Below are 72,089 nucleotides of genomic sequence, written 5' to 3'. Positions count from 1 at the left end.
ATATAAATATTGTTGTTGTTATTAAATAATTGGGGTATTTTAGAAGGGTGTTACAATAAAAGCCCAAAAATTTGCACTGAAGTGAAGTGAAGTAACAATTCCTTGAAAGAAGAATCCGTCTGGTACGGTGAGAGTCAGTCCGAATACCAAAAAAGAATGCTAACCTGGATACCAAAATAAATGGTAACACAGAAATAACCATGGCCTGAATGCCGCTCATCAGTCTGAATACTGGAAATGACTTCGATTTGAACATCGGGAAAACTGGCCTGAATGCCACTTCGGTCTGGATACCTGAACATTGGCCCGAATGCCACTTCGGTCTGGATACCGGGAAAACTGGCCTGAATGCCATAAGTTGCGTTGACCTGATCGTCGGAAACTTCTTCGATCTAAATATCGGAAAACTGGCCTGAACGCCACTTCGGTCTGGATACCGGAAAACTGGCCTGAATGCCACTTCGGTCTGGATACCGGAACATTGGCCTGAATGCCACTTCGGTCTGAACACCGGAAAACTGGCCTGAATGCCACTTCGATCTGAATATCGGAACACTGGCCTGAACGCCACAAGTTGCATCGACCTGATCGTCGGAAACTTCTTCGATCTGAATATCGGAAAACTGGCCTGAACGCCACTTCGGTCTGGATACCGGAAAACTGGCCTGAATGCCACTTCGATCTGAATATCGGAACATTGGCCTGAACGCCACAAGTTGCATCGACCTGATCGTCGGAAACTTCTTCGATCTGAATATTGGAACACTGGCCTGAACGCCGCTTCGGTCTGGATACCGGAACATTCATGCCTGTCAGTATCGGCAGAGATAGAGAATGATGATAGAGGCGGCGCATGGGCCAATGACACTTGCTGGGGACAACAAAGGTAAGTCATGAACAATCTTCAGTCTGAGTATTGGAAACAACTTCTAGCTTATCACTTGGGATACCGAGAATGTTTTATGCTTACAATGCGTATGTTTGAATTTTTCAATGGCGTAATGCTCCATGAAAATGGAAATGCTACGCGATTTGGGAGGATGCAATGCAATATGATTCTACATGCAGGGATGCGAAATGCTGGGTAGAACGCCAAGCCGAGGCAAGGGGATCTGCGGGGGAAATTATTACCATCCTCTGGGCTCTGGCCAGGCTGCTGGAGATACACACCACAATGAACTCTGTGGGGAGATGACTAGCCATGCGGTGCTCTGGCCATACCGAGACTCTGATCGGGGAAAGAATGACATTGGAAGCCTGCTGCTGAGGAAAGCTACAATGATTCTGGCAACCACGATTTGCGAGAGATGACTCAGCAGGGGGAGCAAACACTGATACGGTACCGAGGTTCTGCTTCAAGGAAAGAAACCATGGATCTGGCATTGGGATTACCGATCTGGCATCGAACTCTAAGGAGCAGCCACTTCTGCTGGGAAGATACAGTCTAGCACTGTCAACTCTGCTGGGGAGTGTATGTCCTGAAACAACCGCTTGAGGAAGTACAATGGTGAGAACCTGCTGGGGATTGAGGAATCCAACGCTCTGATCAGCTCTGCAGGGATAAGACACCGAATTTGTCTGTTGGTGACTTCACTGGGGAAGATATTCACGATCATCCGCAGGGGATTTTAAGGAAATGCCCCGAGGGTATCTGTTCTGAATAGACGATCCAAAGCACTTAAAATTTACAGCAATTTTAAATGTTTATTAAGCATGTACCTGTAAAGCCCTTATGTGTCATGATGCAATGTTTATCAAAAATTCGGACGTCATTTTTGCAAACAAAACAGTAAAATGAAAATGAAAACAGAGATATACTGAATAACATGATTTTATTGATTGAATGGCCTCTGAATAGGCATTTACATTAGGAAGCAATCCCTGGAAAGAGGTAATCGCACAAAAGACAAAAACAGAAATTAATCTAATGGCAATATGAAATGGATTTCTATTGGGTTCCAATTCTGCTATGACTTGCCCATCTTCAAGATCCTCCAGATGATCAGCCTTCTGAGAAGGTGATTGGACTGTTTCCTACCCTTTCGAAAATTTCCAGTCATTGGCACGAGATGAGATTCAGAACTACTCAGAACGCAGTCATTCGCTTAATCCCTAACTTTTGCCTGGATCGCCCTTTTCGGGTTTTCAATTCACCGGGATACCCATTTTTTCCTAAGTTGCCTTTTCAGGTTTTCAACTTACCGGGTGTACAATCTTTTTTCTATTTTTGTCCCTAATTTTTTGCCCGAACCTTTTCATTTTCTTGGTTCGCCGGGACGCCCATTTTTGCCTGGACTACTCTTTTTTACTGTCCAGCGGGTCTATTTTATGCGAAGTATTTTTTAACTGCGTCTGAGTTCACAGGAGAAGTGAAGTTTTCACCATCCATAGTTGCAAGCATTAAGGCCCCACCATCAAAAACCTTGGTGACAATATACGGTCCATCATAGTTAGGAGTCCACTTGCCCCTGTGATCTGTCTGAGGAGGAAGGATCCTTTTCAAAACTAGATCTCCAACTTGGAAACAACGAGAACGCACTTTCTGATCAAAGGCTCTCTTCATCCGACTCTGATACAACTGCCCACGATAAATGGCTGCCATTCGCTTCTCTTCGATAAGACTCAACTCATTGAATCTTGTCCGAATCCATTCAGCTTCGTCTAGCTTGATATCCAACAAGACTCTTAGAGAAGGAATCTCCACTTCAACAGGTAGGACTGCTTCCATACCATACACAAGGGAGTAAGGGGTTGCCCCGGTCGATGTACGTACTGAAGTGCGGTACCCATGCAAGGCGAAAGGTAGCATCTCATGCCAGTCTCTGTATGTGACGACCATCTTCTACACAATCTTCTTTATGTTCTTATTTGCCGCCTCAACAGCGTCGTTCATCTTAGGGCGGTAAGGGGAAGAGTTGTGATGCTGAATGTTGAAGTTCTGACACAACTCCTTCATCATTTTGTTGTTGAGATTAGAACCATTATCAGTAATGATTCTTTCGGGAATCCCATAGCGACAAATGATTTCTTTCTTGATGAAACGGGCAACCACATGTCTGGTGACATTCGCGAACGACGCTGCCTCGACCCACTTGGTGAAATAGTCGATGGCAACAAGGATGAAGTGATGCCCATTGGAAGCAGTCGGCTCAATCTTTCCAATCATGTCAATACCCCACATGGCAAACGGCCACGGCGAAGACATCACATTCAGAGGATTCGGCGGTACATGCACCTTATCAGCATAAATCTGGCATTTATGACATTTCCGAGCATACTTGAAACAATCTGATTCCATGGTCATCTAGTAATAACCCGCTCTCAACAATTTCTTAGCCATTGCATGTCCGCCGACATGAGTACCGAAGGAACCTTCATGAACTTCCTGCATTAACATGTCCGCCTCGTGTCTGTCCACGCATCTGAGCAAAACCATGTCGAAGTTCCTCTTATACAGCACATTGTCTTTGTTCAAGAAGAAACTGCCTGCCAATCTTCTCAAAGTCTTTCTGTCATTGTTGGATGCCCCTGCAGGGTACTCTTGATTCTTCAGAAAGCACTTGATATCGTGATACCAGGGCTTGTCATCGACTACCAGTTCAGCAGCAAACACATACGCGGCCCTGTCAAGGCGCATCACATCGATCCTGGGAGCATGGTTCCAACGAATTACCTTGATCATGGAGGATAGAGTAGCAAGTGCGTCTGCCATCTGGTTCTCATCACGAGGTATATGATACAATTTTACTGTTGTGAAGAAAGTCAACAGTCTTCTCGTGTAGTCTCTGTAGGGGACCAGAGTGGGCTGGAGAGTATTCCAATCACCATTTACTTGATTGATCACCAGAGCTGAATCTCCGAAGATGTCCAGAGTCTTGATTCTCAGATCAATGGCTTGCTCAATACCCAAGATACAGGCCTCGTACTCAGCTTCATTATTTGTGCACTCAAAAGTCAAACGAGCGGTGAAAGGTATGTGGGCACCTTTTGGAGTAGTAATAACAGCGCCAATTCCACTTCCTCTAGCATTGACAGCCCCATCAAACAACAAAGTCCACTTTTCGTTTGGATCAGGTCCCTCCTCAACAACTGGCTCTTCACAGTCTTTTATCTTGAGGAACATGATGTCTTCATCAGGGAATTCAAACTTCATCGGTTCATAATCATCAATCGGCTGCTCGGCAAGGTAGTCTGACAGAATACTACCTTTGATGGCTTTCTGGGATGTATACTGGATATCATACTCTGTTAAAATCATCTGCCAACGGGCAACACGTCCGGTGAGAGCCGGCTTCTCAAAGATGTACTTCACTGGATCCATCTTAGAAATCAACAAGGTAGTATGGTTCAACATATACTGCCTCAGTCGGCGAGCAGCCCAGGCCAAAGCACAGCAAGTTTTCTCAAGCTGCGAATATTTGACTTCACAGTCGGTAAACTTTTTGCTAAGGTAGTATATGGCATGCTCTTTTCGACCAGACTCGTCATGCTGTCCCAATACACACCCCATCGAGTTCTCAGTCACTGATAGGTACATTATCAGAGGTCTCCCAGGAACTGGAGGTATAAGGATCGGAGGTTTCTGTAGATACTCTTTTATCTTCTCGAAAGCCCTTTGACAATCTTCATTCCACCTGATAGCCTGATCTTTCCTCAGCAATTTGAAAATTGGCTCACACGTGGTTGTTAGGTGAGAGATGAACCTTGCAATGTAGTTCAACCTCCCTAAGAAACTACGGACTTGCTTCTCCGTTCTTGGCTCTGGCATTTCCTGTATCGCTTTTACTTTGTCGGGATCCACCTCAATCCCTTTTCCGCTAACGATAAAACCCAGCAATTTTCCCGATCTCACCCCGAAAGTGCACTTGTTCGGGTTAAGTCTCAGTTTGAATTTCCTCAAACGCTCAAACAGTTTCTGCAAATTCAACAAATGTTCTTCTTCTGTCTGAGATTTGGCAATCATATCATCCACATAAACCTCGATTTCATGATGAATCATATCATGGAACAAAGTCACCATCGCTCGCTGATATGTTGCTCCGGCATTTTTCAGACCAAACGGCATCACCTTGTAGAAGAAGGTGCCCCATGGGGTTATGAATGTTGTCTTCTCCATGTCTTCTGGTGCCATCTTGATTTGGTTATAGCCAGAAAAGCCATCCATGAAGGAGAATACTAAGAACTGAGCTGTATTATCCACTAAAACGTCGATGTGAGGTAATGGGAAATCATCTTTAGGGCTAGCTCTGTTCAGATCCCGGTAATCGACACACATCCGTACCTTTCCATCCTTCTTAGGTACTGGGACGATGTTTGCAACCCATGGCGGATAATTGGTGACTGCTAGAAACCCTGCATCCAACTGCTTTTGCACTTCTTCCTTTATCTTGACAGCCATCTCTGGTCTTGTTCTTCTGAGCTTCTGCTTGACCGGAGGACAACCTTCTTTGAGAGGCAAGCGGTGTACCACGATGTCTGTGTCCAGCCCAGGCATGTCCTGATAAGACCAGGCGAAGATGTCAACGCATTCTTGCAGCAATTCAATCAGCCCTTTCTTCACATCATCTCCCAAAGCAGCCCCTATCTTGATTTCTCTCTTGGCGTCTTCGGTGCCGAGATTAATCACTTCAGCAGACTCTCGATGCGGTTGAATAACCCTTTCTTCCTGTTTTAATAACCTGGTAAGTTCTTCAGGGAGTTCACAGTCTTCATCACCCTCTTCTTCAGCTTGAAAGATTGGATTTTCAAAGTCGAAGCGAGCCATAGCAGAACCGTTATCAATAGGATCCGGGGTTGTGCATCTGCATGAGTGATGGTATGTGCTTATGAGTGTGAACAAGAAGTGAAAACTAAACAAAACATTGCCATTTTTTTATTTTGAAAAACTGCAAAAATAGAAAGACAGGGAACGAAATATTTGAATGCAAAAATACGTCCTTTATTTATAATAAAAATGCAAGTGTCACATAGATGGGCCCTACAATGAGTCATTACGCCCTGGGCGGAACGTAAGACCTGGATATGCATGAATAAACAAAGAAAATTACTCTTCAAGAAGAGTGACTTGGATAATCTCTTCAAAAGACCAATTGTTGATGACTTCACCCGGGATCCTCGGACGCACCCAGTTGTCAATGTCACAATCACTATCCCCATCTTCGTCGACTGCAGAGACTTGACCATACTGAATGATGCCAACACTGGAGAAAGTGATCGGCCCCTGAAGTGTTGTAGAAGTCAGAGTTGGCTGATATCCAATCCCGAACTTATCTTCTTTCACTGGTAATTCCAACAGACGCCCCCAACCGGGAGCAACACCTGAATCCACCACGGCCCGTGCCTGCTTAAAGGATGAGATAGAGGCACCCGCTTTAACCTCTTCCACCGGAGTTGCATCCTTGATTTGAACTGACTCAAAAGCCTGACACCGAGTCTCATGAATTTCACCTTCTACTTCTACATACTTGAACGTAGACAGGTTACTGACCAGGATGTCTTCCTCACCACAGACGGTGATAATTCGTCCGTTGACCGGAAACTTAATCTTCTGGTGTAAAGTTGAAGAGACTGCCCCAGCATTATGGATCCAAGGACGACCCAGCAGGCAACTGTAGGAAGGACTGATATCCATCACGTAGAAGACAGTGTTGAAGGTTTGTGATCCAATCAGAATTGGCAATTCTACCTCTCCAAACACCGATCTCTTAGAGCCATCGAAGGCTCTCACAATAAGATCTGAAGGTTTCAAGACCAAACCCTCTACTTCTAACTTCGACAGGGCTCTCTTGGGTAGCACATTGAGAGAGGAGCCTGTATCCACCAGAACATGCGATAGCACGGTGTCTCTGCATTCCATCGAGATGTGCAGAGCCTTGTTATGATTGCGTCCGGCTGGTGTTAAGTCAGAATCAGTAAAACCTAACCCGTTGCTTGTATGCACATTGGCAACAATCCCTTCTAGTTGGTTTACCGAGATCTCTTGAGGTACATAAGCAGCATTAAGAACCTTCAGAAGTGCCTCCCTGTGTGCCTCCGAACACAATAGGAGTGAGAGAATGGATATCTTGGACGGAGTCTGAATCAACTGATCGACTACCTTGTAATCGCTTTTCTTTATGATTCTCAGAAGCTCATCCACATCCTTTGCAAAAGTGGGCTCAGAACCTCCCTGGGGTGCAGAGGTACCCCCATTCACGGCTTGCTTGCCCTTGGCTTTCGCCACAGCATCAGCATTATCAGCTTGGGTAACCGGTGGTGAGAACAGTCTACCACTCCTGGTGAATCCCGATTCCTCCAACATTATCCACTGTGGGACCGTCAAATTCAGGCTTCTGACCCTCTTCTACTTTCAGTGGTCGTTCCACCTTATGATCATGCGTATACACGCTTCCCCCATAATGCCACGGAATGGCCCTTTCACTGGTGAAAGGTAAAGGACCAGGGGTTGTGATGGTCATAGTAGATCGTCGCACTGGTGGCACGGGTTGCGCTTCTGGCGCACTGATCTGATTAGTTGGGTAGAAAATGGTGATAGTAGCAACATCATAGTCATACTCTGAAATCTCATTCATTGAAATGTAAGCATCCGAAACATCGGAATCAAGTTCAATTACATCAGAATCAACCCCATTGGAAAAATTAACTACATCATCACGGATTACAGAATCAGTAGGAACAACATCTGCGAATTCATCAGTAGCGTCTTCAAACACTTCTCCCTCAACCCCTTCCATAGACTCTTGGACAGACAAATCTTCAACCTGGAGGATACCTTTGTCGAGCAAGGCCTGGATACCCTGCTGTAGCTTCAAACAACCTCCACTCTGAGTAGCACAATCCAAACAAACCTTCCCACAACCGGGGAAAACATCGGCCTTCAGCAAGCATCCTTTGATATCCAACAACGGAGTCTTCAGCTTCAACACATCTTTGACGGATCTGGCTTCCCCTTCCATCATATTAACATTTGCACCACCATGCTAGGGCATGAGATTGTTGACGACATTAGGAGCCGGTGCAAGGTCGATGGCCTTTGAATCTATGAGGTCCTGAACTACATGCTTAAAAGCTTTGCAGTTCTCAATATTGTGGCCAGGTGCCCCAGAGTGGAAGCTACACCTAGCGTTGGCGTCGTAACCCACCGGAAGTCTACCAACAGGAGGAGCCAGAGTGCGTAATTGCACAAGTTGTAGTTGTTGAAGACTAGAAAGCAACTGGGCGTACGACATTGGAAGGGTGTCGGAACACCGGTCCATCATCCTTTGCCTCTGTTGATAAGCGGGTCTGTTACCCGGTTGTTGCTGCTGTTGATACTGAGCTGGTTGACGTTGTGATTGTTGTTGTTGTAGTGGTGCTGCAGCTGGAATGGTCACAGCCGCAACATACGGTTGCTGATGATAATTCTGAAAGTTATTCCTCCGGTTATCCCTGTTCTGATAAGAAGATATGGCATTTGCATCCCCTTCTCTCCTCTTCTGTCCCTGAATGAACGGCTTCTTCACCCCTGATGAGGATCCACCTCCACTCTGGATCTTGTATGTCTTTAGGTAATTCTCCACCCTTTCTCCAGTGGAGACCACATCAGCAAAGTTGGATGCATTGCACCCCACCAGACGCTCCAGATAAGGTCCAGGCAGCGTATTCATGAACATGTTGGCCATTTCCTTTTCCAACATAGGAGGCTGAACACGGGAAGCTGTATCCCTCCAGCGTTGAGCGTATTCCCTGAAGCACTCATTGCTCTTAAGAGACAGATTCTGAAGTTGAGTTCTATTCGGAGCCATGTCTGCATTATACTGATACTGCTTCACGAAAGCCTCTGCCAAATCCCTCCAGCAACGGATGTGGGCTCTGTCCAGCCTCATATACCATTCCAAGGATGCCCCAGCTAGACTATCCTGGAAGAAGTACATAAGTAGCTTCCCGTCATCAGAGTATGCAACCATTTTACGGAAATAGGCTTGCACGTGAGTTTTGGGGCAAGAGCTGCCATTGTATTTGTCGAATATCGGGACCTTGAATTTCGGTGGCACCCTCACACCTGGGACAAGCCCCAAGTCAGCAACATCTACTCCCAGAGGATTTTGTCCTTCCACTGCCTTCAACCTTTCTTCCAATTTCCTAAACATGGGGTCCATGCCAAAGTCTTCCTGAAGCAAGGGGAACTGATCATCCTGACCATCCTGAATGGGTTATAGACCGGAGGTGACATGTAGGATTGGGATAGGTCCCGGTCCATTGGGTCCATTAGCCTCTCCAGCTGGAGGATCAGCCAACGTCTCCGGTTGAGTAATAGGGGGATCCCTCTGCACTAATAATCTAAGTTCCTGCTGTCCTTGAGCCACCCCTTGAACCAAATCCATGAATTGATTCATGCGAATCTTCATCTCGGCGAGCTCTGCCTATAGGCTTTCCATTACTCTCTGTTGGTTCCTCCGGGTACCGTATCGGTGAATGCCTGAGTCAGCTATCCTGCTAGTGGGACACCAAACAAACTGAGAACACTGTGGCGGTACCTGTTATGCAAGACATGCGGATAACTATACAAATGCAATGACATGTTTATCAATTCCAAAAGTATTCTACCCCCTTGATTCCAGTCTCACATTTGATAAACAGTGTAAGAAGAAAACCCCGACTAGAATCAAGAAGAAGATTTAAACCTCCTTGAAAAGGATAAACATGTGTTAAATGATATGAATGCAAATGATGTGATGATGTGAATGCAATGCAGTGGCATGTCAATCAGGATTGCTGTATCTGCTTGAACATCTGTCAGGTTGCACTGTCTGGAGAGAAATCAAGAGCACACCAAACAAAGGTCATGGGATGGATCATGTTATCCTTAATATCAACCACCCATTTTGGAGGATTATGGTTTACACCTTATCAATACCCGAGTTTCATTGATATTAAGGATACCTGATCGGATCAACCATGAATCAAGGGTTTGTCGCAAGTCACGAGCATAGAGTTTAGGTTAAGAACCACCCAAAAGGAGTGTACTAAGGTTTAAACCTGCCAAACATGTTCTACAAAAGGTTCCCATAGTCATAATCCCATCTTTCGGATATTATCAGAGGAACGACTACTCGTATTCCAACAATATTCTCAAGAGAGACTCTTATGAGTGTAGTATCGCGTAACAATCGTATCAAATCTTACATTTGAACGACTTTCGCACTACGTCCTACGAATAGGCCAAGATGGGTTAGGTAAACTAAGGTCCTTGGCTTCTTAGGTCTATATTGGAACAAGTAATGTCTAACCACAACTTACTTATGTGACATTATTGATCTCAACATGACCTCCACCAAGTGAATGGGCTTGCAAGTCAACTCGCTAAGGAATAACTCCAAACAAGTTAACAGGACTACGCCATTCTCCTATCTTAAGTGCACTCGAGTTCGGGTATAGAACTCGTCTCACAAAGATCACCAAGCAGCCATAGCCGGCCAATAGATACAACAATGATATGTACACAATGCAATAAGGTAAAGCAGGTAAATAAATAACTGTACAAAAGCATGAACACCCAATAAACAAACAAAATACAAAAGCTAGGAGGGACTCGCTTAGGAAAGATGGACCAGCAAGAGGTCAACTTCTTATTAATCCCTAGTGGAGTCGCCAGCTGTCGCAACCTGAAAAATACAGTGCGCGAAAAAAAAACAACCGGCGAAAGAAAAAGACAGAAGAGTCGCCACCGTGCGTTATTCATCCCAAAGGAGGGAAAGGAAACGCTCGAAGTAAACCTGAAAAAGGAAAGGACAAGACGGGGTCTCGCAACCAAATCTTGGGTTCGGGAGTCGGTTATGCGAAGGGAAGGTATTAGCACCCCTACGCATCCGTAGTACTCTACGGGATCCACTTTTGTGGTTTTCGTCTAAAGGGTGTGGGTTTACCTAATGTGTTTATTTACTAAAAAGGTTAAGAGAAATGACTCGCGCGGATGTCGCATCCACTGCATACGTATCTCATCTGAATATAAGAATCAGAGTCTTCGTAGCTCGGCTGACCTATGGGTTGGGGGATGTGTGCTCGCTAAGACATCGCGTCTTGTGCCTACGTATCTCATCTGAAATGAGAATCAGAGCAAGCCGTAGTTCGGCTAACTACGGGGTCATGGAATGGGTTTTGGATGAACGACGTTACTACGCAATCTACCGGATGCTCGACCTTTGGAGACTTACTCACCTGTAGTAGAAGGAGTAAACATGTGTTATGGGTTTTAGGGTTTGTGATGCGCGAGGGCAAACGGGCAGTCCTTGACGAAGGAACCGCGTTACATGTGGGGATACGAATACAAAACACAAAACAAGTATCTCAAAGTAAAATGCCACCAAGGGGCTCAAACATTGCCTCCTATCGAGGTCTTCCAGCTAAGAAAGCGATAAAGTACGAGAAAGGAAAAAAAATTACCACACGGATAAAGATCCGAAGCTATAGCAGTTAAAGGAGCAAGAAACCCTGAAATCTCTCCAGTTGGACCGTCAAAGGAAATCAGTCAACACGAATAATCAGAATAAAACTCCAGGGGTATCCCACAAATAAAGTGGGAAACCACGCGAGTGTCTCTGTGAAAGCCATGTGAGCCCTCACAAAACTCGACAAAGGGTTAGAGCCGCAGGATGAAATCAAGAGAAAACAATGTCATGGAAACACAAGACAGGTTAGAATAAAGAGAACAAAGAAAACGAATACTGTCACGTTCGCGACTGCTTCGCCTAGCGAAGGCTTAGCGAAGCTTCGGTACAGGCTCGCCTAGCGAAGCGGCTAGCGAGGGCCTGCGGGTTTTGGATTTTTCGTTGATACCTGCACGATGTTAAGGACTCCAAACCCTATGGAATTCATCTCAGAAACGAAATTATTAAAACATTCAATGCATCGTTCATATATTTATACACAAACATAAACCCGTGGGCAACACCTGATGTTACCTCATACATTCATAATATTCAAATTCAAGGCGTAAAGTAGTAGGAACAAAGGCATACCTGATGAGAGAGATCGATCGAACGGCGCGGCTGGATTTGTAAAGCTCTGTTAGGTTTGCGTGAGGCAGAGGCAAAAGAGCGTATGAATCGGAGTGAACTCCTCAGAGCTGCCTGAAGGTTGCTACAGAGTAATTCCTAGGTCTCCTTCTCTCAAGATCTTTCTCCCGTGGTTCTCCCAGTGTAACTCCAAGTGTCCTTTCCTCTACTGAAACTTCAATATTTATAGACTTATTTCGTGGGTAATGGGCTTGGGATGAGGTCAGCTGAGGCCCAAAGCTTTCTGATATTTTCTGAAATGCGCGCCCTTCGCCTAGCGAAGGATCTGCTCGCCTAGCGAGCATGACAGTGTTCTTCTCTAGGCGAAGCATCTGCTCGCCTAGCGAGCATGACAGCTCATCAGCCGATTCTTGCTTCTTCAAGTCTGGCAATTTGCACGGTGAATAGGCCCCAATTGGACCTGTTGGTAGTACCTCAAGTCTATTCCTTGCGTTGACTGACCGTCTAAGTAGAACCGACAAAGTGTCCTGGATGATGTTCGAGCTTTTTGGAGCGAATTCTGATTGACGCGATGCAATATGGCATGAAATGCTAAATGACCTAAAAAGTGAATGCATGAATGAGGAGGGCAAATTTTGGGGTGTTACAAGAGCATTACGGGCTCTCAAATTCTTGAACTTCGACTCCACTTTAGCTGGAGAAAGAAGAAAAGGATAACTCCATGAATTGGAGGAATCAAGGAACAACGCTTACCATTCAAATAAACTTTACAAGGAAAAGGTAAAAGCATATCATGATGGAAAGGTCCGTCATAAATAGTTTCAAGTTGGACAAATGGTATTGCTTTTCAACTCAAGGTTGAAGTTATTCCCTGGTAAGTTGAAGTCAAAGTGGTCAGGACCATTTGTTGTCAAAGAAGTGCGCAACTATGGGGCCATTGTGGTCGAGGATCCAAAGTCACAGGAGAGCTGGACTGTAAATGGACAAAGACTCAAAGTCTACCATAGTGGTTGTAGCGGGGTATTCGTTACCATTAGAGATATTGACTAAATCCAAGGTAAATCATACAAGTCGAGTCGCCACCGCACTTCTATTTATCCAAAGGAATGGTTAGAAAGCGAACAAAAACCTAAGAGTTTTAACAAAAACTAGTAAAAGAAACTGAGATCTGGGTAAGGGGGTTGGTTATGCAATGGGAAGGTGTTAGGCACCCAAAACATCCTAGGTACTCCTAGGGAGCCCTTTTCATACTTGTTGTGAAGGTTGTTTGTTTTGTGGAAATTTTTGTTTGTGCAAACATGATTGAAGAGATGAGAAGAGAATGTATAAATTATTTACATTTTGTGTTTGGATGGATAAACCCATTGCCTACGTACCATCTTATAAAAAGATTAGGATCAAAACCTCGTAGTTTGGGGTAAAAATCTCAAAATGATTTGGTGAGTTGATTGATCCAAAAGCCTTAAGGTCTTTTGTTATCTAAGGGAGAAAACTCAACCAAACCACAAATCCACCATGTGAGGATAGCTTCAACATGCTAGTGAGGTGTTAACCCTATAATAAGCATGGAAGACTTATTGTCCATCACTAAGGATATAGGTGAGTATTACATCTACCACAAGGATAACTCAAACCTAATAGCTAAAGGTTATGAAAGATTTTGATTAAGAAAGTGGCCATTGGAACCACAAAATACATTTGAATGGGTTATATTTACCAATTAGAAGTATATACAAAAATGGTCAAAGTTGACTTAAAAGTTCAATTCAAAATAAGTGTTATGAAAAGAAAGTTTGAAAATCAAAAGCCTAAGGCTTAGGTTTCTAATGTTTGAAAACCATAGTTAAATGTTTGCACAAAAAGTTTTGGCTTGGGTTAGAGTGGAGAGAAGAAGAAGAAGGGCTAAGATCCTAAGCATACAAGAAGTGAGGGGAAAGAGAACGAAACCATACAAGGAGTTCCTCTCTTGAGATCATATTGATGATCCAAGTAGCTCCCATCCTTTGGAATAAGCAATCACAAAGCATAAGCAATCAAACAAGTCTCATAAGAGATCCTCAATGTGTCTTGTATCTTTCACTTTGAATGATCATGGCAATGGTCCTCCAATTAAGCTCAAGTAGATTTCCCTAGCACAAAAACACACACATCAAAAGTTCCATGAAGTAAATCAAGAATGGACAAGAGTGAGTTTAGATATTTGGTCCTTCTAATCCATCTTCTTCATTATGGTCCATTTACTCCAATTTTGCATAACGAAAGTCCTATAATCTAAGTTCAATTCTCCATTCTTTGCATAGGGAAAGTCCTAGAAACTAAGTCCATTTCTTTGCATTTGGTTCACAACAATCAAAACAAAACACAAGCATAATAATATATACACAATTATGTGCTCAAGTGAGCAAAAGGCAAATGGCATTAACATAAACATGTGCTCAAGTGAGCAAAGAGAAAAGCAAATTGAAATTCTGGTGTAGTCAGAATTCAGATGTTCTACTCCAAGTCATGACATCTGATCTAACATTGTAACTAATACAGCAAGATAGTTATTAATCACTGTACTGATATGCACACGTTCACAGATGTCACGACATCTCATTCTATGTCACCCTAGAATGTATGAACACCTGGTGCTGTGCATCAGGAAGAAGGATTCAACAAAAATCAATCCTAACACTCACTTCTGTTGTTTTCTTCCACAGTTATCAGCCTGATGTCTTACTGTTGATCAGCTGTTACATTGTTCCAGTGTGTTTGTATTTTACTTGTATTTCCTGAATTAAAGGTTGAACACGTTAATCTAATTTCCACTTATTAGACTGCTAACAACTAGGTTACTTGTTAGGTTCATTAATTGTAGGTTAGTAGTTGGTTTCCTGGTTTTTCTCTAAGCTGTTGAATCCCTGAAGAATAGCCTGAGAAAAATACTGACCCAGAAAAACCAATCATCCTACACTTTAGCTCCTGCTGTTGGGAATGAATGTCACAACATTCAGTTCGACATCCAGAACATATGTTGATTCTGCTATGTTCCTGGAACTGTACTGTGCTAAGTATGCAGTACTGTAAAAGACTAACTAGTCTCTACTTTAGTATCAACCTTCAGTATCAACTGTCAAAACATCCAGTTTGACAGCTTCACTATAATCCTTCAGCCAGGTCTGTTATCCTTGAAAAGAACAGACTTAAATAAATACTGAACTAAAGTTAACCTACTTATCATTCAGTATGCACTGTCCCTGATGAATGTTACAACTTTCTGATTGACATTCAAACAGAAGGCTATATGCCAGGTCAGTTATCATCTTGATAAGCTGACTGGAATACCTGCTGAGTTAAGACAGTAATAAACACATGCAGAAGGAAAACAAACACAGGAAATTGTTAACCCAGTTCAGTCCAACATGACCTACATCTGGGGGCTACCAAGCCAGGAAGAAGATCCACTATTAGCAGTATTAATTCAGAGTTAAACTCACCCGTTTACAACTCTTCACTTAATCCCTACCCAATGCAATCTATACCTAGGAACTCCTAGATAGAAACCTCCAGTTTCCATTCCTATCACTACAAATACAATGTAATGTTCACACACCTTGAACTTGCTTCACAGCTTCATTCAAGAACAAAATCACTCTTGCCTACAGGCTTTGAGTAACAAACACTCTTAGGATTTACCACTGAGATACACATGGTAACCTTCCCACAGATTGGGAGGTTTACCTTACACACACCCCTAAAAATTCATTCTAAGAGGCTTACAAAAACTAGGTTACAATCAGCTATTTATAACCTAATCACCCAACTGGATTTGGGCCTTCAGAAATCGTAGCAGACTTGTTCTTTGCTGTTACAACTTCAGCAGAAAAATTCTGCTACAAACAAGGTCTTCAATCCTAGAATCTTTCCATATATATCTCCATATTTTGAGCCTATATATCTTCTGATTGAGTCTTCAAGACCTCCACATGGGAGTTAGGATATTCACCAGATATCCTTGCTGATCCCCGAATATATACTGAATTAATTAATTCAGTTTTCTACACATGTGCGATGTCACAGACCTGATGTCGTGACATCGTACATGACATGTTGGTCCAGATGTTGAATTTCTTCAACCCAACATATTAAAACAACAGAGATGATTACATTATTTGTTTTCTAAAATTAATGCCAATCCTAAGGAATCAACAATCTCCCCCTTTGGCAAATTTTAGCTAAAACAAATAAACAGTACACTGGACAAAACATCCCAATTTGGGAATGCTCTTCATCTCCGTCATTGGCTCCACCACCACAAACACCGAAGTTGGTGTACATGGGGAAGAAGAGGGACAAGACTCAGTTGTACCAGAACCCTTCCCCTCAACCGGAGAGCTTCCTGAAGAATATGTAATGCTGAGTACATAGACAATGTAACTCAGATCACAAGGCACAACTGTCTTCTTAACTCAGATCACAAGACACAAGTGGTAAACCCAGTTGGTGGATTTTGTGCCTGATGCCAACTTCTATTTGCTGCCACATCCACAGTTGGCTTGCTTCTGGTACATTCTCAACCCCAGGACTATATTTCTCTCCCCCTTTTTAGCTAAACATTTGTAAAGGCACCCTTCACAAAACCAGATCCAGGCGCAGCTTGCCCAAACCTTAACATACCCCATGATTCTTAGAATGGAGTGTTTTTCTTGTGAGAGGAAGAGGGCTATTGCATCCTTTAAATAGTCCAGCCCGTGCCTAGGAATTTCCGGTAGAAATAAATGCTTGGTCAAGATGCATTTATTTTTGCTGAGAAACAGTCAGAGAATCACCAACAAAATCTCAGATTATCTTTGAATACCTTTTATAGCTCTTGACTGTTTCTTTTCCAAAACAGCCGTTCCAGTGCATGGAGACTATTCCATATATGCACTCAGACACGTTGCACGCGATGTCTTAACATTTCACGCGGCTTTTTCCTGCATTCTGCTAGTATTCAATATTTTCCAAGGTTCCTGTCATCCCTCCAGTAGAGACTTGACATCTGGCACTGATACAGTCAAATTCCCACACTTCAGCAGATGGTTACTCCCCCTATACCACACAGCTGTAGCCATCTGGCTTATTCTGATTTACCAGAATTTGACACATCACCTTCATAATTCCTACTGACTTTAAGTTTTAGAAGGAATTAGCAGCATTGTCCAGGGCAATGTCATGACATTCGGTCAGACATTCTTCAGCTCGCTCAGCCTTGACACAGCATCCTGATAACTGACAAGGTGCCATACCTGGTTATCTGAGTACACATAGACCACAAGCTTGATGATTACTTGCAGCTTCAACGCCAGAACTCCCCCTGTCATGAACACCCCACTCTCCTCTTGAAGATTGGAGATCACACATGGGCATATCCAACATCCCAAAGTTGGACCTTCACATACTTCCTGATTCATAGAGAATCCATACCACTTGATGAATGGAAAACACAAGACGCATCTTCATGTCTTCAAGAGCACACCCTCTGTTCAACCCTCTTAGCTGAACACATTCACATTCTATGTCAATCTCTCTTCTAACCAGAACATAAGACCACTTCACTGGATGTTCTAACATCAGCTGGGACATCCTTCACAACAGGACAAGGCACACCATCTGATAGACTTCAGATATCACTGAGTCATCGGGTTGATCAAGAAGAACCCAGACATTCATTGGAACATATACATTTTCATCCCATTACAAGAGATAATCTTCCATAGATAGCTCAGAACTCCTACCACAAGCTCCAAGGGATGAATAGAAAGCACCTCCTTTAGTCTTCAACTTACTACTTTTCTACTCAAGAGTAATTTGTCTCAGACTTTCCTCAAGAATAATCAGCTGCCATATGTTGATTATCTTGATTCTTCGAACTCACTTCTGAGGTAAACCAATTGCCACTGGTTGATTACCTCCTTCATGAATCCTTATATGAAAAGGTCAATTGCTGCTCTTTGACCTCCCCAAGTTTATCAGGCTTCTCCCAAAGATATTCTGACCTCCCAAGTGAGACTAGAACTTTAAGCTTTTTGAAGTATCCAATCTACAACCCTGTAGACCTTTCTATCTCAAGTTGATGTGTCACTTCACCAACTAAGAATCTGATGTTGAACCAAATGTCTCAACATTGTGTTTTGACATCTAGCTGTTGAATTCAGCTCCTTCTTCTGCCACTTGAAAGAACTTCCTCCCTTCACAGAACCAGAGTTCAATGTTCTCATAGACTTGATTGTGGAACCAAGTTTGAGTAAACAACCTCCATCCTGCAGGTTTGCAGTTAAGTCATCCAAGCTCACACCTTGATGAATCCCTGCTTCTTCTCCAAAGACATCAGACACTCTGATGTATGAGTCTTCAGAAGGACCAGTTAGAACCTAACCCTTCAGCTCTACCAAGGATTCCACATCCTAAGGCAAGGTTGTTTCCATGATGTCAAGACTGCTGCCACTTGTTCTTGACTCCACAGTGTGCATGAGCTAATGCACTTCCTTACCTAGATCAGAAATAAACTGATCCAAGTAACCACCATCAAGACTATGATGTCTTCTTCTTCTTGTACATACCAAGGCTGAACATGTTTCTTGCCAGGAAACCATTTCAAAGATCATATACTTTTGCTGCCACCAAAGAGATAGATCATACGCCAATGTACTATCCTTCCTGTGATTCTGCACAGGGTCTTGAAGACGTGATGTTCCAACATCTTTAAGAACATCAGTTATCTTGAACTCCAAGGATAATCAATTAAACACTTGTACTTGGCACAAGTGGACATTGATCATAAATCCTTTCCCGATTATCCTTTCAGATACTTCCACCATAAGAATACTTTGAAAGTACTCTTCTTGTGTCAACATCTTCTGCTTGCAAGCACCTAGACAATTTTGAAAGTCTTCCCAGATTAAATTCACCCTTAGGAATGAGAGAGATGAATTCTTCCTTGCAAATGTGTCACACAACCACCAGAACCCATGTGACACGGGTCAACAGCCAACCAGACCCTAGGCTGACCAGACTTGAGGAGGTTAACCAAAACTCCCCCTCAACTTAACAATCATGGAAACTCCACACCAATAACCATGCATTGTATAAAAATGTCTCAACCTGACATACACCATCCCTACCAGTGGCAACTAACTCTATGAGTTATACCTATACATACTCCAATCACACCAATCAGACTCCAGCTGACCATAAGTACTAGTGATACAAAACAGCACCAGTCAATGGTAAATATGCATTGCTAGAGCATACTACCTCAACTAACCTCTGAATCTTCATATTCTCACTCCTCGAAAGAACTGCCACTTCTGAAACGTGGTGTTTGAATAAGATTCATGGTTCCAATCCTCTTAAATGGTATAGCAATCAGGTTATCCCATTATTGACTACTAACATCCAGGGGACTTGTCTTCCAACACAACATAGTACTTCAGGGAACAGCTATCCAACTCTGATCAATCAACAGGAATATGCCAAACAGCAGGAGATTGCACAATGTCACATCTCAACCAGCTCAACTTCTAGAGATCAGACTTCTAAAGGTGACCTTCTTGAGCATACACACAGTTGACCCTACCCTTGTCAACTTAGAACACACAGATGTCTCCTCTTCCAGGTCAGGAGTAGGTTCCAAACAGAAGTATCCCTTTGTTTGATACCTAAAAACATCTGCTCTTCAACCAGTAGCTGCATACTTGTTGAACAATATGTTCTAACATCGCATAGAACATTAGTTCCACCTCCTTGGAACAAACCTTCCTTGAAGGTCTTCAAGGTCTTCATACACCCTACTCAAGTGAGTAAAAGGATAAGTGATTAAGTGATTCTTACCATCCTGAAGTGAGAACGTCATGATGAGTGGACTTGAGGAGACTCAAGTATCTTTGACATCTTCAGTAGATTATGATGAGATATTGAATATAGCAGCCTTTCATCCACAGGAGGGGAACCAACATCAGAGTTTGAGTTTTGCCAGGTATTATGCAGCGGAAATCATAATACAACTCAACCTATGAACACACACTTCACCAGATCAGCCTCCAAGACCATACCAAGTTTGAATATGATTCAATACTGGCACAGCTGTCCCACACACAGGCCAATTGCCACCCTCCAGAGACAGGTATACACCATTCCTGTCATGAATAGTCCATCCACCTACTTCAAGGGACCATTCAGGGAAATTACAGAACCTTTCACAGGTTCCAGCATCAGTACTAACATAACTCCTTGCAAGATACCAGAAAGTATCACCCATGGATCTCATCCAGAAGCAGAACAGGATGCCTGCTCTGATACCAATTGAAATTCTGGTGTAGTCAGAATTCAGATGTTCTACTCCAAGTCATGACATCTGATCTAACATTGTAACTAATACAGCAAGATAGTTATTAATCACTGTACTGATATGCACACGTTCACAGATGTCACTGAAGGTGAGAAAAACAAGAAAGGGGGGGTTTGAATTGTTTGAAAAATAAGCGCTTTTCAAAAATGAAAATCACACAATGATTTTATACTGGTTCGCTTATAACACAAAGCTACTCCAGTCCACCCGCCCAAGGTGATTTCGCCTTCAACAAGGACTTAATCCACTAATCTTGAAAGATTACAAACAACCCCTAAGAGAGAAGAAAATCTCTTAGTCCTCTCAAGTCTACAGACTACAAAGAGTCACTTGAGGAAATCAAACAAATAAAAGATACAAGATATGTAATCTAGAGTGCTTCTAAGAAAGCAAGTATTACAAACTTAAGAACAGATTTTTCACTTAATAAGCAAAAGCTTAGTGAAATTCTTTGAGAGCAAAGATGATTTTCTTGAGCGTGAAATAATTCAGTATAGTTTTGGCTAGTTGATTTCTTACTTACTGAAAGTTGATTTCTTCTCTATTTATATAGGAGTTGAAGTAGTGTTGAAATAGAGTTGAAGTAGAGTTAAATCTGCTGGATAATGAGATGTAATTACGCCATTCCATAAATAGCTTCTGCAGGAGACTTTTTCTTTTAGAAGTGACTACTTACCACAAGTAGTATCTTCTCTCTTGGAAGAGGAGATTAACGTCTCTTTCTAATTGAGGAAATCCATTTGCAGAACTTTAACTTGGCTTAAACGTTACTTCATCATGATTAACAAATCTGATTAGAGTCTTCGTGTATCTGGAGAATCTTGAGATCTGGCTTCTGATGTTATTTCTTGAGAGTTCAGATAGCGCTGATAAATTTCAGAGTTTACAGAAGGCATTTGTTCAGAGTCAGAGCTTCTAGACTTTGCTTCATGTTCAGATGCTTCTGATACTTTGCAGTTTTGTCCAGAGTCAGAGCTTCTTGAAACGAGATTCCACTTTTAGATGCTTCTGATACTTGATAATTTGTATCTGATCTTGTTGTGCATCTGATGACATCATCAGTTTTATTTCTTCTATCTTTAGAACCCTGCACACTTAGAAACTTTTCGTTAGGGTGCCATTTTTGGTTTCATCCTTTGTTATCATCAAAATCAAGGAATCTGTTGTAGAACAATTTTTGTTCTTACAATCTCCCCCTTTTTGATGATGACAAAACAACTTAAAATAGCAGATGAAACATGAATAAAATAAGATCAGATAGACAGAAGCTCCCCCTGAGTTAGTGCTAGGGAGTTCAGAAGTTCTTACCAGAGCTTTTCAAGTAATGAGATTTCTGAAACTTTCTGCAAATTCTTAAATTTAATGTTAGAGTTATTTAATCAGAGCTGTTTTTATCAGAGCTATTTCTACAATTGTTGCAGAGTGCTTAAGGTTTTTAGACAATTTTCATCAGAGCTATTTAATGATTTCTCCCCCTTTTTGTCAGAATCAAAAAGACAAAGTAATAAAAAAATTGAATTAAAGAGAAAAAACACTTCATTAAAAGAGAAACATAAAACATCAGATTCAAAAAGATCAAGAGCAAAACATTAGATCCAAAAAGAAGACAGAAGCAAAAACAACAAAAGGCAAACAAAACATAAAATCCTAAGTGCCTAAGGGTTCTGAGGCAATTTCTGCAAGATCATGGCAAGCATCTTTTGGATATTCTCATTGACCGTATCTTGCTTGTCCATTCTGTCTCGGAGGATATTCTGATCTTCCTTAAGGTCCTTCAAAGTCTGAAGAATCATGGGAACAGCAGTTGAAGACTCCCCCTGAGTCAGAGCCTGCTGAGCTTCAGCTTCTGCAGCAGCTTGAGCTTCTGCATCTGCCAGAGCCTTAGCTTCAGCTTCTTGTTGCCTTAGGATTTCTGCTTCTTTTGCCAGTCTTTCTTCCTCTAGTCTCTTTGCTTCTTCTGCAGCTTCCTTAGCCAACCTCTCCTCTTCTAGCCTTCTGGCTTCAGCTTCTCTGGCAAGTCTCTCCTGGAGTCTTGCCTCAGCATCTCTGATGTAGCCATTTCTGACTTGTTCAGAGACACTCTTCAGCCTAAAAGACTCAGATGTCATCCAGCCAATGACTCTGTTCCAGTGTGTCCTTACAGATGCAGGATCATCACTGATTTCAGAGTTTGTGACTAGAGAATCTATCTTTTGAGCTGAAGCCTCTGCAATCATAAAGATGGCTTCCTTAAGGGTAGGTTTAGAAAGCTCAGGTTCAGGTTCTGGTTCAGAGGTATGAGGTGGAGAGTTTTGAGGGCTGAGATTTAGAGTTTGAGGTTCAGATTCTGACTCAGGTTGGGGTTCAGAATTTGCTTCTGGTTGAAGACTGGGGGATGAAGCATAAAGTGGGTTTAAATCTAAAGGTTCGGATTCTGGTTCTGGGACAGCGGGAAGGATTGGTGGAATGATATTAGAGGTGAAAGGAGCAGATGGTTGAATTACAGAGGGTATGGTGGTTGTTTGTTGTAGTGGTGAAGTTATTTCAGGTTCTGTGGTTTGTGTTCGTTGTGAAGCAAGTCTATGGGCATAGAGTGTTGCTATGGTTGGGGAGTTTGGGTCAGAGTGTTCTTGGTCAGAGGACTCTTGGTCAGAAGAAGGGGAAAGGTAAGGAGGTGATTCATATTCAGAGGATGAAGAAGAAGAAATGCTTTGGTGGGTTTGTATAGGTTGAGAGGGAGGAATGAAGGTTCTAGCTATGTTTAGAACTGGTGTAGGTTGGGAGGTTCTGGTGATTGAGGGTGGTATTTCAGAGGTGGTATATATTGGTTGTGAAGAGAGAGGGTTAGAGGAAGTCATTTTAAATTCAGAGGAGACAGGAGGAATAGACTTACCAGAAGAGACATTCAGAGGTGCTGAAGTTTTGCTTCCAGAAGTTTCTCCAAGTCTGGCTTTCTTTGCTCTCCTTGCCTCAGCAGCTATCTGTTTCTCAGAGACACCTCTCTTGTATCTGACTAGATCTTCTTCTGAATCTAGACAGTCATCGATGCTGAAATCAGAGACATCAACACCTTCCTCCAGCAGACGATGAAGGTAGAGGGCAACAGCGTCTCTGGGCTCATTCTTGAAGAATCTGGCCAGGCCATGAGGCATCTTCCTCTGATCTTTTAGAGATTCCCAGGATACATCCAGAGTGGGCTTGACTCTAATGTCTTTGATGATTCCCATGCTTTTGAGGTTTTTGGCATTCAGAGGCTTTCCCACATCAATTGCCAGATCATCCATACATCTGGTCTTTTCCAGAGCATCTACCAGTCCATGCTCAATGAAGATGTCAGAGAGCAATCTACCCAGAGGAATGTAGGATCTGGGCTTCATGTTATTCCTGGTTTCTCTGACTGAATCCCTCAGATATCTGAACAGGAGTGTAGGGAGGTTGATCTTGATACCCTTCTGAATGCAGTACAAAATGCATTTCTGGTCTGCATTGATATAATCTGAAGAGTTAGAGGCTGGACGGTGATGGATTGTTCCCAGAATTATCTTCAGCCAAACTCGGAGGTTCTGGTGAAGCTCCTTGTTCTTAGAGGGGTTTCCTTCAACATTAGGTTTGAAGATTGTTGGGTTGATGACTTCAGTGATGCGCTTTGACCTTGGAGGAATGTTGTAAATCCTTTTTCCTCCACTTTCCTCCATATTCAGCAAGGAGACTATTGACGCTTCAGTGATGACAATTTTTACCCCTAGAACAAAAGAGACAATGAATTGGTCATCTGCATCTGCATGTCTCCAGAATTCTTTGACAAGAAGAGGGTAAATGGGACCATAAAGCCTGTTGAAGTAGTTTTCCCAACCTTGCTTGCGAAGATCTTCAGTAAGATCAACACCGTTTCTTTTTAGGTTGTCAAAATCAACCAAGGATTCACACAAAACATCCAAACCTTCAAAGGGAGTTGAAAGGTTTATGTGGCTTTCTCAGTCAAGAATGTGGGGTTCTTGATAAACAGGGGTTATGGTGACGCCTGTAACAGTGGGTGTTTGAGTGTTTGAGGTTTGGGGATTAGAAGCGGATTCCATCTGTTGGGAGAAGTTAAAAACTTCTTGTTGTTGAGCATCCATGAAGAAGATTGAAGAAGAAGATGAAGAACTTGCAGAGAACTTGCAGAGAAGGGTTTAGGGTTTTAGAGTGAGTGAGAGTGATAAGTGTGTGAAATGTGAGAAAAGTGTTTATATACCTAAGTAAAAACGCATGCAAAACGACACACATACCAGCGTTAGCACAAAAACCAAAATAGCACGTTTGGGGGAAAAATGATTACAGCTAATAAATGAATGTCTAATCCCACAGTTTGCACACTGCTCGAGGAAAACTCAAACGTCTGCCTTTTGAATTTCTTGACAGCTGTCTAGAAGTTCTAAGGTTTGACGCTCAGAGCTCCACGTGTTTAATGTATCTGATCTTCAGGAATACCAAGAGATTGGTTCTGAAGATTTCTAACTCAGATATCTTCTTAACAATGTAGAAGTATCAGAGTCAGAGGCAGAATCATATTTGTTTTTATCAGAATCTTATTTTATATTTTTCAGAGCCATACTTCATTCAGGACAATTTTTAATGTTCAGATTTTCTAAGATGAAAAGAAATCTATCTTCAGCTAGAGGCTTAGTAAAGATATTTGCCCATTGATGTTCTGTATCAATGAACTTCAGCGTTACTATCCCTTTCTGAACATAGTCTCTAATAAAATGATGTTTAATTTCTATGTGTTTGGCTCTGGAATGTAAAATAGGATTCTTACTCAAACAAATAGCAGCAGTATTATCACAAAGGATAGGAATGTTACTCTCAAATATCTGAAGATCTTCTAGCTGATGCTTCATCCAGAGCATCTGAGTTGTGCACAGTGATGCTGAGATATATTCTGCTTCTGCAGTTGATAGAGCGATAGTTGACTGTCTTTTGCTAGCCCAGGAGATTAAATTGTTTCCCAGAAGCTGGCAATTTCCAGAAGTACTTTTTCGTTCTATTCTATCTCTTGCATAATCTGCATCACAATAACCAGAAAGCCTATACTCTGATGTTTTCTCATACATCAGGCCCAGGTTAGGAGTTCCTTTCAGATACTTAAGAATTCTCTTAACAGCTGTTAAGTGAGATTCTCTAGGATCTGATTGGAATCTGGCACACAGACAGACGCTAAAGAGAATATCAGGACGAGTAGCAGTCAGATAGAGAAGAGAGCCTATCATACCTCGATAGAGCTTCTGACAAACCTTGTTGCTTACCTCTTCCTTTTCCAGAATGCAAGTTGGGTGCATAGGAGTTTTTGCAGAGTTGCATTCAGACATATCAAACTTCTTCAGAACGTCTTTAATGTACTTGCTTTGATGAATGTATGTGACTTCTGGAGTTTGATTAATTTGAATTCCCAGAAAGAACTTTAGTTCTTGCATTAAACTCATTTCAAATTCTGCCTGCATTAACTTGGAAAATTCTTGGCAAACAGAGATATTAGCAGAACCAAAAATAATGTCATCAACATAAATCTGGCATATCATGAGATCATTTTTATGGTTTTTACAGAAGAGTGTAGAATCAACTTTCCCTCTGATAAAATTTTGTTCCAGAAGAAAATTACTTAAGCGTTCATACCAAGCTCTGGGAGCTTGTTTAAGTCCATATAAGGATTTCTTAAGTTTGAAAACATGTTCTGGAAAGTTTGAATTTTCAAAACCTGGAGGTTGATTGACATACACTTCTTCTGAAATATAACCATTAAGAAATGCACTCTTGACATCCATTTGGTATAATTTGATAGAATGATTAATAGCAAAAGATACAAGAAGACGAATAGATTCTAACCTCGCGACTGGAGCAAAAGTTTCATTATAATCAATACCTTCTTGTTGACTATAACCTTGAGCTACCAGTCGAGCTTTGTTTCTGACAACTTCTCCTTTTTCGTTCAGCTTGTTTCTGAAAACCCATCTGGTTCCAATGACATGAGTGCCTCTGGGTTTAGGAACGAGATCCCAGACATCATTCTTGGAGAATTGATCTAACTCTTCTTGCATAGCTGCCACCCAATCGTTATCTTGAAGAGCTTCATCACAGGACGTAGGCTCAATCAGAGACACTAGTCCCAGAGGAATATCTTCAGAAGTTCTGAAGGTAGATCTGGTTCTAACAGGTTCATCTTTGTTTCCCAAAATCAAATCTTCAGATACGTTAATACGACTTTTAACTTTCCTTGGAATTTCTGGAGATTTAATTTCTTCAGAGTCTGGAGTGACAGTTGCTTCTGGAGTTTTCTCAGATTCTACCAGAGTGATCTCTAAATCTGCAAACTTTTCAACTAGCTTTGACTTTTCAGGGTCAAGCTTATCATCAAATCTAACATGAATTGATTCCTCCACAATTTTGGTTTCTGTGTTGTATACTCTGTAGCCTTTAGAGCGTTCTGAGTATCCTAACATAATACCTTTCTGTGCTTTGGAATCAAACTTGTTCAGATGTTCTTTAGTATTTAATATAAAACAAATGCATCCAAAAGGATGAAAATATGAGATGTTGGGTTTTCTTCCCTTACACAGTTCATAGGGAGTCTTTTCCAGAATAGGTCTAATAGAGATTCTATTCTGAATATAACACGCTGTATTTACAGCTTCTGCCCAAAAGTGCTTTGCTACATTTGTTTCATTGATCATGGTTCTGGCCATTTCTTGGAGTGTCCTATTCTTCCTCTCTACAACTCCATTTTGTTGTGGAGTTCTAGGGCAGGAGAAATCATGGGATATTCCATTAGAATCAAATAATTCTTCAAAATCTTTATTTTCAAATTCTCCACCATGATCACTTCTGACTCTAACAATTTTAGAGTCAAATTCTTTTTGCACTTTAGAACAGAAACTGGTGAATACAGAGTGAGACTCACTCTTGTGCTTTAGGAATTTTACCCATGTCCAGCGACTGTAATCATCAACGATTACTAGTCCATACTTCTTTCCATTGACTGATGCTGTTTTCACAGGACCAAATAAGTCAATGTGAAGAAGCTCCAGAGGCTTAGAGGTAGAAACAACATTTTTCCTTTTAAAAGATGTTTTTGAAAACTTTCCTTTCTGGCAAGCTTCACACAGAGCATCTGAAGAAAACTTCAGTTTAGGCAGGCCTCTGACTAACTCAAGTTTAGTTAGCTGAGAGAGTTTTCTCATGCTAATGTGGCCTAAGCGTCTATGCCATACCCATTGCTCTTCGTGAACTGACATTAAACATTTAACATTTTGATCTTTTAAATCAGAAAGATTTATTTTATAAATGTTGTTTTTCCTCTTGCCTGTGAAAAGGACAGAGCCATCGTTCTGACTAATGGCTTTACACGTTTTTTGATTAAAGATTACATCATAACCGTTATCACTTAATTGACTTATGGATAACAAGTTATGCATTAATCCTTCTACATAAAGAACATCAGATATAGAGGGAAGAGTACCATTACCAATAGTTCCGGAGCCTCTGATCCTTCCTTTCTGATCTCCTCTGAAGCCTACAAATCCAGCGTCTTTAAGTTCCAGGCTTTGGAACATAGACTTTCTTCCCGTCATATGTCGCGAGCATCCAGAGTCCAGGTACCATGACTGGTGTCTGAACTTTGCTGCATAGGATATCTGCAACATAGATAATCTTATCTTTCGGTACCCAGAATCTCTTGGGTCCTTTTAGATTAGTTTTCCCAGAGTTTCTCATAACTTTGGGTCTTCTAGCATTCTTAAATTTTTGTTCTTGTGTGTGTGTGTAATGATATGAAAACGGAGATTTAAGCTGGTTACTGGTAGAGGTTTTATTTTCCTCAGAATCATACCCAATTCCCCTTTTATTATTCTGACTTACTCCATAAATCATGGATGCCATAATACTCCTATCTATCCCATTCTTTAGAAATTGTTGAAAGGCTTCTTCATATTTATAAATAATTTCATTTGAAGTTTGTGGTGCTTGAGACAACGTTTCTTCTAATTCTAAGCTTTTTGTTTTAGCTCCATCTCTTTCTATCGTTAGAGATCTGATAGTATCATCTCGTGCTAGAATTGTTGTCTCAAGTCTACTACATACTTCAGATTTTGCTTTAAGAAGGCCTTTAATGTCTTTAACTTTTTGTTTTAATTTCTGAAGAGAGGTAAGAGTTTCTGATAAACATGATTCTAAGTCAGATCTAGAAAGTTCAGAAAATACCTCTTCAGATTCTTCATCTGAGCTGCTGGATGTGGTAGCCATAAGAGCTACGTTGGCCTGTTCATCAGAGTCAGATTCTGATGATTCGGATTCACTATTGTCCCAGGTGGCCATTAATCCCTTCTTTGTTCTGAAAGTATTTTTCTTGAAGCTTTCTTTCTTAGAGTTATCTCTCTTCAGCTTGGGGCATTCATTTCTGTAATGACCTGTTTCTTTACATTCAAAACAGGTAATATCTTTGTTAGGTTTACCTTTTGAAGTTGACTCTGATCGATCCCCTCTGGGTCTTGATCTTCTGAAGTTGTTGTTGTTCCTCCTTTTCCAGAGTTGCTTAACTCTTCTGGTTAGTAGGGACAGTTCTTCTTCATCATCAGAGTCTTCAGATTCAGAGTCATCAGTGTCTGCAGTTTCTGCTTGAAGGGCTTTGATTCTGTCTGACTTCCGTCTTTCAGGTCTGGACTTCAGCGCCACTGACTTGTTCCTTTTCTGAGGCTCATCCTCCTCTAGTTCTATCTCATGGCTTCTGAGAGAACTAACAAGTTCTTCAAGGCTGATATTGTTCAGATCCTTTGATAACTTCAGAGCAGTAACCATTGGTCTCCATTTCTTTGGCAGACTTCTGACAATCTTCTTAACATGATCTGCAGTCGTGTATCCTTTGTCTAGCACTTTAAGACCTGCAATAAGAGTTTGAAATCTGGAAAACATAGCTTCTATAGCTTCGTCATCTTTCATCTTGAAGGCTTCATATTTCTGGATCAGCGCCAGAGCCTTCGTCTCCTTGACTTGGGAGTTTCCTTCATGGGTCATCTTCAGAGAGTCAAGTATATCTTTAGCCGTCTCTCTGTTGGTGATCTTTTCGTATTCGTTGTATGATATAGCATTTAGAAGTATTGTTCTGGCCTTGTGGTGATTTTTGAAATCACGTTTCTGATCTTCTGACATTTTGCTTCTGGGAACTTCAGCTCCATTTGAGACTGGAGGTTTGTATCCATCTGTGACAATGTCCCAGAGGTCAGCATCATAACCCAGAAAGAAACTTTCGATTCTGTCTTTCCAGTAATCAAATTTTTCTCCATCAAAAACAGGAGGTTTAGCATTGTAAGAATCTCTTTCATTTGAGTGAGCCATTTGTTTTTCTCGCACTGGATCTCTCTACACGGTTAAGTGTTTGATTTGAAAATCAATAACAGAGCCGGAGCTCTGATACCAATTGAAGGTGAGAAAAACAAGAAAGGGGGGGTTTGAATTGTTTGAAAAATAAGCGCTTTTCAAAAATGAAAATCACACAATGATTTTATACTGGTTCGCTTATAACACAAAGCTACTCCAGTCCACCCGCCCAAGGTGATTTCGCCTTCAACAAGGACTTAATCCACTAATCTTGAAAGATTACAAACAACCCCTAAGAGAGAAGAAAATCTCTTAGTCCTCTCAAGTCTACAGACTACAAAGAGTCACTTGAGGAAATCAAACAAATAAAAGATACAAGATATGTAATCTAGAGTGCTTCTAAGAAAGCAAGTATTACAAACTTAAGAACAGATTTTTCACTTAATAAGCAAAAGCTTAGTGAAATTCTTTGAGAGCAAAGATGATTTTCTTGAGCGTGAAATAATTCAGTATAGTTTTGGCTAGTTGATTTCTTACTTACTGAAAGTTGATTTCTTCTCTATTTATATAGGAGTTGAAGTAGTGTTGAAATAGAGTTGAAGTAGAGTTAAATCTGCTGGATAATGAGATGTAATTACGCCATTCCATAAATAGCTTCTGCAGGAGACTTTTTCTTTTAGAAGTGACTACTTACCACAAGTAGTATCTTCTCTCTTGGAAGAGGAGATTAACGTCTCTTTCTAATTGAGGAAATCCATTTGCAGAACTTTAACTTGGCTTAAACGTTACTTCATCATGATTAACAAATCTGATTAGAGTCTTCGTGTATCTGGAGAATCTTGAGATCTGGCTTCTGATGTTATTTCTTGAGAGTTCAGATAGCGCTGATAAATTTCAGAGTTTACAGAAGGCATTTGTTCAGAGTCAGAGCTTCTAGACTTTGCTTCATGTTCAGATGCTTCTGATACTTTGCAGTTTTGTCCAGAGTCAGAGCTTCTTGAAACGAGATTCCACTTTTAGATGCTTCTGATACTTGATAATTTGTATCTGATCTTGTTGTGCATCTGATGACATCATCAGTTTTATTTCTTCTATCTTTAGAACCCTGCACACTTAGAAACTTTTCGTTAGGGTGCCATTTTTGGTTTCATCCTTTGTTATCATCAAAATCAAGGAATCTGTTGTAGAACAATTTTTGTTCTTACAGTCACGACATCTCATTCTATGTCACCCTAGAATGTATGAACACCTGGTGCTGTGCATCAGGAAGAAGGATTCAACAGAAATCAATCCTAACACTCACTTCTGTTGTTTTCTTCCACAGTTATCAGCCTGATGTCTTACTGTTGATCAACTGTTACATTGTTCCAGTGTGTTTGTATTTTACTTGTATTTCCTGAATTAAAGGTTGAACACGTTAATCTAATTTCCACTTATTAGATTGCTAACAACTAGGTTACTTGTTAGGTTCATTAATTGTAGGTTAGTAGTTGGTTTCCTGGTTTTTCTCTAAGCTGTTGAATCCCTGAAGAATAGCCTGAGAAAAATACTGACCCAGAAAAACCAATCATCCTACACTTTAGCTCCTGCTGTTGGGAATGAATGTCACAACATTCAGTTCGACATCCAGAACATATGCTGATTCTGCTATGTTCCTGGAACTGTACTGTGCTAAGTATGCAGTACTGTAAAAGACTAACTAGTCTCTACTTTAGTATCAACCTTCAGTATCAACTGTCAAAACATCCAGTTTGACAGCTTCACTATAATCCTTCAGCCAGGTCTGTTATCCTTGAAAAGAACAGACTTAAATAAATACTGAACTAAAGTTAACCTACTTATCATTCAGTATGCACTGTCCCTGATGAATGTTACAACTTTCTGATTGACATTCAAACAGAAGGCTATATGTCAGGTCAGTTATCATCTTGATAAGCTGACTGGAATACCTGCTGAGTTAAGACAGTAATAAACACATGCAGAAGGAAAACAAACACAGGAAATTGTTAACCCAGTTCAGTCCAACATGACCTACATCTGGGGGCTACCAAGCCAGGAAGAAGATCCACTATTAGCAGTATTAATTCAGAGTTAAACTCACCCGTTTACAACTCTTCACTTAATCCCTACCCAATGCAATCTATACCTAGGAACTCCTAGATAGAAACCTCCAGTTTCCATTCCTATCACTACAAATACAATGTAATGTTCACACACCTTGAACTTGCTTCACAGCTTCATTCAAGAACAAAATCACTCTTGCCTACAGGCTTTGAGTAACAAACACTCTTAGGATTTACCACTGAGATACACATGGTAACCTTCCCACAGATTGGGAGGTTTACCTTACACACACCCCTAAAAATTCATTCTAAGAGGCTTACAAAAACTAGGTTACAATCAGCTATTTATAACCTAATCACCCAACTGGATTTGGGCCTTCAGAAATCGCAGCAGACTTGTTCTTTGCTGTTACAACTTCAGCAGAAAAATTCTGCTACAAACAAGGTCTTCAATCCTAGAATCTTTCCATATATATCTCCATATTTTGAGCCTATATATCTTCTGATTGAGTCTTCAAGACCTCCACATGGGAGTTAGGATATTCACCAGATATCCTTGCTGATCCCCGAATATATACTGAATTAATTAATTCAGTTTTCTACACATGTGCGATGTCACAGACCTGATGTCGTGACATCGTACATGACATGTTGGTCCAGATGTTGAATTTCTTCAACCCAACATATTAAAACAACAGAGATGATTACATTATTTGTTTTCTAAAATTAATGCCAATCCTAAGGAATCAACACAAATGGATAATATGTGCAAGAATAGTAAATTGCATAAAAGTAAAGAGCAAAAAGTAAATGTTAATTGTCAATAGTTAGTGTTAGTAGTTAGTGTGCCATAAGGCAAATTTAGCGCTATGTTAAGCAATCGTAATTGGACTTATGTAGAAGTCATAACTATCTGATGTCGGTCAATAATAATATAGGCAACAACACAAGTTAGAAGTCTTGATTAGTGAACCAAGTTCCAACAACTTGCCATGCCAAAAAGAAAAAGAGAATTGATCTTGTATTGGTTTAAGCCTTTTGCATGATTTAGAAGACAACCTATCCTTAATGCAAAACCATTCACTTGATCAATTGATCAAGATGAATTAGATTTGAATCAAGGAAGATTAAGTCTCCCTAATCAATGCCAACTTATCAATCTTCAACTCATTGATCAAAAGGAAAGAAGAAGAAGATGATGAAGAAGAAGATGAAGAAGAAGATGAAGAAAGGATAAGGAAATGGAAAGATCAAAATGCATAAGATGAAATAATATGTACCAATCCATATGTATTGACCAAATGACATTGAAAGTCAAAGTCAAACAATGATATATCAGAAATGAGATGAAGATTGGAGATCAAACAATAAGCATAATATTTTTGGCATTTTCAATATTAAAATAAACTTGAATTAAAAATAATGGAAAGGTCAAACTTCAAAATCACTTCAAATCAACCTTGAAAGGTTCAAGTAATTTATCCTAAGTTCAACAAGGTCAAACAAAGTTTGACAAAAAATTTCAGCATTTTTTAAAGTCAGAAACTATTTTTAATCAATTAAAAATGAATAAAAATAACCTAATTGAACTAAAATCTCAAATAAATCTCAAATCAATTTAAAAATTGATGAGAATATTTTTCATAGATCCATCATCATTCAAATAGGTTAGGAAAATATTTTTGTATTTTTTGAATATCAAAAACTATTTAAAATGAATTAAAAATAACCAGAAAAGAGAAAATTCACAAAAAATATCAAATGACAAAATAAAAAATATTAAAAATCAGAAATAGAAACTAGAATTTATTTGGAGACTAATGCAATTGGTCCCATAATTTTTGGATTAAAAATGAGAGAGATATTGATTTTTGAAAATAATTGGAATTAAAGAAAATAAAATCAGAAAATAAAAAATGCAAAAAACAAGGAGCGTTAGATCTGAGCTCATTAATTGAGCTGGCAGATCATACGCTCTAGAGATGCGCTCCCACCATACGCCTTGGTCAACTGAACCACACGCAACACTAAAACAAGTCATAACATGGAACGGTCCAGATTAGATCTGGAAACAAGATCGTGTGGTCAGGAATTGATCTGGAGTTGGGATGGCCACCGGAGCCACTGTTTTCTCCGGTGAGCCTCAGAATTCCGGCCAGAGTTGCAGAGATCCAAACCTTAATGAAAATGCATGATCTATACATCTTTGGAAAGCTGGGATGATGTACATCATCCCTGTACCATCCATTTTCACTCTAGATTTCCATGGTGTGAGAAATCAGAGGTTGAAAAATCTGGTGTTCATCATGAATTCAATGGATTTCAAAAATTGAATGCATAAACATGATGCCTCTATTGAGAGGACTTCAGCCAACACAAGATCTAAGCAAATATGTCAATGGATGATGAGATTCAAATGAAATACCAGTTGAAGAGTAAGTTTGAATTCTGGTAACTTGAGCTTAATTCCTTGCTTGCTTTGCCAAAACAGAAGATCAGTGAGATAAATGATGAAGGTTTAGAAGCTTTAGATATAAGAATTCAACCAGATGAAGTTGAATTTTGGATCTGAAAAATTTGAAGAAAAATGGAAATTGCTTCTTTGGTGAGGTTGGGGAATCACTTCAGCAGGGTTTCAGGCGCCTTTTGGTTGAGTTTGAATGAAGCTGGACCCTTCTATTTATAGCAAAACAAACTGCAAGCAAGGTGAATTCTCATGTGCATTGAATTTGGATCCTTCATGCATGGGCCTGTACAGGCGTGTGCAAAGCCCAAAAGTTGATGCAAATGCATGCTGAACACAAACCAAGTTGAATTGGACGTGTAGTTTGAATGGCAATTGCTTGTGTATCAAGATTTCATGTGCATTCCATAATTATGCCTAAATGTTCAACTCTTCGAAAATACCATTTGCCAAATCCAAATATGATCATGTGAGTAATGGTTGGAAAGGTCTTGATGTAAGGAACAATTGTTATGTTGGGAAAAAATCCATTTGGAGTGTGGAAATTTATGAAATTTGAGTTTAAAGTGTGATGTGCAAAACATGTCAATGCAAAGTTTCCAAATTTGGCCAATGTTCAAGCCCTTATGTTTTGATGATGCAAGCCTCAAATGAAAAACCCTCCAACATCAAAGTTGTAGATATTTTCAAGACACTTAAAATGGACTTTAATTTTGCATCATTTGGATTTTTGATGAAAGAGTTATGGGCACTTGAAGTTGGACTTTTTTGCCTTTTAATGCCTTTGGTCAAAAAGGACCTATAATGTCTTGCATTATCACATGTATTTAATTTGAGATTTTGAAATTTTGTTCAACATAACATTTGAAGTAAACATCTTAAGATTTCCAATGCATTTGATCCCACCTTAAAATCATAAAAAATTAATGAGTTATGTCCTTGGGAAGTTGACCCACAATTAGGGTTTCAGTCAAAATGACCTATAATGTATTGGAATGATAGATGGCCTTCCAAGCTTCAAAACAATTTTTGATGAACATGAAAGTTGTTCATATTGTCCTTAAGAACATTTTTTATTTTTGAACCATATCCATTTGATCAACACATAAAAAGTTAGGTCTCAGTGCATTTCAAAATAGTCAGATGGATTGACTGATCAACTTCTCAAGTTCACAACCCATATCTTGATGAATTGATGATTGAGGACACTCAAATAAGTTCAAATATGCATGAAATGATGAATTAAAGAACTTCCCTTGATTTTATTTGATCATGGGTTGAGGTTGCTTCAAGAGCAAGGCATTGTGGGGCACAGATCAATTAGGGTTTCTTTGGGGGACAAACCTCAAACCCTTTGACTTGCTTTGATCAAAATGATGAATTGAGATGCTGGGGGGCATATTTAATGGATGAGAGATTTGGGAACCATTACCATGCTTGCTATCATTTCCTCTTGACCATGTCTTTGTACCAATGATCTCCTTGAAGCTTTTGACCTTGTGATTGCTCAAGCTACAAACAAAAGATGTTAGTGACATATTTTTGTGCTTTTGGTTAGTAAATAAAATAAAAAAAGCAATGATATACAATTCAAACATGCTTGGTGATCTCAAACCACTCACAAGGAGTCCCACCCAAAGGCAAGGGGAACCAAGATGCTTGTGATCCTTGAGGCAATGCCAAATGCAATGTTATGATGCCATGAGGGATCTTAGGGACAAAATTGGGGTCTTACAGTGGCGAAGTGAATCGGGATGTTTGTGTCATCTCCCTAGCCGGACCGAGCTAATCATTGAACCGTCGAGCTCAAAATGACGTTAAACAAAGCGCTTGTTGGGAGGCAACCCAACGTTGTAAGTCTGCATTTTATATTTTCTCAATTCTGCTGTTATGATATTCTGTTGTGTTAATTTTTTGTGAAACTTGGGTTATGTCCACTGCCAATTAATTTTTTCAGAAATTCCTTCAGTTCTCCCCGAGACCAGCTTTCGCCCCGCGAACTGAATGGAAAGCTTCAGTTCGCGCCGCGAACGGAGCATGGCAGAACCACTTAAAGTTTGTTTAGGTTATTTTTCTGTCCACTCTTTTATTTTCAAAACAGCAATCTCTCCCATTTCCAAAACTTCAAAAACTAAAAAAAAATTCTGTTCTTACTCTTAAGTCAAGCTTAAAGCAACCAAGAAATGTTCGTAAAGAAAGAAGCATAAGACACTTCGAGTGGTGATGATAAGAATTAGTGTCGGCATTTCAAGGTACACTTTATCACTTTCTAGACTTAACATGAGTAGTTTAATGGTGTGTGCAAATTCCATATCATAAATTCATTGAAATATATGTCATTTTTGAATCAAAATAGGACTTAACCAATTGTGAGGAAGCTTTCCATTATACACTAAAATGCGGGAAACCGAGCATTATTTCAACTCATTCTTATCATGCTAAATCATGCATCAATCTATTTTTGTGTGAAAATTTTGAAAATGATAGAGGCATTGTTTGTTATGAGAAAAACCACTTGACCAAAAAGTTTGAATCAACTAACCTTGTGAGGAGTGATCCTTAGTTAAACCCCTTTGAGCTTATTTTAGGATTCATTTGATTGATAAGTGTAAAATCAATTGAAAATTTTGTGAATAAATGAATCCTAATTTCTTTCGTGTCAATTGAACCCTCAAACCGAGTTGTTTGCAAAATTTTGCCTTTTGCTTATGTCTAAGTAGGGAGCATTATTGAATAAATTTGGTTTTGGAATCTAAAGTTGGGGAGAGTAAAGAAAAAAGAGTTGATTAGAAACTTGGAGAAGTGAGTTTTTATGAAAGGGTGAAAGTATGAAAAGAAACACGAAAAAGAAATCACCCTTGAAACCATAGAGTAAAGAAAAAGAAAAGATAAAAAAACAAAGAAAATGCTCATGGTTGTGTGGATGTAAAAAGAAAAAGAAAAGAAAAAAGACGGGGATCAAAGAAATGGAAATTGTGTAGAGTTGAATATGGAAATGCTCCCTTAGGATAGGCAACTTTGTTGAATTCTCTTAATCATATCCTTTCTTGTAACCTAAGCCACATTACAACCTTTGAAAGACCTCTTGATTCTCATTTTTCACATGATTTGGTATTTGTTTTGATGACCGCATGATTTGAGTTGTTGTTGATTTAATTGCTTGGATGACTGAAAGTAACCCTTCATGTTATTCATCATTACTATGATGTGTGTGTAAGTTTGATTCAATTTTGACATATATGGCTTTGAATTCCTTGGTATGATTTTTGCACTCAACCATTTCTCTCGTTCATATTTTATCTAGAATTGAGATAGGTGGATTGAGAAAGTGCCAAACACTTTTGAACCATTTGAATGTCCTTGGTAAATCCTTGTTTTAATCTTTTGTGTCATTGCTTTGGTTGTGATGGTGGAAACTTTTGTTTAGGGACAAACAAAATGCTAAGTTGGGGAGAGTTGTTAGAGACCAATTAGTACTACTTTTTATATAATTTTATTGGTCCCTTTTACCAAGTTTTGATGTAATTACACACTTTTATTCTCACTATTTTGTATAAATGCAATTAGGTTTAATTTATGTTATTTTGAGTAGTTATTTCACATATTTGTTAGTTTTGTAGAATTTTTGGACAAGAGAGCTTTGGAATGCATAATCATAATTTGGAAGAAGTGTTGAATGCAATTTGGAGGCCTAATTTTGAAGATTAACACTTGGAAGATTAATTGGATGAAGCTTGCAAAGCAAGGAAGCTGAAGTAGCTTCAGTTCGCACCGCGAACCTTGCAAATCCAGTAAGCTGTTTTGGCCAAGTGTGCTATTTTCAAGGCCAACTGTGTTTTGCTATTTCTGTATCTGTTTTAGGGGGCTTTTCAGCTTTATATGAAAATGAGCATTTTAGGAAAGGTCAACCTTTTTTAGAAAACAGAATGGGAATTGTTCATATTCATTGATAGTTTGATATTTTGTAAGAGAAAAAGAGAGTTTTATTCTCCATTGCCTTTTGCTTTCCAAAATGATGATGAGGAGCTAAACCCCATTTTGTCAAGATTGGAGGTAGTAGCTATTCCTATTTGTTTATGTATTTCATTTGACTCTTATATATAAATTGTTGATATATTGAATGATATTTTTGCCCTAAGTTGAATATTAGATTTGAGTAGTTGTTGAAAGAGATTATTTAAGTCTTGATAGAAAATATGTTTTCAAGTAGTGAATAAGTTGTAGAGATAGATTTATTCACTACTATTCTTTTGTATCAACCATTAAAGATCGCTATATTGATAGTTAGGTGGAGAAATCGTCTAAAGATTAATATAGTGATTATCACAATATCATTTAGACATAAATGATATTGAGAGGATACTTGAACATCATCAATAATCTTGAATCTATATAGTTGTCATAAGGAAGCATAAGCAATTTGAATAAGTGAACTCCAATCTTGCCAAGCCTTTTACATTTGATTAAAACCCTTTTATTGTTTTAGTGACATTTTACTCAAAAGATAACTTTTCAAACAAAACAACTTGGTTACTTTCTAAACTTATAACAATTTGGATTATAGAACGACGATAATAACAACCAATCTCTGTGGATTTGTTGTTATTTGCAATACCAACAACTAGGCTAATGGTTTCAATCCTAGCAATCGGTGTGAATACCTCTTCAAAGTATATACCTTATCTTTGCAAGAATTCCTTTATAACTGATCAAGACTTATGCTTGATTATTTCACCTTTGGGATTTGCCTTCACTTTGAACACCACCTCACACCAATTGGCTTCTCCCCATCAGGTAGATCAACCAACTCATAAGTCTTGTTCTTCTCAATGGATTCCACCTCCTCCTTCATAGCACAAATCTACTTTGGATCACTCAAGACCTCTTCCGTTTTAATGTGTTTAGATTCAACCATAAGTGCAAAATAGACGAAACCACCATTGACTTTGTTGTCTTGGAACAAATCAAAATATTGGAGTCTTTGAGGCAAACCTTTTTGCCTTCTTGATCTTCTCACATTCTCTTTAACTCGGGCTTCGACGATGGGCGTTTATGCACTCTCAAATTCTGCAGAAACTAAATTTCAATGTTGTAACCGATTACAACTTTCTAATAAATAGTTATAGGCTGCTGCAGTTGCTTTGTCTCGTAAAAAACGACGTCTCGACTGATCACAAACCTTCTGTTTGCTCCATCATACAACTTGTAACCATCGGTGGAGTGATACTCTACAAGTTTCATCATTTCTCCCTTATCATCCAATTTCTTTCTGAGTTGCCCCGAAACATGTCGATACGCTACATAACCAAAAACTCTCAAATGGTTCAGATTCAGTTTAAATCCCAACCATGCTTCCTCCGGTGTTACCTTCTCAAGCTTCTTTATTGGATACCATTTCTCCCCATAACTCTTTCGACAACTTCTTTCCCTTCAACATGTTTCTCACCATGTTCATGGTCGATCGATTCCTCCTTTTGACAACATTGTTTTGCTGCCGTGTATAAGGTGGTACAACCTCATGTACTATCCCTTCTTGATCACAAAACTTCCCAAAGTCATTTGAGAGGTATTTGCCTCCATAATCCGTTTTGAGCTCTTTGAGCTTCTGACCGCTTTGCCTCTCAACCATGGACTTGAACTTCTTAAACACTTAGAATACCTCATACTTTCTCTTGTTAGGTATTTACATAACTTTCTACTATGATAATCAATGAATGTGATAAAACATTTATTGCCATTGATCGAGTCAACTTGCATCGGTTCACACACATATGAATACACCACTTCAAGGTGATTCTTGGTTCTATAGCCTGCATCCTTGCTGAATTTACCCTTATGTTGCATTGCTTGAACACATTCTTCACAAATTTCAGTCGGTATGTTAATTAGTGGCAGCCCTGTTACCATTTTGTTCTTTTGAAAGGTATTGAGATCTCTTAAGTTGAGATGTCCAGGCCTATAGTGCCATATCCATATTTATCGACTCACTGCTGTATCAAGACACATATGCTCTATAATCTTCAACTCAACTATTAGTGTTCTATTGGCATCCATAGGATCTTTTAGGACCAAAACCCAATTTGAATCCATAACGTGTATCTCTTTGTTCTCTTTGTGAATCTTGTAACCCTTCTCAAGCAATAGGCCAATACTTAGAAGGTTACACTTGATTCTTGGAATGCACAATACATCTTTGATCAAGGAATGTCCATCATCCCTTCTCATGATAAAAACATCATTTATCACATTTGTCATTATAGCAGTGTCATCTGCGAACTTCACTTTATTCTTTATGGCACAATTGATTTTAATAAACCAATCATTCCTCCCCGTCATATGAGTAGAACACCTGGAGTCCAAATACCATTCCTCGATGCACTTAACTGCACCTTTTGTACTCATCATGACATTTTATTCTACTTGTAACCAATTACAACTTTTAGGTAGCTATTTACAACATGCTTCTACAGCATTTCTAAAACTGATGTTGCTGCTACATTACCCTTTTGTGATCATGATCAAGAGTGTGTCTTCCTCATCAAACTATTTTCTTGCAACATTGACTTCATCCTCTTAAGGTTTCTTCTTGCTTGCATTGCACTCTCTTGTAAAATGATTGAACCTTTGATAAATAAAACACTGAATCTTGCTCTTGTCAATCCTTTTCCTATCACCTTTGAAGTTGACTTGACCACCATTTTTCTTGCAGCTGCTCTCACCCTTTTGACAAGTCGAATTCTTGGAAATCTGGGTCTCTCTTCCACCAAAATTGTGAAAATTCCCTTTACTCTCCATAGGTCATTTTCCTTTCGACTTCTTCTCTTTCTCATTGGAACGAGCTTGCAAAGCGACCTCTGCCTTTATCTTGTCACAATTTCTCTCTTCCATCTTTTGCTCATGAGCCTCAAAATAGCTTTGCAACTCCTCTTTTCTCATTGTCGTAAGATCCTTCGATTTCTCAACTGCTACAACCACGTTATCAAACCTTTGCATTAAAGAACACAATATTTTCGCGATAACATACTGCTATATATCTGTTTCTCCACATGTTTTTACTTGGTTCACCAATTGAGTAATTCTCATTGTGAAATCGTTGATTGCCTCCTTTTCCTCCATTTGAATTCATTCAAGTTGACGCTTGTGAGATTGTAACCTCACCATATTTGGCTTGTCAGCCCCTGCGTATGCCTTCTCTAAAATTTCTCATGCTTGTTTCGATGATTTAAAATCACCAACTTTCTCAAAGTTGTCGCCATCCACACATTGCTGGTTCAAAAATAGTGTCTTGAAATCTTTCTTCTTCTCTTCCTTATGTGTTTCTTATTGTGCATCTTTTACACCTTCGACAAGAGAATTCACCTTGTTCTTGATCACTTCAAGAACATTTGTTTGCACAATTTATTATAGTTCTTTGCACCAAGGATAAGTAGATTTGTATTGAGACAAAATTCATGTTGCACACTAGGTGTTTGTGGATCAGAACTAGACTCTTAATGCCAAATGTTAGAGTTTTAATTCGGGGGGGGGGGGGGGGGGGGGGGGGGGGGGGGGGGGGGGGCGTAAACACAAAGGAACATTTTTACTTTTGAAACTTTCTTTATGAACAACACACATTTGTGAGAGACACACCACATACTCAACCAAAATCTTAAAATGATATGTGTGTGTTCTTCCACTTATAAATGTTTAAGTCTTTATATTTTTAAATAATGTGAGACTTCTCCACACTAATTATTCTCAACAAAAATTATTTAAAAATTCAAATTTAAATTTAAAAAGGTAAAAATCATCTCGACTCGTTTAGTTGACATGCCTATTAAATAGATAGGTTTAATGACTTAAAAAAGCTTAATGTGTATCTAAGGAATAAAATATAAAATATTTATCATCATCGTTAAATTAAAATAGAAATTATTTTTTTATCAAGAATTAAAATAGAAATTATAAATCATTATGTGTAACTTACATGTAATAGAAAAATAGAAGATAATACTCCTTCCATTTTAAAATGAGTGTCGTTTTAGCAAATTAAGTTTGTTTTAAAATAAATATTATTTTTATTTTTTAATATAGAAATAATTATTATTTTTTTAATTGTATCCTTTAATTATTACATTGTATACTATTTTTAATATATTTATATAATTAATTTGATAAAAATATAATATTTTATAAAAATATTATTATATTTTTTAATATATTTATAAGATTAATTTAATAAATATGCAAGACAACATTATTATATTTTTTAATCTAGATGTGAAAATCTTAAACCATAGTATTTTTTTTAAAGTAATATATTTTTCTCGAAAAACAGAACCCTCCCATGTTTTTTTGTCCTTTGTCTCGTCAGCTTTATGATTAGGGTCTTGTTCCATTAAACTCATCAGAGAAGGATAAGAAGGGAGATCAAGTCAATTTTGCGAGACAGCAGCCATGAAAGAAGATCAAGAGGTTCTTTCTTTTCAACTCTATTATTTATCATCAAACCCCCAAATCCCAATACTCCAACTTGTGTTTTTTTCCTTCATCGATTGCTTGGAATATGTCTTGTCTCTTAACATATTTGGATTCGTTCATTCTTGATTTTATATAGAAACAATCCAACTCTATTTCTGTTTATTAATACTCAATCATCATCAATCAATTTCACTTCACTATTTGGGAAATATCATTCAGATTTCATGTTCTTTTTTGCATTCACTAGAAAACCATAAATCATCTCAAAAGTTGTAGATTACAACCTATCATGAGCCCAGTGTTGTCCATGGCGCCATTATAGCGGATTATGGCTGAAAAACCCGCAATATTAGCCGATATTTACCATTGCAGTGAACCCAAAAACTGCCCTGTATAGATATGACTGTTATTTGATAACACTGTCTTCCTCTTTGGTGCTCCTATTGTTTTGACTAATTTTCTCGGGATATATAGATATATGTAGGCAACAGTAAATTTGCGAAGCCAATAGCTAAGGATATTGCTAGCTCCTGATCAGTGTTGTCAAATTGCGGCCATGACATATTGCCATGGGAAAGCTGTGGTGTTGCGGATTTTGCATTGCGGATTTTTCTAAACAAGCCCGCAAATCCTTGTCTTGAGTATTTTCTACCTGACCACTAAACAAACCCATAAGAATTAAAACTTTGATCAAATAATAATCCTCATTAAATACAACTAGATCTGATTACGTGGTTATAAAATCAAAACACGCCGCAACCTTTTCCATTCTCCATTTGCTGTCCTCCATGCTTTCGCCATCCGCCATAGACAACACTGCCCTGATTTGATTTTGGATTTTTATTGAGTCTATTGGTGTTTGTTTTCCATGCAATATAAGTTGGGAAATCCAGGTATTTGTTATGTAAAAAGTGGCAGTTTAAAAACTTAGGCTTTGTTTGAGCATATGGCTAAAACAATTTTTTTTTGAGCATGAGGAACAGCTCCAAAGAAATTCAAAGTTACAATGGTTTTGTTGAGAGAACAATTTTTTGTTTCCTTCAATAAATTCAGTGCTATTGATTACTTGATTTGGGGTTGTTTATATTCTCTCCTGATATTAATGTGAAAGAACTGAAATTGGTTTCAGCTAGATTTCAAAAAGGAAGCTGCTGCGGACACTTTGGACAATTATTCAAAATTTGTGATAGCGAGGGTTGGAAGTAGGACTCGACCGTGTGATTTGAGGTTACATTTAATGAAGGTGTGAAACAAAGTTGTGTTATTTTCTCATGAAGCTTTTGTTCATGCTCTGTAATTTGTGGTGGTTATTATAAACATTTTCAGGAGATATCAGGTATGCCTAGTTGTCTGAATAGGGAAACAGCACATGCGGCAGCATCTCCTGAGAGAATGGGCGAGTCATCCAGCTCGGGAACAGCAAGACTGGATAAAGCAGAGAGTTTTCGGGCAGTGTAGTTCATATTTGACTGTGTCTCATATTGGTATAAATTATAATAGCATTGTTCTTTTCATTTCAAGTTTGATGTATGGCTTATCAAGTATTATTATGGCATTGTTTGATAAAACTAGTCTACTTTACTTAAAACGATAAGGCTTCACTGTTGTTGAAATTTGACGTAGGATTAGATTACTGTGTGTGCTTCGCCGTTGGTTCAAACCAGATGCCAATGCGTGCGTAGTAAAATTGTGTTAGCTTTGTCCTATTTTAAGGAGTTTTTTATTAAAAATCAAGTTCGACTTTTATTTTATCTAGATTTGATTTTATGAGTTTTAACTCGAAATTGATACTTAAATGTGTAAAATCAGGCGATTTTACCAATTTTGGATGATTAATTCAATTTGAACTTTATTATTTTGTTCTTTTTTTAGTTCCTTGGAAGATTCTGTGTTTCACATGATAAATTATGTGCACTCTCTATCAAGGGACCTTAAGACCTAATCATACAAGTGATTTTTTTTTTTTGAAATAAATCATAAAAGTGATTTTGGTTATGCGGTAGTGATAATTGATAATTGTTTATGATTGAATTGATTCGTATAGTTTTGATTTTAATTAAATGTGAGTTATATTTGGATATCTTTGCCATAAGAGTGATTTGTATAAAAGATACACTATTTAATCATTTTAATAATAGGAGTTTTGATAGTATTTTGTTTTGCAAAAATAAATCATTTTAAATTTTCGTCTTTGGTTCATTTGTATAAAAGATAGGGTTTGGATAGTGTTTGGTTTTGCAAAAAATAAATCATTTTAAATCATCCTTTCAAAGATTAATTTTTTAAAATAATTTAAAGGAAAAATTCAAATGAATTTATCTGTAAACTTAAAATATTCTTAAAAAATAATTATATACGTAAAAATATAAAGGCATCAGGACAAAATTGAGAGATAGAAACTAACATCTGCCGCCTCATAATTTCAATTAAAAAAACAAGTAAATTTAAAAAATTTAAAATACCAACACCTAAATACAAGTATGTTTTTATGCAAGAATTTTTCAAATTAAAATTGTTTTCTTCCTTAAGTTGACTTCTCTTTGTCAACAATAAGTACTATTATCCCTCCTTCCCTTTAAAAATCAAACAAAACACACATTGTTATATACCTTTAGGTGAAAATATTAAGAAATAAAGAATTAATTTAAACTTTTAAAAATTAATGGATCAAATCGAAATTAAAAAATAAAATAAGAAACTTAATTGATTATTCAAGAAAAAAACAAATCAAGCTTATAAAATTGAAGATAACAAAATGATATTTTAAAAAATAAACATAAGTAAGAGACAAAAATGTATTTTAGTGCATTTTATTTTAGAGGAATCATTTGGTCGAAAATTTTAAAGAAAGCCCATTATCTAGAAATGTTAACGAAAAGCCCATTATCGACAAATTTGGTAATATAATAAACCCAATATTCATACCAATTATGTTTCCAACGGCTACTTATTTCTAACGGCTACTTTGTGTAAATTTAAAAACGTGAAACCTTGTTTCAAATCTCACTTTTCTTTCTCGTGATTCTATCGCTTTCTCCATTCTCCACAACACTGTCCATTTTTTGTTCCCGCAGGAACATAATCTATTCTTTCCAACAACACAACTTGTAATTTTTTCTACAATGTTGCAAGAGATGTGGAATGCTCCTCCGGGTTTCAGACCATCCAAATCTGCCCCTTCTTCACCTGCGAAACCTCTCGGTGTTTCTAGAACCCGTTCGGAATCATTTCACATCACTCATAAGGTTCCTGTTGGGGATTCTCCTTATGTCAGAGCAAAAAACGTTCAGGTGAGGCTTTTGTTTGTTTTTCTAATGTGAAACTTTGTTCTTCAGATTTGTAATGTTTCAACTAAATGGGTATTTTTATTGGATGTTTAGTTGGTGGATAAGGATCCGGAGAGAGCGATTCCGTTGTTTTGGTCGGCGATAAATGCGGGAGATAGAGTGGATAGTGCTTTGAAAGATATGGCTATTGTTATGAAGCAACAGAATAGGGCTGAAGAAGCCATTGAAGCTATTAAATCACTTAGAATTAGATGCTCAGATCAAGCACAAGAGTCGCTTGATAATATCCTTTTGGATCTTTACAAGGTATCATTATATACCAATTTTTGTTATTATTTCAGATTTAAATACAATTTTGGCCTCTGATTAAATTAATTTTTTCTGTTAATGAACATAGAGATGTGGTAGACTTGATGACCAAATTGCCCTATTGAGGCACAAGCTGTATTTAATCCAACAAGGGTTGGCTTTCAACGGCAAACGCACAAAGACGGCGAGATCTCAAGGGAAGAAGTTTCAAGTCTCAGTGGAACAAGAAGCCACTAGATTATTGGTAAGCACAGTTTATTCATCATATTTCAACTTTAGTTGTGTGTGACAGTTTCAGTGCTTCATTTGGTTCAATTTTAATCTTTATTTTTACTTCCATAGTATGGAACTTGATATTTGAATTTTGTTGGTAAATGAAGGGAAACTTGGGATGGGCACTGATGCAACAAAACAACTACATTGAAGCAGAAGAAGCCTATCGCCGTGCGCTTACGCTAGCTCCGGACAACAACAAGATGTGCAATTTAGGCATATGTTTGATGAAACAAGGGAGAATTTCTGAAGCTAAAGAGACTCTCCATAGAGTGAAACCTGCAGTTACAGATGGTCCAAGAGGTTCAGATTCTCATCTGAAAGCCTATGAAAGAGCACAACAAATGCTCAAAGATCTCGAATCCGAAATGATGAACAAAGGAGGAGTTGATAGGGTTGAACAAAGTAGGCTGTTTGAAGCTTTCCTTGGTTCTTCATCAATTTGGCAACCTCAGCCTTGTAAGGATCACATATCCACAAGTTTGCCGCCAATCCGAACGACAACAGCAGCAAAAATAGTTCAAGATGAATTTGGTGATGAAAACATCAACTCCAACATAGTGAAAAGCCAGACATCAAAGTTTGGTCCTTTGGTGAACAACAACAATTCACTTAATGTTGCAGCGGCACCATTTTATGCAGCACCAAAAACCTCTTTGAAGGAGTCAAATGAGAATTTGAATTTGTCGGAGACACTTAAGAGAACAAGATCTGGAAATGCTGCAGGATCAATGAGAGTGGTTAATGGTGCAGAATTAGGTGTGCCTGTGCCTGGGAGCAAAGCAAGAAGGCTTTCATTTGAGAAGAATAAGTTGTGTGATTTGTTACCTGATACTAAGGATTTTGAAGATGCTATTCTGTCTTCTATTTTGGGGGCTTCAAGTGAGTCCAATGGGATTTTGACTAAAAAATCTGACAAGAGGAGGCTTAAGGTTTTTGAAGATATTACATTATCTTTGAGTCCAAAGGCTTGAGTAATACTAGTTTTTAGTTTTTGAATAACATTATAGTGTAAGATTGGAGATGAACTTGGTCTCCATTTTTAACTTCATTCCATGTATTACTTCATTACAGCAGTATTTTGGAGTCTTCCTTCACTCAATTAATTGTTTTGATGTAGTTATTTGTTTGTCTTGTAAAAGAGGCACATTAACTTGAATAAATAATATGATTAGTTCTTTGAAACTAATTCCTTTATGTTGAAAAAGGTTTGTCCTCAAGAGCCTAGTTTTCTATTATTGTAGAGGAGTTCTTAAAGCTAATTTTCTCAATGTTATTTAGAGTTATTTGCATCAAATTAATAGTGATTTACAATAGATGGGGTCAAGATGAAGTTAAAATAATGAAGTTCTCATATTCAAAATCTGGATGGATCACAATATTGCAAAAAAAAGAGCTCAAACTTGAGGTTAGAGACTTCTTTAAAAAGGTGATGAAGAATCGTAAAAGAGAGTAGTATTCAAGAGGGTTAAGAGAAGGAGATGAAAACTCTAAATAATTTCATGGTTGCATTAACAAATAACTAAATTTGTATGTATATAAGAGATGTAAATGGAAGGTTAAACTCTAAAATCTTTTTTTACTATGATGGTTGAAGGTGCAAAATCCTAAGAAAAATAACCAATAAGGATCTCAATTATATGCAAAGTTATCCCTAGTCTTGGCCAATGAAATTTGTATGTTTGATGTAAATGGAAGATTATTGATTGAAGTAGATGAGATTAAAAAAGAATTTGGTGACCATATTAAAAGTCTTTTAGAGGCCAAATGTACAATATCTATTTTGACTACCATCAATTTCAAAAAAGTGAACAAAGCGGATAGATATTTTTTAGTCCAAGAATTTGTATAAGTCAAAGTTCATAGAGTGATCTAGGAATGCGGAAGTTCTAAAAGGCCAAGTCCATATGGTGTTGATTTTGAATTTATAAAATATTTTTAGGAGGGTTATTATGAATTTCTTACTAACATCAATTTTAAAAAAGTGAACAAAGCGGATAGATATCTTTTAGTCCAAGAATTTGTATAAGTCAAAGTTCATAGAGTGATCTAGGAATGCGGCAGCTCTAAAAGGCCAAGTCCATATGGTGTTAATTTTGGATTTATAAAATATTTTTAGGAGGGTTATTCTGAATTTCATACTAAAAATCAGATCCCGAAAGGTGCAAATTATTATTTTTTGTTCTCATTCCTAAGATAAATAACCCATCAAGGATCTCTGATTATAGATTATTGATTGAAGTAGATGAGATTAAAAAAGAATTTGGTGACCATATTAAAAGTCTTTTAGAGGCCAAATGTACAATATCTATTTTGACTACCATCAATTTCAAAAAAGTGAACAAAGCGGATAGATATTTTTTAGTCCAAGAATTTGTATAAGTCAAAGTTCATAGAGTGATCTAGGAATGCGGAAGTTCTAAAAGGCCAAGTCCATATGGTGTTAATTTTGAATTTATAAAATATTTTTAGGAGGGTTATTATGAATTTCTTACTAACATCAATTTTAAAAAAGTGAACAAAGCGGATAGATATCTTTTAGTCCAAGAATTTGTATAAGTCAAAGTTCATAGAGTGATCTAGGAATGCGGCAGCTCTAAAAGGCCAAGTCCATATGGTGTTAATTTTGGATTTATAAAATATTTTTAGGAGGGTTATTCTGAATTTCATACTAAAAATCAGATCCCGAAAGGTGCAAATTATTATTTTTTGTTCTCATTCCTAAGATAAATAACCCATCAAGGATCTCTGATTATAGATTATAGGCATATATCTTTGCTTGGATGCATTGACAAAGTTATATCTAAGATATTTGCCAATAGATTGACGCAACCAACTTTAATTGCAGGCCGACAAATCTTAGATGGGGTTTAGTGACAAATGAAATTTTTGACGAGACTACAAAAAAGAAGAAAGAAGGGATTTTCTTCAAAGTGGATTTCGAATAAGTGTGTGATTCAGTTAACTAGAACTTTCTAATTTTCGTGATGGAAAAATGGATTTTCACGAGAAGTGGAGAAATTTGAATTCATGATGCTTAACCTCAACATCAGTTTCAGCGTTAGTTAATGGAAGTCCTACTAAGAAGTTTAAGATGGATCGAGGGTTGAGACAAATAGATTCTCTTTCTCCTTTTTTTTAGTTGTGGCATAAGGATTTAACTTATTGATAAAGAAAGTTGTTGCTTCGGAAGTTTCTGGGATACATATTTGACGTTGGGGAATATTGATTTTCTCACCTTCAATATGCAGAAGACATAATGATTATAAGTGAGAAAATTGGATTTCAAATAAGCATACGATTTAGTTAACTGGAACTTTCTAATTTTCGTGATGGAAAAATGGATTTTCACGAGAAATGAAGAAATTAAATTTTCTAATGCTTTAACATCAACATCAATTTAAGTGTTAGTTAATGGAAGTCTTACTAAGAAGTTTAAGATGGATCGAGGGTTGAGACAAGGAGATTCTCTTTCTCCTTTTTTTGTTTTTAACTATAGCAGAAGGATTTAACTTATTAATAAAGAAAGTTGTTGCTTCAGAAGTTTTTGGGATATAGATTCGATGTTGGGGAGTATTACTTTTCTCACCTTCAATATGCAAAAGACATCATGATTATAAGTGAGTAAAGGTGGACCAATGTTCGGTAGATAAAGTCAATTTTCCTTCTTTTCAAAGCAATGTTCGGATTGAAAGTAAATGTCCAAAAGAGCCAGGTTTTTCGAATCAATGTCCTTCAATACTGGATTGTAAAGGCAACATTTTTTTCTAAATTTAAAAATTAGGTATTTTGCCTCTAAATATCTTGGTTTCCCAATTGGGACAAAGTCAAATCGAAAAAATACTTGAAATTAGGTGATTAAAACATTGAAGTCGTGATTGCATAAATGAAAGAAATATTACGTGTAGAATGAAAGAGGCTTATTGGGCCGATATTAGAAAAACCAAGTCCTACATATCGGTAATTTGGATCATCCACCGTTTATATTCACGTGTCAAGCCCAATAGTGTTGGACGTGGGAGGGTGTTTTGGGAAAAATCCAAGTCACACATTGGTTAAAAATAAAACTCACAAAGGGTTTATATAGAGTGATATCTCTCACCTTATAAGCCAGTTTTGTAAGGATGGGTTAGGTCAAACTCTAATTCTATCATGGTATCACGAGCATATCGATTTGGACCACTATAATATCATGTGGTAGAATGAAGGAGACCTATTGGACAGGAAATGAATGAATCAATTGAATGAATGTTGATCTAATTACATTATGAAAGCCACGTGATATATGTGATATCAGCCTAAAAGCAATTGGGCTGAAACTAACAAATTCTCTAAAGCCAAATATCAGCCTAACAGAATAACAAAGTCATAAAGTCTAATAACGGCCTAACAGTTAACTTTGTAATAAGAACAAACATTAACTTTGTAATAAGAACAAACATTTATCCATTGGAGACCGAGTTATAATCTTAAAATAAATTCTATATGTGATTTTGATTTACTTCCTCTCATTTTTCAAGACTCTGACATACATCGTTTCTAAATTTGAATCTATCTTTAAAAAGAATTTATGGGGGTTTGCGAGGAAGCAACAAAAAATAGTTGGTTTAAATGAGAAAAGATGTGTAGGCCAGTTGAAGAAGAGGGTTGAGGATTAGAAACTTGAGGATTTTCAATAGCGCATTATTAAGAAAGTGGGGTAGAAAGTTAAATTTAAAAGAAATGGGTATATGATATTACGTATTGGTTAAAAGTTATGTGTTAACTGATGAGGTTCTGAGTCCGGGGATTGGTGGAGCCTCAAGTTGGTGGAATGCTATCTATCAATTAAAGTTAGATGCTAGGAAAAAATCAAATGAGTATTCGGTGAAAGAGATGTACATGAGGTTATTGTTAGACAACTAACCATGTTCTAGTCATAATTGGTTAAAGGTTTGGTATAAGGCGATACCTCAAAAGTATTGTGTTTGGTTTGAAGAATGCTCCATAATAGAATTCCAACAAAAGATAATTTAGTTAGAACATAAATTATAACACGAGATCAAGTAGGGTGTGAAGGACAGGAGTCGGTCTCACTTTTCTTAAGTGTTCAATTGTTGCCTAAATATTAGCATTTTGCAAGGCTTTAAAACTGTGAAGTGGTTGGTGATGATGAAATCACATCAGATGGAGATTTGGTTCATTTTGCTTTACTTACAGATGCTGAATCAATCAACTATAGCGAGGATTTAAAGAATAAATAATGGAAGTTAGCTATGGTCGAAGAGTTGCAAGCGATCGAAAGAAATAATACATGGGATGGGAGCTAATCAAATTGTCAGCACACACAAAAGTTATCAAAGTAAAGTGGATGTTCAAACTGAAGCATAATCCCGATGGGTCGATTGCAAGACACAAGGCAAGATTAGTAGCTCGAGGATTTCTTCAAAGAGGAAGACTCGACTACTCTGAAGTATATGAACTAGTGGCAAGATTAAAGTTTGTTTGATTAGTTGTAGCATTGACATATAAGCAAGGTTGGCCGATATTCCACTTAGATGTGAAATGAACATTTTTGAATAGTCCTCTAGATGAAGAGGTATATGTCACACAATATCCTAGGTTTGTGATACAGGAGGAAGAAAGGAAAGTATACATATTGCACAAAGTATTATATGGCCTCAAGCATGAACTTAGGGCATGGAAGAAGAAGATAAACTCATACTTGGTTGAATTGGGATTCGTCAAATGGATATCTAAGTATGGTGTCTATGTTTAGGTTGTGACACAAGATATAAGAATCATTTGCTTATATGTCGATGACTTATTAGTAACTGGAAATAGCTTGGAGAATTTATCAAAGTTCAAAGAGTTGATGAAGAAGGAATTTGAAATGTCGAATCTGGGAAAGTTGTCGTACTCCTAGGCATGGAATTTCAAATGTATAAGCAACGCATCTTGCTACATCAAAGAAAGTATGTCAAAGAGATACTCAAGAGATTCGAAATGGAAGACTCGGATCCTGCATCCTCACCTGTCGAACCGAATTTGAAGCTGGAGAGGAAGACAAAGTTGATGTCACTATGTCCAAACAAATTTTCAGATCTCTGAGGTATGTGTGCAACAATCGACTTGATATAGGTTTCTTAGTCATATTAGTGAGCAGATACGTGAGTGAACCAAGTGTGTCACACATGAAGGCTGCAAGAAGAATCCTGAGATAATTAAAAGGATCGACAAACTATGGAATTCTATTTCCACGAGATTCTAAAAGCAAAGAAGTTGAGATTACTTACTATTCAGATGCTTATTGGTGTGGAGACAAGCAAGCACGAAGAAGCACAACTGATTATTTCTTTCAATTTTTTGGTGCTTCAATCTTATGGTGCTCGAAGCAACTAGTGGTGTCATTATCATCATGTGAGACTGCATATATAGCAAGATCCTATGATGTGTGTCAAGCAATTTGGATCGGATTTATGCTGGAAGAGATGGAAGTCGAAGTGAAGAAACCTCTGATGTTGCAGATCGACAACAAGTCAGGTATTAATCTTGCAAAGAATTCAGTTCTGCATGGGAGAAGTAAGCACATCAAAGTTAGGTTTCATTCTTAAGGGAAAAGGGAAACTAGCGTGAACTTGAAGTAAGGCGTTGTTCGATTGAAGCACAGTTGGCTGACACTTTCACCAAAGGATTGAAGATCGACAAATTCCTAGATTTGAGAAAGAAGTTAGGAATAGTTCAGATCGATTATGATTAACTAGTGCTCAGTAACTTGGATTATAAGGGGACATGTTGAGAGTATAATCCAAGTTGTGTAACCCAAGCTCAATCCAAAGTTAGTTAGGGTTAGGGTTTGTTACTTAGTAGTTAAATCAATTAGTTGTATATAAATAGATACTTTGTAATTCAGTTTTTCATAACATTCAATAATAGTAATCTTTGTTTCTTTATTTTCTCTCCTCACTAAAAATGTCTCACGCACTAACATTTGTTTTATAAAACACAGATTGATTTTATCGACTAGTGTATCATACTTGGCATGGTGCAGATGTAAAAGCTAGTTAGTTATATTTTTGGGCTTTAGTTGTGGTCTATATTAGGATCATGAGTGGCGTGAAGATGATATATTGAAGGTTTTTTTATGGCTGTTTTGAATTGGAGCGATGTTTCTATTTTTAGCTTTTTGGTGTCGATTTATTTTAGTGCAATTTTGCTACGTCAGTATGATGTTACTTTTTCTGATATTTGGTTGTAAACTGTCTTCTAGGCATTCCATACGTCTTTAATTCATTTTATATATATATATATATATATATATATATATATATATATATATATATATATATATATATATATATATATATATATATAATATATATATATATATATATATATATATATATATATATATATATATATATATATATTTCTTTTTGGCCTTTCAAAAGTTAGAGTGATTTACAAGTGCGAACCAAAGTCGGTCTAAAAACCAAGAATATTATTAGCTAACTGGTTAAGTTGGAACCTCATATCTTCAATATCACAAGTTTTTGATACTTGGTTTAGCAAGATATATTTTACTTTTCTATATCTTATGTTACTTTTCTTTTTAAGGTCACACAATAAAATGCATTTTAAACCTCTAAACAAGTGGGTCGGCCTTACCGCAAACTAATAGTGAATTTAGCCCTCTATTTGATGTATTTTAAAAACCAGACAAATTGAATTACAAAACAAAATAGTGGTATAAGATTCTCGGGAAACAAAACAAAGTTAGTTCCGACACATTTCTAGATATTTGATGAGATTCTCCAGTAACAAAGTTGGTATTTACAGCAACACATCTCATTGAGCACTTGTGTCCCAAACCCATAATTCCATCAAGATCTCAGAACACCAACTACAATTTGACTTCTAATCAAGCATGCATCAGAGAAACTCCTATATTCACACAAAAACATGCCATTCCCTAAGAAACACTACAGCCTTAATCAACACTGAAGATAAAAAGAGCAAATAACTGTCTATAACAGAAATTACAAAACACTAAAGGAAGGTCTGCTAACTGAAGAGGTTGTACAATACATGTTACTGACTACCAGTCTTCTATGTCATCATCGGAAATCTCCATTGCTTCACCATCTAAACTCATTTTGTCAGTATCGAAATCTTCCATATCCATGTTCTGCACTGATTCCTGATCTAGTTCATTATATCCACTGCCAACCCTATCTCCAAGCAATTTAAACATAGGTATGTATTCTGTGGCCATAACTGACATATGATAAGAACTCAGCTGATTACAAGCAGGGATTCTCTGTCTAAACATCTCACTCTACAATAAAATATCACATTTAGAAGTCAAATGTTAAGAGTAACGAGAAACATACGCAATTTACAAGGTAATCGGTACTACCGCCGTTTCAAAATGAATGTCGTTTTAGCAAAAAAATTATTTCAAAATGAGTGTCATTCTCACTTTTCAATGTGGAAATGATTGTTATTTTTCCAATTGTGTCTTTTAATTATTACTCTGCACACTACTTCCAACATATTTATAAGATTAATTTAGTAAAAGTGTAATGTCTTGTGATAATATTATTATACTCTATAATCTGTGTGCAAAAACCTTAACGACAGTCATTTCTAAACGGATGGAGTAATTATGAAACCAATTTACATTTGCCTACAAAATCCTTAGTTGCATAATCATAGCCAAGCTAGAAAATGAGATACTTTATTTTTCTAATGATAAGGCTACCCTGCATTGTAGACAGAAAAAGCATTGTAGACAGAAAAGAGCATTAATAAAGGAAACCTATAAAATATTTTCATTAATGCTCTCTAGTCCTTTTCTCTCTCCAAAGTTTAACTCAAATGTATCATTTCAAATTACCTACATGAAATAGAAATTGCAACATCGCAGGATAATAAAACATTACAGGAAGAGCCATAATGAGTTTTTACCTTGTGGTATGATGATTCTTTCTGAACCTGCCAGAGTTTTGGTCGTCGAATTGCATGCCACCTGTAAAAGCGAACTGATAAAAATATTACAGAGAAATATAAAGTTTTGCTTTGCAGAGAAGACTGCACGCATATAAGTGATTACCTGGAAGAAATTGGCTGAGAATTTCCAAACAGCACCCCACGAACAGCAATTGACGCAGCAGCTGACTGTAAAATACTCTCTGCCTCATTATAACTAGATAGCATACCCCGAAGCTTAGCAAGAAGAATGTCAGCATCACCTAGATATGAAGACAAAATCCATGCATCCTCTACTGCCTCATCATTCAAAAAATCTAAAACTGCAAGATATTAACAAGAATTAGAAAATCACTATATTGGATTTAGTAAAATTTTAAAAAGAGAAAAAAATATCTTCACTATAATAAATTTTTCACAAAGAAAACTAACAGCAGGATGAAAGGAAATACCATTTTCGTGCAGAAAATCAGCAACTGGACCAGGTTGCACATGGCTTTGACAAAGAATCTTCTCTGGGACATCCATTTTTAAAGGTAATCTTGAAAATCTTTCTTGTATGAGAAAGCTGTTTTGGTCTACTGTGTAAGAGAATGAACTATAATTAAAATGGTGCAGGATAAAATTATCTTTATACTCAACTTAAACTTATTTCCATTGCTGTTTCCCCCCCCCCCCCCCCCCCCCCCCCCCCCCCCCCCCCCACATAGCAAGACAATATCTGAATTTTAAATTTGTATAAATCATTTACAAACCAGTACCATATTCTGCTGCAACTTCAGTCTCCCTCTTATTATGCAAAAACTTCCCTAAGGCGTGAAATAAAGACAGTGTCTCATCTCTGCCAAAGTACAAGGAAGATCCATCATCTAATTCAATGGGTTTATTTCTTTCCTCTTTTAATGCATGAGGAGTGCGAGTTGATAGAGACAAAGAATGCACTTGATATGGGTTCACACAGAAAAACTGTAGAGAAGTAATTGCATGTCTGATGTCACCTCCACTTGCTTTTGCTATTAGATCAACATGGTCAGCAGTCACATCACACTGCTCAATTTGACATATTCTAGAAAGTACCTTCTTAATAGAATTGACTGTAATTGGATTGAATGCAACCTGAAAGTTTCACCAATTAAATTTAGGCATAAGTATTCTATTATAACATGAAATCGAGAACCAGAAGAATTCTTCAAGGTAGTAGTAACCTTACAAGCCCCAGAACGTTCTAGAGATGTTTTAAGTTCTTCAACGGATCGTGCATTATAATCAGCTGAATCAGCATTGCCATAATCTGTCACCAATATGGCTGTGGGTATTTGAGTTGTGTGCACCAAAAGGTGCAAGCAATCTTTAAGTCTTCCTAAAGCAGCTTTACTATGCATCATGGGAAGATCGTCTATTAAAAATATGATGGAAGGCTTTGACTCCCCGGTAAAGGAATTTGGTATTAATCCATATTTCCGTATTCTCTCAACAAAACTAACAAATTCATCCAACTTGGAAGTGTATTTTGTCGCTGTCAATCAATCAAAAATATATAAGAAATAAACAGTCACGACTAACAACAAGGAAGTTACAAACTTCGACTATTCAGAGTTTTTCCTAAAAAAATTATTTTATGCATTTTCTCATTTGGACCGTAAACACAATGGACGTAGTCATTGACTCATATGGACAATAAATCCTCAAGGACTCTCATCATTTAACAGTAAAAACAGATTATTCAATAGGAGGGCCTAATGGGACTGAGAGTGAAGCTTGTCATAACTATTTCATCAAGAGCATACAGGCATGGCTCACCTGTTCCAGAGTTATAAAGATGCTCTTGCCAAATTACAGGTGTAGGTGTGTTCCATCCACATACCATCGCACCCAAATGAGAAGCAATTACATTAATAGCAGCCTATGGAATCAAAAGAAGAAATTCTTCAATGTCAATCAATGGGTATTCCTAACAAAGTAAAGTGTGTTAAGATGTGGTTCTTCGTGACGATGTTATATTATAACTAAAAAGCCTTTTAAACATTTTTTTAGATAAAGCAGAGTCTACAAAAGTGAAAAGTAGAAATTCTAGGATGACTGAATTAAAATCTTTGTGAAAGAAACTAAGAGTAAAAATACAGAAGCATCTACAAACGGACATAAAAGGAAAATTACTGACACCAAGCCACTTGATCTTGAAGGTACCGATCATTATCATTTCTAAATGGTGTTAAGAGTTTAGAAGATAATGGAAGAGCAACATACAGATTTTCCAACTCCTGCCTGCCCACTGACAACAAGAACGTTATTTCTGTAGACACCCTGTAAACAAAGGAAAGAAAAAATAAGCTCATATTACAGACACGCACACGCACACAAAGTGCAGGGAAAAACTTACATTCACTTGTATCAGTATAACCTTGAACGGAGAGAAAATTTTCTCTAGAAATTTCAACTCCATAACTAAGTAAATACTTGGGAGTTGGGAGAATTAGTAAACCAACAACTAATAAATGACGATGTTCTCTTCTTTCAGCGACATGAAAAATTATCCTGTCTTGTCTACTTTGTTGTAAACAGATGTTTATTTCTTATAATAGTTGTAATAATGTTTATACAATGATAGTGCATGGGGGAAGCTAATTATGGAAAAATTAAGAATCTATTACCTAAAAATCAAAATCATTTTTATATAATAACATATTATTAAAGATAATTAACAAAATCTTCCACAACGACATTGGAAATCAAAGAATCAAACATTCTTAAATATTGATAATTCGACCATGATATAGCTTATCCTTAATTTGTCTAAACATTATTTTGCATGTCTATAGATATAGGTGAATAACAATCTCTAGAAGGATATAAATTCTATAATGGGTGAAAACCAATGGAATAATGATAAGACACAAATAAATTGATTAACATTATTATAGTAGTTTTCCTATATTAATTACCTTTGAAGGTTTCATCCTTTCTTCAAACCATGTCTTAACTTCTTCAACCTGAAAATAAAACAAACAGGGAAAAGTGAAAACAGGATAGCATTAATATAACCAGTATCAAGAACTTGAGGAAGAGATATTTGACCTTTTTCTTGTGAACAGAAAGCTCTTCCAGTGAATGAGGCTTGTATTTATCAACCCATAGCTCCTCTGCAGTGTTCTGTTGAGTACCTGGCACATCCATTCAGCACTTATGATTTGTGAGATCAAGGAACAAAGACAAAGATTCAGAGGCATAATGACTGGAGGAAACAGCATAATGTAATCTTTTAAATTTAGTTCAAAAAGTTGCTTAACAACTTAGGCCTGTTTTACAAATCTTAGGGTTTCAACAATCAATATAGTCCATATCTTAGCAAGTAAAAACAAACTGAAAAGGACACGTTGAAATACTACATATTTTATCTTTCCAACATATCCTTCATTCTGAAGCATAAAATGCGGAGACTTCTCTCCAGCTATGATTTTCTATGCGCTTGAATCAAGGGATTGAATGGTAGTGTTGGGTGCAGTGGTGGCTTACAGGAGTAATGGTAATTGGATTTGAGGCTTCTCCAAGCTCTTGGGCTCTTCCATTGCTTATGTGGCAGAGTTATGGAGCGTGTTAGAAGGTTTGGAGTTGGCTCGTTCTCAAGGTGTAATCAAGATAGAGCTTCATGTAGATTCCAAGATGGTGGCTACTTCTTTAAATTGTTGGTCTATCGGTAAGCAAATTTTTGTGTGAATGCTTTGGCAAATGTGAGTTGTGAAGGTGGCTTGCCTTTGATTATTTATGAGCTTTGATGTTAGCTTTGTTCGGCTCAAAATCACATGTTTAAGAGACCTGAGCATATCCATCTCATCACTTTAATGCCACTTAAGAATGAAGTCCAAAAAGACATGAATAAAAAAAACCAAAACAATAAGATGTGTGATGGAAAACTGAGACTAAGAAGTTGGACGGGAAAAAAGGAGGCAAATAAAAAGGCTGTGAAGTGTGAATAAAGAGCACAACACAAAGGTATGAAATGGTTGACATCGCTATGAAATGGCAGGATACCGATACAGTAATAAACATAATCTGAGCTGTGCTATGCATCAACAAAGGGTTTGCCAAACACTATGGCACAATGCCAGATAACTGTGGACAGTGGCCAGATACGAAGGAAGGTGTCGCGATTTATGTTTGAACCAGCATTGATTCACTTATGGTCAAGTTTTTAAAGGTAAACCAAACATATATTTAGTCTGGTCAAGAAAGAGTGAGAATCAAAAAAAGCTTCCAAATGAGGAGAAATCTAAGTAGCACCGACACCGACAGTGACACCGACACCGACAGTGACACCGACACCAACATTTGTGATTACATTCAATTTATTCATTTTTTCAAACTATTACCGGTGTCGGCATGCCAGTGTCGTGTTTGGTGTTTGGTGTTCGTGTTTCATATGGAGAAATTGCAAAAATACCCAAAAGCATTAAGCTCCACCTTGGGCAGAGAAGTCCATGAACCATCAGTCAACGTAGCCACTACTACCCTTAATAATAAATAATCGTTACTAAATATATACTTGATAACGAAGTTTCCAAGTTCATATAAAAGTAAAGATTCATGTTTAACAAAAAGAAAACACAGAAACAGCATACCAGCGAATACCTTTGACCTAGTAAACACTTCATTGAAATCATCATCAAACAAGTTTATCTGCAATCAAACAAAGTCACTAATCATATGATATTCTCCCCTTTTAGTCATTTTTTATTTAAAAAATGCAGATAGAACTAAGGTACCAAACACGTCACGCAAATGGAAGTAACTACCAATCAAAAACAGGAACGATTCAATAAAATGAATAACTATAGTCCATAGATTGATTGATATTATTACCTCATGAAGCTTAGATAGACGAGGCGCAGAGCTGGAAACACGGGCTCTCTTTCTTCCTATGGAGCCCGTTGAACTCGACTTGGGCTTGGGCTTGGGATTTGTACGGGTCGAAGTAGATGAACGAGTTTTGGGAGTATGTTGTTCCTCATCAGATGAGAGAACAATGACGCAGTTACGCTTTGGCATATCGTAGAACCGTTTTCACAACAAGAGTGAAGTTACGGGCGAAGTTGGAGATGATTTTTCGTATTAGGTTAGATTCATGAACACCGTGGATTGTTCGACGAGCTTGGCATGGTCGTGGAAATCACATGGCGGGTTTTGAAGGGCAAAATGAGAAAGTAATTTGTGTTTTTTGGTGGGAATGGGAAATGGCTTAGACGAGAAGCCTTCGGCATGGATGCTGGTGGGTCCCTCTCATTGGGCTTATGTAACTACTCGCTCCATCATCTTCGGCCCAACCCAAAATTCACAATAATGAATCTTAAAAAGTTTAATTTAAATAAAAATTAGTAAGATCCTCGTCCGCACGGATAAATTTATTTAATATCGTATAAAATATATTTAGAAATACGTGTAAATATGAAATGAAAAAAAGAATTTGAAAAAAAAAAAAAAATTCTCATTTGAAAATAAATAATTCATCTATCAATTAGAGACAGAAGTTGGTTAAAATAAAATAGATATTGTTTTGATAATGATATGTGAAATGAAAAATTAGTGGTTTGCACCTTTATTTAGTGATATTCAATTTAATACAATATAAAATATTTTTAGATACACATATCAATTTGTAATATGTAATTTAATTGTAAAATAAATTATGATCGTATAAACTCAATTATATTAAATAATCGTATAAAAATACTCGTGAAATGGAGAAAGAAAAAAATTTGCATCTAAAATAAAGTAAAATATTGTTCTCATAGTGACTTGTGAAATAGAAAATTAGTTGTGTGCACTGTTATTGACTGTTATCCAATTTAATATAGTATAAAATGTATTTAGATACACATGTCAATTTCAAATGAGTTACTTAATTATAAAACGAATAATAATCATATAAATTATAAATATTTTTTATATATAATAATTATATTTTTATTTTAAATAAATTTTGTATTTCAAATATTCAACATTTTTTCGTGTTCTTCTTCATTAAATTAAAAAGAGATTCAGAGTAAGTTATTTATACTTAAAAAAATAGAAAAAAATTGTGAGAGAGAAAATTAAAATGAAAGTGAGGAAGTGTGGGAAAAATAAATGTGGAGAAAATTTGAAATTTGAATTAAGAGGAGAAAATGAAGAGTGAGAAAGTTAAAAATTAAAAGTAGAAAATGGGAAATGAATGAGGTGGCAAAATGAGGTGCTTTCAATTTTTTTTAGCATTCCCTAATTATAAATATGTCATTTTCTAATACAATTTTTGAAAAAAAAATATATTAAAGAATTTGATGATAGTTTATTTTAATTAATAGATAGTTGATGATAATCTTATATTCAAAATTAAAAATCATATATATTATTCATGTATACTGTAACACCCCGAATAAAATAAGAGAATTATTTAAATTAAGTTAATAATATATTTATTAATTTAATTAAATAAATTGAATTATTGGATTATTATTATTATTATTATTTGGAATAATAATTAGTGGAAAATATATAAGTTGGAATAAGAGAAAAGGGTTTTCATTTTTTTGGTAAAGAGTTTTCACGTGAAACAGAGAAGCGGCTGAAAAGTGGAAAGTGGAGAAAGGGCAAAGAGGAAGAGCTAGAGAGCAAAGGTTGAAGAACGGAAAAGCTTGAAGCTTAGAGATTGCCGGATTATCTCAGGTAAGGGGGGTTTATCGTCGTTTAATGGGTATTATAGATTAACATGTCATGGGTAGTGATAAACCGTTGGAGTGACCCTAATTGGGATGTTGAATGCTGAAATATTGTGATGAATAAGTTGTATTAAAGCTGTAATTGAGTCCGTAATTGTGTGAGTCGTGTTCCCCCGAACGTATAGCTTTTTACGGAAATTGAATCGGAGGTCCGGAAGTCCTCCAACGGCGGAAAATGCGGAGAACTCTGCATTCTGCCTTGTGTTAGCGCAGGAACTGCTGTTTTGTCTGCGTTAACCGGTTAACCCAGGGCGTTAACCGGTTAACACTGTTATATTTTGTGGAAATGTGCTGTTTTGCCTGCGTTAACCGGTTAACCCAGGGCGTTAACCGGTTAACACTGTTGCGTTTTGCCAGAAAGTGTGTTTTGTCCTGCGTTAACCGGTTAACCCAGGGCGTTAACCGGTTAACACTGTTGGAAATTTGAAAAATTGATATTTTAATGTTGTGAACCTAATTGGTGATTGGCCTATTATAGTTAATTGTGATGAGTAATTTTGTTGGATTTATGTTATGAAGTGTTGATACAAGTATGTTGCTGAGTTGTTCCGTGTACGGAAAGTTGTTGAAAATACTGAGTTGCAGGCTTGGTGAGCCAAAGTTGATTATAAGTTGATGTTGTTGAAAACATTGTTGTATTGCTATTATTATTATGTTGTCGACAGTTTAAAGTCGTGTATGCCATGTACATTCATATGCATTAAGTCGGAGCTTTGCTCACACCACGTTGGCCTGGATTGGCAAATTTTAAGTTGAAAGTTGAAGGCTTATGCCTTGATGCCCAATAAAATGGCAATGATTTTAAGTTGGGAGTTTTACTCCGAATGGTACCACATGCATGACGAGTCGAGTCTCATTAGAGTTGCATTTTGTTGGCTTGTTGTATGGATATTTAATTTAATTGAGGAGTGGAATTGTGTTGATATTAAGTATGATGTTTGAGTTGATGTGTCGTTACTGGATGTATGTTACGATTAGGGTGATGAGATGCGTGAATTTACTTAGCATTACATGATGATTTATAATGCTTATTATATCGATTGAGGAACTCACCCTTACAACTATTTTTCAGGTAACGAACAAATAAGTTGAGTGGAAGCTAGTGCTTGGAGTCTAGTGTAGTCTACTTAGAGGGTCGTGCTCTGATAGATGTAACATCGGGACGGGATGTTTTAATTGTTTTATTGTTGGTTGTTGAACCTTTTTACCTGTAATATGTTATATGTTTTGAATGGTTAGTTGTTTTCTATCCGCTGCGAATTATGCAAGAAAATATTTATTTTGATTAAATAAAGAGCATGACGGTTATTATGGTGTGAAGTAGTTGTGTGACACCCTTGGTGCATAATTACTCTGATATATATTTGTTGTTTTTATTAAATAATTGGGGTATTTTAGAAGGGTGTTACATTAGTGGTATCAGAGCAGGTCGGTCTGTCCGGCCAGTTGTCGTGTCGTTACTGTCTAACAATTGTGTATTGTTACTAATCTAACTTTAAGTTGTGTTGTATTGATAAGTTGAAATGGCTGGAAGGAATGACGCTGCAATGGCTGCCGCAATGCAAGCGATGGCACAAGTTGTGCAGAACTTGCCAAATGCTGGTGGTGATGCTGGATCACGTAGCTTGGCGACTTTTCAGAGAGAGAATCCGCCGGTGTTTAAAGGGAAGCATGATCCAGATGCAGCCTTGGGATGGTTGAAAGAGATTGAGAGAATCTTCCGTGTTATGGATTGCACTCCAGCTCAGAAGGTTCGGTATGGTACTCACATGCTAGCAGTCGAAGCTGATGACTGGTGGCTAGAGACTCACGAGAGGTTGACCGTGGCAGGTGAAGTCATTACTTGGGATGTATTCCGCAGGGAATTCATGAGGAAGTATTATCCGGAAGATGTCCGTGGTAAGAAGGAAATTGAGTTCCTTGAGCTGAAGCAAGGAAACATGTCTGTCACTGATTATGCTGCGAAATTTGTGGAGCTGTCCAAATTTTATCCTCATTACACTGGTGCTGGTGCTGAATTTTCAAAGTGCATCAAGTTTGAAAATGGACTGCGCTCTGAAATTAAGAAGGTTGTTGGGTATCAGAAGATACGCATTTTTACTGAATTGGTTGATAGCTGCAGGATATTTGAAGAAGACAATAATGCTCATTACAAGATTGTCAGTGATCGCAGGGGCAAGCAACATCAAAACCGTGGAAAGCCGTATGATGCTCCAGTGGGAAGAGGGAAACAAGGAGCTGCTCCGGCTCAGAGGACCAGTAGGGGAGGTGCTCCTGCTGGTATAGTTTGCTTCAAATGTGGTCAGGCTGGTCATAAGAGTAATGTATGCACTGCTGAAGTAAAGAGATGTTTTCGTTGTGGTAAGACTGGTCATGCAATAGCTGATTGCAAGCACAAGGAAATGATCTGTTTTAATTGTGGCGAAGAAGGGCATATTGGAAGTCAGTGTCAGAAGCCAAAGAAATCTCAGACGGGGAAGGTGTTCGCATTGACCGGAACTCAAACCTCCAGTGAGGACAGACTTATTCGAGGTACGTGTTATATTAATGGCTTTCCTCTTGTAGCTATTATTGACACAGGTGCGACTCATTCCTTTATATCTTTGGATTGTGCTGTGAAACTTAAGTTAGAGATATCTGAGATGTTTGGTAGTATGGTAATTGATACTCCTGCGAAGGGTTCAGTGACTACTACTTCGGTTTGTTTAAATTGTCCTTTGAGTATTTTTGGTAGAGACTTTGGGATGGACCTAGTGTGTCTTCCACTAGTGCAGATTGATGTTATTCTGGGTATGAACTGGTTGGTGTTTAACCGAGTTTCTCTCAATTGTTTTGATAAGACGGTGGTCTTTCCTGAGATTGAGGAGGGAAAGAGTTTGTTTCTATCAGCAAGGCAAGTGAATGAGGAAGTAGCTGATGGGGCAGAGTTGTTTATGCTGTTAGCGACTTTGGAGGCTAAAGATAAACTGGTGATTGGCGATCTAGCCGTGGTGTGTGATTTTCCTGATGTGTTTCCGGAAGAGGTGAATGAATTACCGCCAGAGCGCGAAGTGGAGTTCTCGATTGATTTGGTACCTGGTACTTGGCCGATATCGATGGCTCCGTACCGTATGTCTGCTGTTGAGTTAACTGAATTGAAGAGTCAGTTGGAAGATCTGTTGGATAAGAAATTTATTCGTCCGAGTGTGTCACCGTGGGGTGCACCAGTGCTATTGGTTAAGAAGAAAGAAGGTACTATGAGGTTGTGTGTGGACTACAGGCAACTGAATAAAGTGACGATCAAGAATCGGTATCCTTTGCCGAGGATTGATGATTTGATGGATCAGTTGGTTGGTGCAAGTGTGTTCAGCAAAATAGATTTGAGATCTGGGTATCATCAGATCCGTGTGAAAACCGAGGATATTCAGAAGACTGCTTTCAGAACAAGGTATGGACATTATGAGTATTCTGTAATGCCTTTTGGTGTGACTAATGCGCCTGGAGTATTTATGGAGTACATGAATAGGATTTTCCATCCGTACCTAGACAAGTTTGTTGTGGTGTTTATTGATGATATTTTGGTGTATTCGAAATCTGAAGAAGAGCATGCTGAACATTTGAGAGTGGTTTTGGGAGTTCTACGAGAAAAGAAGTTATTTGCTAAATTGTCCAAGTGTGAATTTTGGTTAGGAGAGGTAAGTTTTCTGGGTCATGTGATTTCAAGAGGTGGTGTTGTTGTTGATCCTTCTAAGATAGAAGCGGTATCTAAGTGGGAAGCTCCGAAGTCTGTTGCTGAGATTCGAAGTTTCCTTAGTTTGGCTGGTTATTATAGGAAGTTCATTGAGGGATTTTCTAAGTTGGCGTCACCATTGACGATGTTGACTAGGAAAGGGCAAGCGTTTGTTTGGGACTCAAAATGTGAAGAAGGTTTCTAAGAGTTAAAGAGAAGGTTAACTACTGCTCCTATTCTGATATTACCGAGTTCGTCGGAATCATTTGAAGTTTACTGTGATGCTTCATTGTTGGGTTTGGGTGGCGTGTTGATGCAGAATAAGCAGGTTATAGCTTATGCTTCAAGACAGCTGAGAGTTCATGAGAGGAACTATCCGACGCACGATTTAGAGTTGGCGGCTGTGGTGTTTGTTCTGAAGTTATGGAGGCATTACTTGTACGGGTCAAGATTTGAGGTTTTCAGTGACCATAAAAGTTTAAAGTATTTGTTTGATCAGAAAGAGCTGAATATGAGACAGAGAAGATGGTTAGAGTTTCTGAAGGATTATGACTTTGGTTTGAATTACCATCCGGGTAAAGCAAACGTAGTGGCTGATGCATTGAGTCGGAAATCATTACATATGTCTATGCTAATGGTTAAGGAATTGGATTTAATTGAGCAGTTTAGAGACTTGAGTTTGGTGTGTGAGAGTACTCACAATAGTGTTAAATTGGGAATGTTGAAGTTAACAAGTGGTATTCTGGATGAGATCAGAGAGGGTCAGAAATCCGATGTGCTTTTGGTTGATAAGTTGACTCTAGTGAATCAAGGTCAAGGTGGTGAATTCAGAGTTGATGAGAATGATGTTTTGAAATTTGGTAATCGGGTGTGTATTCCGGATGTTATCGAACTTAAGAAGAGTATTCTTGAAGAAGGACATCGTAGTGGCCTGAGTATTCATCCTGGAGCTACGAAGATGTATCATGATTTGAAAAAGTTATTTTGGTGGCCGGGAATGAAAAGAGAAATTGCGAGTTTTGTTTATTCCTGTTTGACTTGTCAGAAGTCAAAGATTGAGCATCAGAAGCCGTCTGGGCTAATGCAACCGTTGGCTATTCCAGAGTGGAAGTGGGATAGTATCAATATGGATTTTGTTTCTGGTTTACCGAGGACAATTAAGAATTTTGAAGCTATTTGGGTGATTGTTGACAGATTGACAAAGTCGGCTCATTTCATTCCGATCAGAATGGACTATCCGTTAGAGAAATTAGCTGAGTTGTATATTGAGAAAATTGTAAGTTTGCATGGTATTCCGTCGAGTATTGTTTCGGACAGAGATCCTAGATTTACATCGAAATTCTGGGAAGGTTTGCAGAAGGCTTTGGGAACTAAACTGAGATTGAGCTTTGCATATCACCCGCAGACTGATGGTCAGACTGAGAGGACGATTCAGTCATTAGAGGATCTTTTGAGAGCTTGCGTTTTGGAAAAGGGAGGTGCTTGGGATTGTTATTTACCTTTGATTGAGTTTACCTACAACAATAGTTTTCATTCGAGCATTGGTATGGCGCCGTTTGAAGCTTTGTATGGTAGGAGATGTCGGACACCGTTATGTTGGTATGAGTCCGGTGAGAGTGCTGTGGTTGGACCGGAGATTGTTCAACAGACTACAGAAAAGATTAAGATGATTCAGGAGAAGATGAGAATTGCTCAGAGTCGTCAGAAGAGTTATCATGATAAGAGGAGGAAGTCACTTGAGTTCCGAGAGGGAGATCACGTGTTTCTTCGTGTTACTCCGATAACTGGGGTTGGTCGAGCTTTGAAGTCAAAGAAGTTGACACCTCGATTTATTGGTCCTTATCAGATTTTGGAGAGGATAGGAGAGGTAGCCTATCGTATCGCTTTACCGCCGTCACTTGCGAATTTGCATGAGGTTTTCCATGTGTCTCAGTTGAGGAGGTACATTCATGATCCGTCGCATGTAATCCAAGTAGATGATGTACAGGTAAGAGATAACCTGACTGTTGAAATATCGCCTATGAGGATTGAGGATCGAGAGTTGAAGCAGTTGCGGGGTAAAGAGATTGCCTTAGTGAAGGTAGCTTGGGGAGGACCAGCAGGTGGCAATGTGACTTGGGAACTGGAGAGTCAGATGAAAGAGTCTTATCCAGAGTTATTTGCTTGAGGTATGTTTTCGAGGACGAAAACTCTTTTAGTGGGGGAGAGTTGTAACACCCCGAATAAAATAAGAGAATTATTTAAATTAAGTTAATAATATATTTATTAATTTAATTAAATAAATTGAATTATTGGATTATTATTATTATTATTATTTGGAATAATAATTAGTGGAAAATATATAAGTTGGAATAAGAGAAAAGGGTTTTCATTTTTTTGGTAAAGAGTTTTCACGTGAAACAGAGAAGCGGCTGAAAAGTGGAAAGTGGAGAAAGGGCAAAGAGGAAGAGCTAGAGAGCAAAGGTTGAAGAACGGAAAAGCTTGAAGCTTAGAGATTGCCGGATTATCTCAGGTAAGGGGGGTTTATCGTCGTTTAATGGGTATTATAGATTAACATGTCATGGGTAGTGATAAACCGTTGGAGTGACCCTAATTGGGATGTTGAATGCTGAAATATTGTGATAATTAAGTTATATTAAAGCTGTAATTGAGCCCGTAATTGTGTGAGTCGTGTTCCCCCGAACGTATAGCTTTTTACGGAAATTGAATCGGAGGTCCGGAAGTCCTCCAACGGCGGAAAATGCGGAGAACTCTGCATTCTGCCTTGTGTTAGTGCAGGAACTGCTGTTTTGTCTGCGTTAACCGGTTAACCCAGGGCGTTAACCGGTTAACACTGTTATATTTTGTGGAAATGTGCTGTTTTGCCTGCGTTAACCGGTTAACCCAGGGCGTTAACCGGTTAACACTGTTGCATTTTGCCATAAAGTGTGTTTTGTCCTGCGTTAACCGGTTAACCCAGGGCGTTAACCGGTTAACACTGTTGGAAATTTGAAAAATTGATATTTTAATGTTGTGAACCTAATTGGTGATTGGCCTATTATAGTTAATTGTGATGAGTAATTTTGTTGGATTTATGTTATGAAGTGTTGATACAAGTATGTTGCTGAGTTGTTCCGTGTACGGAAAGTTGTTGAAAATACTGAGTTGCAGGCTTGGTGAGCCAAAGTTGATTATAAGTTGATGTTGTTGAAAACATTGTTGTATTGCTATTATTATTATGTTGTCGACAGTTTAAAGTCGTGTATGCCATGTACATTCATATGCATTAAGTCGGAGCTTTGTTCACACCACGTTGGCCTGGATTGGCAAATTTTAAGTTGAAAGTTGAAGGCTTATGCCTTGATGCCCAATAAAATGGCAATGATTTTAAGTTGGGAGTTTTACTCCGAATGGTACCACATGCATGACGAGTCGAGTCTCATTAGAGTTGCATTTTGTTGGCTTGTTGTATGGATATTTAATTTAATTGAGGAGTGGAATTGTGTTGATATTAAGTATGATGTTTGAGTTGATGTGCCGTTACTGGATGTATGTTACGATTAGGGTGATGAGATGCGTGAATTTACTTAGCATTACATGATGATTTATAATGCTTATTATATCGATTGAGGAACTCACCCTTACAACTATTTTTCAGGTAACGAACAAATAAGTTGAGTGGAAGCTAGTGCTTGGAGTCTAGTGTAGTCTACTTAGAGGGTCGTGCTCTGATAGATGTAACATCGGGACGGGATGTTTTAATTGTTTTATTGTTGGTTGTTGAACCTTTTTACCTGTAATATGTTATATGTTTTGAATGGTTAGTTGTTTTCTATCCGCTGCGAATTATGCAAGAAAATGTTTATTTTGATTAAATAAAGAGCATGACGGTTATTATGGTGTGAAGTAGTTGTGTGACACCCTTGGTGCATAATTACTCTGATATATATTTGTTGTTTTTATTAAATAATTGGGGTATTTTAGAAGGGTGTTACATATACAAATCATAGGTTAGCACTTTTAATATTTTTGTACTCATGAATAAAGTGTATCTTATATATAAAAATTGTTAAGTCACTTAATAACTTTAATTTCAAAATTGAAAATAATTTATTGAAAATAATTTTGTAATTTTATTTTCTTATATTAATTAATTTATTTATTATTATTTATTCCATTAACTAATCATTGTTATCCCATTAACTGGCTATTATTTCTTTTAATTAATAAAATGTTACTTTTTCGATAATTAATTGCCCCACTCACTAACTAGCCATTTTTTTTAATTTTAATTAATAAATAATTATTTTTCATATTTTCAAAATTTTATAATAAAGAATAATCGCAAAACCTTCATCTCTTTCACATGTTCTTTCTTATTCACTATCATCAAACTTTATGCCTCTAACATATCATCATTATTGCTAACATCATCACTACCTTCACTGAATGGATCAATATTAGGCCTTAACACCTTGCTTAGCATGTCTTCAACACCATGTTCAACCCATATTTGACCATTGACATTATTTTCAAGACAATGATTAGAAATTTCTTTAGCTTGTACATCATCAGTGAAATGAATAAACCCTTCATCAAGTCCTGGTATCTTTCTCAACAATCTAAATCTGTTATGTCCACACTATTTAACTAAGCTAACAGCTTCGAAAAAACTTCACTTGTCAGGATATTTTCCTTCTACAATGGTTTCACTCTCTTCCCTGTAAAATGTGTGCTTATCGTGAATAAAGTCCCCCATGGTGAAATATCACACTAAATAAGCACATGTGTGCAATTACATGAACATGCACGGTTTAATGAAACTAGCCAAATTTTACCCACAAAGTAAAAATGTAACTAACTTTGCAGATGAAACTAACCAAAGTTTACCCGCATACTTTACCCACAAAGTTTACCCACAAACTGATACATTACGTTCGGGACCACTGAAAATCACACGATGTTAATAGTATCATACCTTTTTGATACCACCAATGTAATACAATAGTGCAATCATCGAAGTTTTCCACATTCTTCCATTATATATAGAATATATCCTGCCATTTTTTCTCGTTTGTTTTTTTACTTTCTTATATCGATCGTATAAAGAACAAATATTCTTATAGAATATTTATAGTCAATTAATTAAAAACAGAGAAGCATCTATAAATAATAAGATACAAAGAGTCTAATAACAAGAACAAAGAATATACAAATAATAATAAGATATATATAATAGAATTTATATATGAAAAATAGAATAATTAAAAATATTATTTTAATATTTAATTATAATATAATTCTTTGAATAAAAGAAATAAAATAATAATATTTAAATATTAAAATAGTACTCTATAAAAAAATATCTAATTAATTGTTGTACAATTCAATTTGATGTCGGAAGAACTTCTCCTTTTTGAAACTGAGAAGCATCAATGACTCAAAGTGAACAAGGTGAAAGGTCTCGTTTATTTCTAGGGGGTGAAACGAAGAAGAAATGAAGGATTTTAATTCTAGGGTTTCTGTTATTTAAGGTTCCTTTAAAGTGTTAGAGATGAATTATGGGCAGTTCGGTAACATAAAATATTGATTTACACACATGGAAATCATTTAAAATGGAAAAATCATACATGTCAGTGACACATCAGCTGTTAAGCTGGCTGGGTATAATGAGGGTGGAAAAGAGAGGAATCTTGAAAGGTTAAGGGGGAATCTAAACAATAAAATTACAGTGGCATTTTTCAAAGATGGCCTAAATGGTTGGGGAAAATAACTATTAACCCTGAAAAAATATAGCTAAAAGTATATTAACAATACTTATTTTTAATGTATATCGTACTTGTCAAAAAGTACATAATGTGTGGCATCCTTGTGTTGGTAGGGGTATTCAGAGGTTTTAGTCATATTTTATGGGTTGGGGTTTGCTCATGGTAGTGAAAGACTCTATTTGATGATGTTTACAGTGTTGAGAAAGCAAACTCATATAAGGTGAGAAGTTTTGTAGCTTTAGGGGGTATATCATGTGTATTATGGGTTGAGGTATTTATATAGGTCTTTGAGCCTAGGGTTAGAGAATTTAAGAAGTAGTAATTCCCACATCTTGACTATGGGAGTTGTTTGACTACCTATTTCCCAAAG

At 37.6% G+C, this 72,089-nt stretch overlaps 3 protein-coding genes across 5 annotated transcripts; 2 read left to right on the top strand and 1 right to left on the bottom strand.

Moving 5' to 3' along the window:
- Positions 1 to 42,500: 42,500 nt before the first annotated feature.
- LOC127074725 (uncharacterized) lies at positions 42,501 to 44,426 on the top strand. The gene is made up of 3 exons (XM_051016068.1): positions 42,501 to 42,669; positions 43,805 to 43,918; positions 44,002 to 44,426. Exons 1-3 carry the CDS (start codon positions 42,652 to 42,654, stop codon positions 44,131 to 44,133), a joined length of 264 nt encoding a protein of 87 aa, XP_050872025.1. The 5' UTR covers positions 42,501 to 42,651; the 3' UTR covers positions 44,134 to 44,426.
- A 1,244-nt stretch (positions 44,427 to 45,670) lies between these two features.
- On the top strand, positions 45,671 to 47,741 carry LOC127074723 (protein POLLENLESS 3-LIKE 2). The gene is made up of 4 exons (XM_051016067.1): positions 45,671 to 45,965; positions 46,056 to 46,268; positions 46,360 to 46,515; positions 46,652 to 47,741. Exons 1-4 carry the CDS (start codon positions 45,798 to 45,800, stop codon positions 47,516 to 47,518), a joined length of 1,404 nt encoding a protein of 467 aa, XP_050872024.1. The 5' UTR covers positions 45,671 to 45,797; the 3' UTR covers positions 47,519 to 47,741.
- Positions 47,742 to 54,287: 6,546 nt separating this feature from the next.
- LOC127074722 (cell cycle checkpoint protein RAD17) lies at positions 54,288 to 60,747 on the bottom strand. 3 transcript variants are annotated; one of them, XM_051016065.1, is made up of 12 exons: positions 60,372 to 60,747; positions 60,131 to 60,188; positions 58,590 to 58,675; positions 58,457 to 58,504; positions 57,762 to 57,818; positions 57,315 to 57,417; positions 56,720 to 57,030; positions 56,276 to 56,630; positions 55,967 to 56,092; positions 55,639 to 55,837; positions 55,494 to 55,554; positions 54,288 to 54,861 (listed from the first exon to the last, which is right to left on the bottom strand). In XM_051016065.1, exons 1-12 carry the CDS (start codon positions 60,555 to 60,557, stop codon positions 54,622 to 54,624), a joined length of 1,830 nt encoding a protein of 609 aa, XP_050872022.1. In that variant the 5' UTR covers positions 60,558 to 60,747; the 3' UTR covers positions 54,288 to 54,621. The 3 variants fall into 3 exon arrangements, with proteins under 3 accessions (XP_050872022.1, XP_050872021.1, XP_050872023.1); XM_051016064.1 differs by having other exon boundaries at positions 55,967 to 56,095; positions 60,372 to 60,746; XM_051016066.1 differs by having other exon boundaries at positions 55,967 to 56,095; positions 60,141 to 60,188; positions 60,372 to 60,513.
- Between the last annotated feature and the right edge of the window lie 11,342 nt (positions 60,748 to 72,089).

This window comes from Lathyrus oleraceus, chromosome 4 (assembly GCF_024323335.1).
Source record: "Lathyrus oleraceus cultivar Zhongwan6 chromosome 4, CAAS_Psat_ZW6_1.0, whole genome shotgun sequence".
Lineage (NCBI taxonomy): Eukaryota > Viridiplantae > Streptophyta > Magnoliopsida > Fabales > Fabaceae > Lathyrus > Lathyrus oleraceus.
This window is presented reverse-complemented; position numbering and strand designations above follow the sequence as displayed.

What these genes read in the sequence shown, in the direction of transcription:
- LOC127074725 (XM_051016068.1), top strand. An exon ending in TGAGGTTACATTTAATGAAG is followed by an intron (nt 43,919 to 44,001) that starts GTGTGAAACAAA and finishes AAACATTTTCAG; the next exon opens with GAGATATCAGGTATGCCTAG.
- LOC127074723 (XM_051016067.1), top strand. Translation starts at nt 45,798, where the DNA reads ATGTTGCAAGAGATGTGGAATGCTCCTCCGGGTTTCAGACCATCCAAA. An exon ending in TCCTTTTGGATCTTTACAAG is followed by an intron (nt 46,269 to 46,359) that starts GTATCATTATAT and finishes TAATGAACATAG; the next exon opens with AGATGTGGTAGACTTGATGA. An exon ending in AAGAAGCCACTAGATTATTG is followed by an intron (nt 46,516 to 46,651) that starts GTAAGCACAGTT and finishes TGGTAAATGAAG; the next exon opens with GGAAACTTGGGATGGGCACT.
- LOC127074722 (XM_051016064.1), bottom strand. Translation starts at nt 60,557, where the DNA reads ATGCCAAAGCGTAACTGCGTCATTGTTCTCTCATCTGATGAGGAACAA. An exon ending in AGGCAGGAGTTGGAAAATCT is followed by an intron (nt 57,418 to 57,761) that starts GTATGTTGCTCT and finishes TTGATTCCATAG; the next exon opens with GCTGCTATTAATGTAATTGC. An exon ending in AAGAATCATCATACCACAAG is followed by an intron (nt 54,862 to 55,493) that starts GTAAAAACTCAT and finishes ATTTTATTGTAG; the next exon opens with AGTGAGATGTTTAGACAGAG.